Here is a 72,089-nt window from a genome sequence, read left to right on the forward strand (position 1 = left end):
AGGCCTTGGCTCATGTACCCGTAGTCCCAATCGTCGTCTCCCGCACCCTGCAGAATACATTCTTCAGCAGTGGCCATTTCTTCTGGCTCAAAAGACCCGTCTCGAGGCCAGACATTCATTTGAGGTGCATTAGCTTCTGTCCAACCTGCCAAATTATCTGAGAATGGATTGACATAGTAGTCAGACCCTTCTCCAAGTATTACTATGTCATTTGGCGTCAGACCGTTGGTCATTGGCGGTGTTGGCCTGTTAAGGGCCGTGCGGTGCAGAGCTATGATACATCATATTCCTGTGGGATGTCACGGTTATCTAACACTGCAAGTCTTTCTATCTCTGTTCTTCTCTGCCTTCTCCATCTTGTTTCTGCCCGTTCAAGCACGCTTGGCAGATCCAAATTATCTAGGTCTAGCTGTTGTGCCACTGGCCTGTGTGGTGCAAATACTGGCGGCGATGCCTGAGGTATGGGCATAGGTGGTGGTGTCATCTGAGCGTTATAGTTAACAACTGTTGGCAGAGCTTGTGGTATACTTAGGTTGGCTGTCAGAGAAGCTGCTGGGTTGCTCTGTGGTGGGGCTGGGGCTACGCTTTGGGCTCCCTGATGTAAGTCTATCCATGGCCCCTGCTGTGGTGGGATCGTTGGAACCCCACCACTACGTGAACCCACCGGGCCTGCAGCACCAGCTAATTCATTAAGTGTTGGTTGCTGCTTTTTACTAAATTGGCCTAAACCACCCATTAGTTCAGTGAGTTGATCCTTTACCCTGCCCACTTGTAATGACAACCGTTGAATTGTTGCGGGGTTGCCAGTGGGGCTCCTTGAGTGCTGCTCGTGTGACATGTCCCCTGCTTCTCTACCTGTTCTTTGGTGTAAATCGTGCTCTGTTCTCCACCTGCTAATGTCAGCCTCACTGGCTACCTCAGAGTGATATTGTTCACTATCCGGTTTCCTTCATTGAATTGTAGCAAGTGCTCTTCCTCTCGCTTGGGACCAACGTGCAGAGAGAACAAACAGAAGAGCAGAAAGAAGCTTTGTTCCAAAATCATCCTGTACCCTCAACTTTTTCAGACGGATACTGGTGGTAACTGAGTCTGACTAACCAGTCCTAGAGCCAGTGCTATGTTAAAAGACACTCAGAATACAGTGAAAACGCCTACATACACTAGGGAACACTATGCGTTGTGATCCCCCTGTGATCAGCATGACCTCCTCTGTAAGCCCCTAGTATATAATAGGGCAGGGGATTAAAACTACCTCTCATAACGCGCCACAGGACGTGTTTGCACACGTCACCTCAGGCCCCGTCCCCTCACTTCCTCACTGTGTAAACACGCCCTGTGGCCATTTTAAGTTGGGAGATTAAGTCCCCTTGAATCCTGAGGGTCCCTAGGGTCCAACTAGACCACTAGGTACCTCCAGTAAGCGCCACAGAGCTGCGTTGCAGAGAGATGTAAAAAGGGGCACGGCCTAGACCACCTCTCTGCAACGCAGCGCAGTGGCGCTTACTGGAAGCACCTGGTGGGCTAGTTGGCCCCCAGGGTCCCTCAGGACTGAAGGGGAATTATTTCCCCAACTTAAAACGCGCCATATTACACTCCAAGGCGCATATCGCATAGCACGCACTAGTGCCTGTGCTATCTCGCGCTCTCCAATGAATCTGTCATTGCGCACAATGTATTGCATATTATATTTCACGCCCCGGTTCATCTTGTATCACACTTTTTGGTGCATAGTTTATACCATATCTAATTTTCATTTTCAATCGTGCTCTCAGGATTATGTTCTATATAACACTGCATCCACCTACCCTTTTCACGGACATTACATTTGCAATGGGGGGTGGAGGGTCAGGGGGTGTTTCTGCCAAGTGAGCCCGGAGTCACAGTCACAAACGTCCTCTTCTTCCTGAATAAAAGTGAGAATATGCTGCATACTTGTTCATATTTTAAGTAGTTTGCACAGATACACATTTTAAAAACAATAAAGTTCCTAATACCCACCTTCTCTGAACAGTTAGCTTGCTGCCCCATCCACCTCCTCCCTATCCTCTGTTGTCTGAATCCATGGACTAGCCTCCTCCCTCCTGCCATGCATGGTTTGATGTGCTGCCACTGCCCTCCATTTAGCATGATGTACCAGTCCACTCCTCCTGCCCTCCATTGCCCAATTCTATGGCCCATCATTGACCTCCTGCTTAGCCTCTGTGCTTAGATTGCTGCCCCTATTCTCCTTCCCCCTGCCCTCCGATGTCTTTGTGCATGCCCCTGCTCCATCCTTTTTGCCCACCATGTTCCATGGACCTGCCACTCCTATCTACTCTGAGTGTTTTGTTGAGCTGCCACTCCCCTTCCACCTGCCTAGCATTGTCAGATGACTGTAACCTGTCCCTGCCACCTCCACCCTGCCTGTCCACATGCCATGCCCCTATCCCCTTCCTCCTGTCCTCCATGGTCCATTTTACTGCCACACCCTTCTGCCCTCCCTGGTCTGTTGTGCTGCAACTGCTCCTCCTGCCTGCCCCGCGCGGTCTGTTGTGAGGCCCCTTCTCCTGAACTCTCTTGTCTGTGTCCAGGTCATGACCCTCCCTTCTATCCTCCATGGTCCTTTGTGCATGCCCCTGCACCCTCCTTCTTGCCCATCATAGCCATTGTGCTGCCACTAACCCTCCCGCTTGCCATGCATGGTCTTATGTGCTACCATGGCCCCTCCCACCTTCCCTGTGTGGTCAGCTAGCTGCCCCTGACCCCCTCCCACCATCCCTCCATGGTCTGTGTGTATGCCATCATAGTCTCACTGTTGCTCTCCATGGTGTGTCTTGTTTCTAGTGCCCATCCTGCCTGACCTCCATGGTCATCTTGCTGCTCCTACCCTGCCCCCTTGCCCTCAGCCCTCTGTTTCCATGAGCAGACCCCTATTCCCTCCCTCCTGGCTTGTCTGTTCCATTGTAATGCCCCTGATCCGTCCCTCTTGCCCTTTATAGTCTGTTATGCTGCAGCTTTCTCTCCTGTCTGTCCATTATGGTCAGCTAGCTACCATTGCCTCTTTCCCCTCTGTTCTCTGTTGTCCATGTGCATGGTCCTGTCCCCTCCCTATTGCTTTCTATGGATTATTGTGCTGCACTCCCGTCCCGCATGCGCTGTGTGGTGTATTTGCTGCTGCAAACCCTGATGCCTGCCCTGTAGGGTCAGTTTGGTGCACCTCTCCATGTCCCTCCTGTCCTCTGTTATCCCAGTCCATGTCCCTACCCCAATTCCTCCTGCCTACCATGATCCAATGTACCATACTTGCGAACATTTTGAACATGGTAAGAGGGAGATTTTGAAAAAAAACTGGGGTATTGATTTTCCCCTTTGAGTTACATTGAAAAAGGGGAGATTGTAGACAGGAGACAGATCAAATAAAGCCCATTTGAGCTTAAAAACATTGGACGTTTCCTGGCTGAAACGGGTCTGTTGGCATGTATAGTTGTACTACCACTGCCTCTTCCTTCTGCCCACAATGGACTATTATATTGCCACAGCCTCTCTTGCCAGTCCTGTATTGTTGGTTTGTTGCCCCTGCCCTCATTTCCACTGCCCTCCATAGTCTGTTGTGCTGCCACTGCCCTTCCTGCCTGCCCAGAGTGGTCAAATTGTTGCATCTGCACTCTCCTACCTGCCTTCAATTTTCAGAGTCCGTGCCCCTGGCCTCTGCCTCTCAACAGTATCCCAATGAACAACTAGATTGCTAACATTCTATATTTATTAACAAAGTGTGGAACGCCTGACGTCATCTTGATGTAATCAAAACTGTTATACCTAGAGTATTTCCTTTAGAAATTACATATATGAGAGGGTCTTATTTTCATCAAAATTATGGTTAGTGCTCTAAAAAACTAAAATGAGGACATATTTTCTGAGTTTTCAAATAGCGACAATTATTTGTAATCTTTATGTTTTTTTTATCCAGTTGACCACTTGATTAAATGTTGCACCTAGGGGAGAGGATGTGGTGTTACTTCCAGAGCTGCAGACTTTGCAACTGGGGAACCAGGTTGGAGTTTCTGCTTCAGCTCAACATTCTGTGATTCTGGTCAAATCACTTAATCTCCCCATGGCTACAACCAAAATGAATTTGATCTTGTGTGATGTAACCAATGCTCATGTAAAGCACTCCAATACCTGACTAGTCTGCACTATATAAAACTGCAAATACACAAAAAATTAGTGTTTTGCACACTTCTGTCATTGGGCTATACTTGGGCTACATCTGGGTGATATTTGGGCTACATTTGGTCTCTTTTGTATCTGGTGGCCATCTTGGGAGATTTATTTGTTATGAAGTTTCCTAATTTCCTCATTTACTGCAGTCTCCTCAGTGGGAATACCTTCAGTTTTTTATTTTGGTTCCATCAAGAAGGCATTCAGATGTGTCACACATTTGCCATAAATTCTGAATGTTAGCACTCTAGTTGCTCATTAGATCACTGTAGTAAAACTACTGCTCACCAGGGAAGTCTGCTGCTGGTATTCGAAGTGCATGTTTCAGTCTGCATGTCAGAATTTTTTTATTAAATAGAAGAGGATTTGAGAAGTCAAAATGTGCCCTAATTTTTCTTTCTGCATAACTAATCATAATTTCTATGGCAAAATGAATCCCCTCATTTTGTTCCTTTGTAAACTAAATGTTTTAAGTGTTACCACTTTATTCCAATCAAGATGGCTTCAGGTGTGCCAAACTTTTGTCATAATTAAGACTGTTAGCGCTCCAGTTGTTCGTTAGAACACTCTGGGACATTCTGTCATTGGGCTATACTTGGGCTACATCTGGGTGATATTTGGGCTACATTTGGGCTCTTTTGTCTCTGGTGGCCATCTTGGGAGATTTATTTGTTATGAAGTTTCCTAATTTCCTCATTTACTGCAGTCTCCTCAGTAGGAAATACTTTCAGTTTTTTACTTTTGTTCCATCAAGAAGGCATTCAGATGTGTCACACATTTGCCATAAATTCTGAATGTTAGCACTCTAGTTGCTTATTAGATCACTGAAGTAAAACTACTGCTCACCAGGGAAGTCTGCTGCTGGTATTCAAAGTGCATGTTTCAGTCTGCATGTCAGAATTGTTTTATGAAATAGAAGAGGATTTGAGAAGTCAAAATGTGCCCTAATTTTTCTTTCTGCAGCACTAATCATAATTTCTATGGCAATATGAACCCCCTCATTTTGTTCCTTTGTAAATTAAATGTTTTAAGTGTTACCAATTTATTCCAATCAAGATGGCTTCAGGTGTGCCATACTTTTGTCATAAGTAAGACTGTTAGCGCTCTAGTTGTTCGTTAGAACACTCTGGGACATTCTGGAATTGGGCTATACTTGGGCTACATCTGGGTGATATTTGGGCTACTTCTGGGCTCTTTTGTCTCTGGTGGCCATTTTGGGAGACTTATTTGTTATGATGTTTCCTAATTTCCTCATTTACTACAGTCTCCTCAGTAGGAAATACTTTCAGTTTTTTACTTTGATTCCATCAAGAAGGCATTCAGATGTGTCACACTTTTGCCATAAATTCAGAATGTTAGCACTCTAGTTGCTTATTAGATCACTGTAGTAAAGCTACTGCTCACCAGGGAAGTTTGCTGCTGGTATTGAAAGTGCATGTTTCAGTCTGCATGTCAGAATTTTTTAATGAAACAGAAGAGGACTTGAGAAGTCACTCAAAATGTGCCCTAATTTTTCTTTCTGCAGCACTGATCATACTTTCTATGGCAAAATGAACCCCCTCATTTTGTTCCTTTTTAAATGAAATGTTTTAAGAGTTACCACTTTATTCCAACCAAGATGGCTTCAGGTGTGCCATACGTTTGTCATTAGTAGGACTGTTAGCGCTCTGGTTGTCGTTTAGAACACTCTGGGAAGCTGCAGCAGAACACAAAGGAATCAACTGACAGTCTCTGCCCTTGTTGGATGTACATGTTTTACTGAGAATGTCAGACTTCATTCTCACATGACTGAGAAAGATAATGTGAATTTACAGAAAATATGCTCTCAGTTTAGATTATAGATCACCTTCCAAACCTCTGTGGGAAAAGCATGAGAAAATAGTTTTCTCTCAAACATGATTCATTTTTTTTTTTGTTAAATAATTTGTACTGAAGATAAGAAAGCACAGGATAACAAGTGTAAATTAAGCCAATAAGAGTATCAGTATAAGCATACAAGCAAATATAAAGTAGTAATAATACATTAAGCAAGTAATACATAGAGGAAAAAAAGTAATACATATTATGAACAGAGATAACAATATTGCTAAAAACAAGAGGCTAGAGCAAGAATTATTTGTATTATAATAGTACACAAAGAACCTGAGGACATAATGAGAATGAGTAAAATCTGTAAATAGTAAGATAATTTTTTATCAAAAAAAAAGGGAAGAAGAGAAATAAAACAAAAGAACAGAGAGAAGAGAGAAGGAGAGAAAGAGAGGAAAAGAAGAAAAGAGGAAAGAGATTATGATGTTGGTGACAGAAAAGATGTAAAGGGAAGCCATAGTAAATCAGATTTGATTTGAAGATGTATAGAGGGTTGAGGAATAGAGGCGATTCTATGTTCATCACATATAAAGTTCCACCAATGTAAAAAGGATAGTTTATAGTTGTCTTTCCAACAAGTTAATATAACTTTAAAGGCCACAGCAAGAAATAAATCCAGTAATGGAGAAATAAGAGTCACTGTATCAAAAGCTGGCGACAAAGTGCCTAAAAATACATTTTGAAGATTAAGTTGTAATTTATGTGAAACAAACACAGCACATTTTGACCAAATAGCATCCCAGAAAGCATAAACCTTAGGACAATAAAATAATAGATGCAATAAAGAACCTTCAGCATTAAGGCAAGACCAACAAGACGCTGCGACAGAGTGATTGAATTTATGTAGCAAGAGAGGAGTAATAACAACTCTATTATCAATAAAAAATAGGGATTGTGTGAGATTAGCAGCCTTGGATGTCTTAAATATTTTCAGCCAGAACTTGTCCCATTGTGATATAGATAGGGTCAAAGAGAGGTCCTGTTCCCAATCCAATTCAACCTTAGACTTATTCCGAGTGACAATAGGGGAAGATAAAGATTTATAGATGAAAGAGGCAGTAGGAATAATGTCGTTAGAGATTTGATATAGAGAAGAGTCAGGAAGAAAGGAAGTAGGAGTTGGTAGAGAGAGGAAGGTCTGAATACATCCCAGAAGAATTGGAGCTAAAGTGTCATATTGCTGAATACAGGAATCAGGCAAATGAAAAGATTCTTGCAACTGATGGAAGGAAAGAATTACATTATTGGCAAACATTTGATGTACATAAAAAAGACCCTTTTCTTTCCATTGTTTGTAGTAGAATGATTTGTGGCGAAATTTGATGTATTTGTTAAACCAGAGTGATGACGCTAGAAAAGATTGGTAGTTGTTAAGTGACTTAAAGAAAAGTGTGTGCAACAAAACTTGAGAATGTTTCAAAATAGGATATTTAGAAATAAAAGTACAGTTAGACACGTGAACAACATCACGTATTGTAAAATCATTTAACAGTGAGCTTTCAACATTAACCCATGGAGGCTTAGGTAAATCCTGATAGTCCTTAGACAAAACAAAGAATTGACGAATCAAAAATGCATCATGGTATAAATTAAAATCAGGAAATCTTCCCCCACCCTCATTCTTAGGTCGAACCGGTTTAGATAAGGCAATACGTGCATGTTTGTTATTCCATAGAAACTTGGAGCATAGTGAATTAATCTGAGAGAAATAATATCTAGGAATTTTAACCCCTTCGACGCTCATGACGGAACGGTTCCGTCATGAGCGTCGGTTGAGCTGTGCTCATGACTGAACCGTTCCGTCATGACCACACCCGCGCAAGCAACGGTCAGCACCGCGGGGGAATCCGCCCCGCATGGAAGGGGTTAAATGGTAACATTGACAATATAAACAGAACCTGGGGGACAATCATCATTTTAATTGTATCAAGTCTGCCCAACCAAGAGAGAAACAAAGGGGACCAAAGATTTAACAAATTAGTAATCTTAAGTTTTAAGGAAGAAACATTATGAAGTAGTGTATCACGAATGTTGGGGGAGAACCAGATGCCAAGATATTTAATTTTTTAAGGACACCATGTAAAACTAGATATCTCAAACATATATCCGTAAAATGAGGGATTTAAGGGTAGAACTTCAGTCTTAGAGAAGTTTAATTTGTAACCTGAAACTTTAGCAAAAGATGAGATTTCCTGTAGAAAGGGGGGTAAGGAGGATTCAGAGTTGGACATATAAACAAGAACATCATCAGCATATGCAGACAGCTTAATTTGTGTAGACTTAAAACTGAAACCGGTAATGAGAGGGTTATTCCTAATACGTTCCAAAAATGGCTCTAAACATAACAGGAACAGTAATGGAGACAGAGGGCAGCCCTGACATGTACCTCTCTGCAGGGAAAAATAGGGGGAAGAGAGACCATTAACAAAAATACAAGCTTTAGGATTAGTATATAGCAATTTAACATAAGAAATAAATTTCGGGCCGAAACCAAACCATTGTAATGTATGAATCAAGAATTCCCAATTAACCCGGTCGAAGGCTTTTTCAGCATCTAAGGATAGAGCAGCTAGCGGGGAAGGATATTTTTTACTAAGGGCAAGAATATTGGAGAACATCCTGGCATTGTCAGAGGCCAATCGACCTTTAACAAAACCAACTTGGTCTGGGTTAATGAGTATAGGGATAATTTTCTCTAAACGAGACGCCAATATTTTTGCAAAAATTTTACAATCGTAATTAATTAATGAAATAGGACGAACAATTTTGCAATAGGATGGGTCTTTACCAGGTTTGGGGAGTACAACAATGAGAGCTTCCAAAAAAGAGCCACATGCCAGGGAAATGGAGATAAAGGAATTAAAAAGTTCAAGTAATTTGGGAGCAAAAATTGAGGAAAAAGCAGAAATTAATTCAATTGAAAAGCCATCGGGGCCAGGAGCTTTTGCTTTCTTCAAAGATTTAAGAGCATCATTCAATTCTTGTAAGGAAATATCTTCTTCCAGGGATTGGAAATCATCTTGGGAGGTTTTAGGCTTAGAGATATCAAGGAAAAAAGAGAAAAAATCTTCCTTAGAGGGATTGGTAGTTTCGGTATATAAGAGCTGTTGGACAGGCCACACGAAGGGCTTGCTCCCTCCCCGCACGACAGGGCCCGAGCTCCGGCCCACCAGGCATACCCCCGCTACAAGCACCTGTACCCCGTCTCCCGACGGATCTTCTGCCCTCGGACCACTACTCATCACGGGGTCCAGCCCACCGGCTTCCCCGGCCGGGTCAAGCCTCCATCTTGGGCCCTGCACCACGCGGCCGCGTGGCCTCACCCCGACCCCAACCCCGGGCCTGGCCGGCCCCGACATTCCGGCACCACCATCCACCCAGGAGGTGAGCGGACCACTTGGCAGGTCAATGGGAGAACGAAGCGTCAAGAGCTCTTCCCCCGCCAGGTGCCGATCGCCTCCAGCTCCCCCAGGCACTGGCTCCACCCCCTGCTGGGTGTCTGGACACCTTCATCCCGGACCCTCCGACCTCCAAGTGCGAGGGTCCGGACATCAAAGGGCACCAGCCCTATAACTGGGGCAGCTCCGGAGCAGGAAGGCAGTTGTATCCTGGAGTCGAGAGACACCGAGTGAACTCAGCCTTGACGGCCTACTGGCGCTGCCGTAGCCCGCTCTTGTGACCCATCGTTCTACCTGCTGGCGCTGCCGCGGACCGTACATCGTCCATCTTCCTGGGACCTGCTGGCGCTGCCGCGGCCCGTTGTAACTACCATCTTCACCGGGACCTGCTGGCGCTGCCGCGGACCGTACATCGTCCATCTTCCTGGGACCTGCTGGCGCTGCCGCGGCCCGTTGTAACTACCATCTTCACCGGGACCTGCTGGCGCTGCCGCGGACCGTACATCGACCATCGTCCTGGGACCTGCTGGCGCTGCCGCGGCCCGTTGTAACAACCATCTTCACCGGGACCTGCTGGCGCTGCCGCGGACCGTACATCGACCGTCTTCCTGGGACCTGCTGGCGCTGCCGCGGCCCGTACCACCTAACCACCAAGCTCGAGGATTGTGAGCTCATTATTTCATCCGAACTACCTGACTGGTAAACAGACTGTCCCGCTACCCCCTTTCCTACCTTGCGAGACTCGAATCAAGGGGACCCCTGAGTCCAGACCTCCTTGTACCATTCAACCGTACCTTAAGAAGTGCTTATAAAGAACACTGAACCTTATCCGTGTGTGGTATCTGTCTGTGGGGGGGGGAAGTTACTTGTCTGTACGATCGCTGGAGACGGTTCTCCCCGGAGACCTCTCCTCCTGACCCCGGCCGACCCTCCCGGTCCGTCTACCTTTTCTAACATTGGTGGCCAGCGGCGCGATCCGAATCAACGCGTAATCGTACAGAGAGTAGCTCACCCCACGACAAAAACACGATGTCGACCAAAGATAGCAGCCCCACCGAGAAATTCCAAATGGAGAAATTGGAAGAATACAACCACCGCGAACTGAGACAATTTTGCATAGAACTTGGCATTGCTACCACCGGCCTAAGTACCAAGGATGATCTAAAGCGCGCCCTTGAGTCATGGACAGAAACTGGGGTCGCAGGACCCTCCGACCAAAACAGCGTCACACCAGACCAAAACAGCGTCACACCAGAGGGGAACGACACGACTCCCGTGGAGCGTGGAACGGGCCTCTCACAGGAGGAGATCCGAGAAAGAGACAGAATCAGATTACACGAGTTAGAGATGGCACGACTCAAGATGGATGGGGAACTCAAGTTAGCTGAACAGAAACTCAACCTCGAGCACATGCGGCTCCGAGATGAACGAGAAGAGAAGCAGAGACAGAGAGAGCTGGAGGAGAAAAAAATAACGCTCGAGCACGAGCGCCGACTAGCGGAGATAGAACTGCGAAAACAGAATAAGGAACTGGGGGTGCATGAGCGACCACACACCCCGGGGCCAATTGAGAAAAAAGTCCATATCCCCAAGGATGTTGTACGCGAGTATGTCCGAGAAGACGACATACAGCAATGGTTTAAAGCCTATGAGATCGCCATGACCTCCCACCGGATCGACCGGAGTGATTGGGGAGCCGGACTTTGGGGGAGGTTTATCAACGAGGGTCGCGATGCCCTACTGCAGCTCCCAGATCACCAAATGTCGTCATACGACCACATGAAGGCTGCTCTCCTCACCCGCTACGGCCTCACACCCGAGATGTACCGCCAGAGGTTCAGAGATTGCACCCGGATCCCAGGTACAACTTGGGTAGAATACGTGAACTATTTCAGCCGTGCCTTCAAGGGTTGGATCAAGGGGAGTCAGGTCACCACCTACGAACAACTCTTCAACCTTATGGTATGGGAGCACCTGTCAAACAACTGTTTTGTCGAGCTCAGGCAGCACCTCCTCGACAGTAAGCTGACTGACTCCCGGCAGCTCGCCGCCGAAGCTGACCGATGGGAAAGTACCCGAGTGGGCCGGAAGGGGCCACACGACCAGAACAGAAGCAGCCAAGGCCAGCACCGTCCTCGGGGAGGAGGAGGGGGCCAGGGTCGAGGGAGAGACGCCTTGCCAGCAACACCCGTGGCCAGCACCCCGCCTCCGGCCGGCCGGGGCAACCCCCCGTTGCGGCCCGGGTTCCGAGCCAACGTCACGTGCCACCGGTGCCAGCGACTAGGCCACTACGCCAATGACCCGAGCTGCCCGCTAAACCAAACACCCAAGCCCCGCCAGGTAGCTGCCGCCGCCCTGGGGGAAGAGCGATTATCGGAGGAACCCGAAGAGTATGAGCCGGCCCAGCAAGGGTGGGAACCGGCCGCCATGGTCCTGGCGTGCTTAGGGGGAAGAGACATGGTCCCGCGGGCTCCCCTACCCGCCAACACCAGGAAATACGGTCAGTGGGTGACCATTAATGGACAGAGGGCCGAGGCCCTGCGTGACACCGGCGCCAGTGTGACGGCCGTCCGCTGTCACCTGGTGAAGCCCGAGCAGATCCTGCCGAACATTCTCTGCCCCGTCCGCTCGGCAGATAACTCTGAGAGTATGTGTAAGATGGCCTGCGTCCCATTCGAATGGGGAGGGGTCTCCGGCCTGCTGAAAGTGACGGTCCGGGACGATGCCCCCGTGGACTGCCTCCTGGGGAATGATCTCGAGAGTTCCCCGTGGGCCACCGTCGAGAGAAGAGAGCACCTGGGGATGCTGGGCCTCCCAGACTGGGCCTGCATAACCACCCGGTCCATGGCCGCCCGTGCCGCCCCCCGATCAGAAGAACCCGAATGGCCAGCACCTCCGCCCCCGGTCGCCCCAGTAGAGGGCAACGGCGAGGCCGGCCTCCCGGACCCGACGACCGAAGAGGACGCGCAACCCCAGGACCTTCCGGATCTGGCTCAGTGGCGTCAAGAAGGGGGGCCCACCCAAGAACAGTTCCGCCAAGAACAACAGACCTGTCCCTCCCTCGAGGGACTCCGCCAACAAGCCAGCGCCCAAAGCGCAGGGGACGCCACCGGAACTCACTGGGTCTACTGGGATAACGACCTGCTCTACAGCGAGCAAAGAATCGCCGAGCTGGGGGCCGGTCGAGTTCTGGTGGTACCTTTCCGCTTCAGAGACTTTCTGCTCAACTTAGCCCACGATGTCCCCCTGGCTGGACACCTGGGCCAGGACAAAACGTACAGTCGCCTAGTGACCCATTTTTTCTGGCCAAAAATGAGGAATGACGTCCTGAACCACTGCCGATCTTGCCCCACATGCCAAGCCAGCGGGAAGAGTGGTCGGAAGCTGAAAGCCCCTCTGCAACCCTTCCCTGTGGTCACCACCCCGTTCGAGAGAGTGGGGATAGACATTGTGGGGCCTCTGGACCCCCGCACGGCCCAAGGACACAGGTTCATATTAGTGTTAGTGGACCATGCCACCCGCTACCCCGAGGCGGTGCCCCTACGGACCGTGACAGCTCCGGTGGTTGGCCGGGCCCTAATGGGGATCTTCTCCCGGGTAGGCTTCCCCCGAGAAGTCGTCAGCGACCGAGGCACAAATTTCATATCCAAATACATGAAGTCCCTCTGGCAACAATGCGGGGTCACCTACATATTCACGACCCCCTATCACCCCCAAGGGAACGGACTAGTGGAGCGTTTTAACCGCACTCTCAAGGGGATGATTGGGGGATTGGAAGAGCCCCTCCGTCGCCAGTGGGATGTACTACTCCCGTGCCTCCTCTTCGCCTACCGGGAAGTTCCCCAGAAGTCCCTCGGTTTTAGCCCTTTCGAACTCCTGTACGGGCACCCTGTGCGAGGGCCCCTCAGCCTAGTCAAAGAAGGTTGGGAGATGGCCCCCCTAACAACCCCTCCAGACGTCTTCAAATACATCCTGGCCCTACGAAACCAGACCCGGCGCTTCAGGGTGATGGCCAAGGCGAACCTCGAGGCCAGCCAGGAGGACATGAAGAGGTGGTATGATCACAATGCCTCCTCCGTTGAATTCGAGCCTGGTCAGCAGGTATGGGTGATGTCCCCCACCGAACCATGTGCCTTGCAAGATAAGTGGACGGGGCCCTTCAGAGTGGTCGAGCGCAAAAGCCCCGTCACTTACCTCATCGACATGGGGACCTCCCGGAACCCCCTTCGGGTCCTCCACACCAACCGACTCAAACCACACTTTGTGCGCTCAGAACTCAGCCTTCTGATGGCTACGGACAGTGGGGCGGAGGAAGACTCCGAACCCCTCCCGGATCTTCTGAAGACTCAGGAGAAGGACGGCTCCGTGGACGGGGTCCGGCTCTCTGACGCCCTCACTTCGGAGCAACGCCAGGACTGCCGGAACCTCCTGCTGCAGTTCGCTGCCCTGTTCTCCCTCACCCCCGGGGTCACCCCTTGGTGTTTGCACGACGTAGACACCGGGGACAGCCCCCCTGTCCGACACCGGGCCTACCGCGTACCAGATCGGGTACGGGCCTGCATACAAGAGGAAGTGGCCAAGATGCTCACGATCGGGGTCATCGAGCCCTCGGACAGTCCCTGGGCCAGTCCGGTTGTATTGGTTCCCAAAGCCGCTGCCCCCGGCACCGCACCTGAACTAAGATTCTGCGTCGACTACCGGGGCTTGAACGCTGTCACCCGGACCGACGCTCATCCCATCCCCCGAGCAGACGAGCTGATCGACCGGCTGGGGGCCGCCCGCTACCTTAGTATCTTCGACCTGACAGCGGGCTACTGGCAGATCGGCCTCACACCCAGGGCTCAGGAACGGTCAGCCTTCTCTACCCCCGATGGCCACTATCAATTCAAGGTCATGCCCTTTGGCATGAAGAATGCCCCCGCCACGTTTCAACGCCTTGTGAACCAGGTCTTGGCGGGGCTCGAAGAGTTCAGCGCTGCCTACCTGGACGATATCGCTGTATACAGCCGCCACTGGTCCGACCACCTCCGTCACCTCCACGAGGTCCTACAAGCCCTCCAGCGGGCCAGCCTCACCATTAAGGCCGGCAAGTGCCAAATTGGCCAAGGGTCGGTGACCTACCTTGGGCACCAAGTGGGGAGCGGGCTGGTGGCCCCCCTACAACTTAAGATTGCGGCCATCCAGTCCTGGCAGCCCCCCGTCACCCAGACCGAGGTCCGAGCCTTCTTGGGGCTCACCGGCTACTACCGGCGGTTCGTGAAGGACTACGGCAGCATCGTGGGGCCCCTCACGGGTCTCACGTCCAAGAACCAACCGAAGCGGATTAACTGGACTCCTGATTGTCAAGCGGCCTTCGAGAAGCTGAAGGCCGCCCTGTGCACCGCCCCTGTGCTCCAGGCCCCCGATTACAGTCGGGAATTTGTGGTGCAGACCGACGCCTCCGACCACGGCATCGGGGCCGTCCTCTCTCAGTTGAACCCCGAAGGTCATGACCAGCCGGTGGCCTTCTTCAGTCGACGTCTCCTGGCCCGAGAACAGCGTTGGAGCACCATCGAGAGGGAGGCATTTGCAGTAGTGTGGGCCCTCAAAAAGCTCCGACCCTATCTCTTCGGTACCCACTTCCGGGTACAAACCGACCATCGACCCCTGCAATGGCTGATGCAGATGCGGGGGGAGAACCCAAAACTCTTGCGCTGGTCCATTTCCCTGCAGGGAATGGACTTCACCGTGGAGCACCGACCAGGCCAAGACCACGCCAACGCGGATGGCCTGTCCCGCTTTTTCCGCCTCGACGAAGAGAGTCCCCAAGGAGATGGGTGACTCTCTCCGCCTTCAGCTGGGGGGGACGCATGTTGGACAGGCCACACGAAGGGCTTGCTCCCTCCCCGCACGACAGGGCCCGAGCTCCGGCCCACCAGGCATACCCCCGCTACAAGCACCTGTACCCCGTCTCCCGACGGATCTTCTGCCCTCGGACCACTACTCATCACGGGGTCCAGCCCACCGGCTTCCCCGGCCGGGTCAAGCCTCCATCTTGGGCCCTGCACCACGCGGCCGCGTGGCCTCACCCCGACCCCAACCCCGGGCCTGGCCGGCCCCGACATTCCGGCACCACCATCCACCCAGGAGGTGAGCGGACCACTTGGCAGGTCAATGGGAGAACGAAGCGTCAAGAGCTCTTCCCCCGCCAGGTGCCGATCGCCTCCAGCTCCCCCAGGCACTGGCTCCACCCCCTGCTGGGTGTCTGGACACCTTCATCCCGGACCCTCCGACCTCCAAGTGCGAGGGTCCGGACATCAAAGGGCACCAGCCCTATAACTGGGGCAGCTCCGGAGCAGGAAGGCAGTTGTATCCTGGAGTCGAGAGACACCGAGTGAACTCAGCCTTGACGGCCTACTGGCGCTGCCGTAGCCCGCTCTTGTGACCCATCGTTCTACCTGCTGGCGCTGCCGCGGACCGTACATCGTCCATCTTCCTGGGACCTGCTGGCGCTGCCGCGGCCCGTTGTAACTACCATCTTCACCGGGACCTGCTGGCGCTGCCGCGGACCGTACATCGTCCATCTTCCTGGGACCTGCTGGCGCTGCCGCGGCCCGTTGTAACTACCATCTTCACCGGGACCTGCTGGCGCTGCCGCGGACCGTACATCGACCATCGTCCTGGGACCTGCTGGCGCTGCCGCGGCCCGTTGTAACAACCATCTTCACCGGGACCTGCTGGCGCTGCCGCGGACCGTACATCGACCGTCTTCCTGGGACCTGCTGGCGCTGCCGCGGCCCGTACCACCTAACCACCAAGCTCGAGGATTGTGAGCTCATTATTTCATCCGAACTACCTGACTGGTAAACAGACTGTCCCGCTACCCCCTTTCCTACCTTGCGAGACTCGAATCGAGGGGACCCCTGAGTCCAGACCTCCTTGTACCATTCAACCGTACCTTAAGAAGTGCTTATAAAGAACACTGAACCTTATCCGTGTGTGGTATCTGTCTGTGGGGGGGGGAAGTTACTTGTCTGTACGATCGCTGGAGACGGTTCTCCCCGGAGACCTCTCCTCCTGACCCCGGCCGACCCTCCCGGTCCATCTACCTTTTCTAACAAGAGCTTGTAAAACGATTGAAATGAGGCAATAATATCAGAATCAGATGAGAGGAGTGTATCATCCAACTCTGAATGAATGGGACCAATAACTTTTCGTTCTGATTTAATTTTTAGATAATTAGCAAGCAATTTCCCAGCTTTGTTTTGGCCACCATGATATTTCGACTTAATCTTAAGGAGAATATTACAGGCATCCTTGGTAATAATCTTATTTAAAGTGGATTTAGCATTTATTAATTCTTGCAATGATGAAGAAGATTTGGAAGAAAAATAAATATGTTCAAGCAATTTTATATGGGCTAAAGTTTCTTTATATTTAGTGTACAGTAACCTTTTCTTCTTTGAGGAGTAAGCAATAGTGAAGGCTCTAAAAGATGCTTTAAAAGCATCCCAATTGTTATGCAAGGAAGTGTCTAGGGAGTTATTAAAGGAAAAGAATTCCTTGATAAAGGAAGTCGCTTCTGAAATAAAAACACAATCTGATAACAGGAAATTATTGAAGCGCCATCTGCCCTGTTTACAAGTGGTGAGGGATAAATCGATACGGGTGGAAACAGGAGCATGGTCAGATATAAAAATGGACCCAATGTCAGAAGACAGTAGACAAGGTAACAATGCTTTAGAGACAAGTATATAGTCAATTTGAGATCTAGTATGGTGTACGGGTGAAAAGAACGTAAACTCTGAGGTATCAGGGTTACACATTTTCCACAAATCAAATAGAGGGCGGGAGGAGATGGCAGTTTGAAATGCTTTGTGGGATTTATCAGGTTTGAACTTGCATTTGGATTGTCTATCAGTGAACGGGTCTAACCAATTATTGAAGTCACCACCAACCACAATATTGGAATTGGAAATAGATAGAAGTTTCAACTTTATAGAATGCCAAAATTCCGGATTAGGTTTAACAGGACCGTAAATATTGAAAAAAACTATCTGCTTCTTATCTATGATAACCTCAGTCAATACCCAACGACCATTTTGATCACATTCAGTTGACAAAATTTGAGCATTAATAGATTTATGGAACAAAATAGCAACACCACCATGTCGATCCGTAGCAGGGGAGAAAACAATCTGGTTAACCCATTGACGTTTAAGTTTAAGAGATTCTGGTGCCGATCCGGCAAAAACCGGGTACGAACCGTCGGACGGAGCATAATCTCCGCCCGACGCGTACCCGGTCGTCAATTTTTACAAACAAGGAATTACGATTCGCACGGGTACACCATTACCGTACGATTCGTAAAAAAGCCCGACCGAACAAAAAAACACCTACCAATGCGATCCGGGAAAGCGCCGACCTGACGTCGGGACGCTCGCAGCCAGCCATTCACGACCCAGGAATCACGATTCGCACCGACGTCACCCCGCACGGTGAATATTTTGCGGCAGCCAAAAACTGCCGGGAAATCAGGACGACGCGAACAAGGACCACCAGTACGCGACGGACAGATGACGACGCGAACAAGGAGGACCAGTACGTGACGGACACACAGGACGACGCGACCAAGGAGGACCCGTACACGACAGGACGACGCGATCAAGGAGGACCCGTACGCGACAGGACGACGCGATCAAGGAGTACCAGTACGCGACGGACAGACATGGACCCGAACCTACGAGTCATCCCTGCCCTCATAGCAGTACACCTCCTCTACAGGTTACGACGCAGACGCCGCAGAAGGTCAGAATAACTAAGGGAGGGGGGAAAGTGGGGTGGGGTGGGGGTGGCACGACCAGGGCAGGCCACAAAACAACCACATAAGTCACACACCACACATGGCCTGGACATACCTGACTCCCATGCCCTGGTCACCACGAGGGGGTGGGGGCGTGTCCTGATAAGCCAGCGACCGCCACAACGGAAGTCCGTCACCACGCGAACCGGCAACACAACCAGACAGGTACGTCCCGTACCCACGCCTCAAGAGCGTGGGTACGAGTCGTACCACGCCCACACACACGTCACCCCAACAATGGCGGGACGGATCGTACCCACGTGGCAAAGGCCTGGGTACGGCCCGCACAAGCATCACATAGCGTGGGGACGGATATGTACGGACCCTACCCCCACCCCGTATGCATGGAGCGTACCCCCACCCCAACAGTGTAAGTACGACCCGTACCCCCACCCGCGTATGCAAGGAGCGTACCCCCCACCCCAACAGTGTAAGTACGACCCGTACCCCCACCCGCGTATGCAAGGAGCGTACCCCCCACCCCAACAGTGTAAGTACGACCCGTACCCCCACCCGCGGACTCACGGACCGTACCCCCACCCCAACAGTGTAAGTACGACCCGTACCCTCACCCGTGTATGCAAGGAGCGTACCCCCCACCCCAACAGTGTAAGTACGACCCGTACCCCCACCCGCGGACTCACGGACCGTACCCCCACCCCAACAGTGTAAGTACGACCCGTACCCTCACCCGCGTATGCAAGGAGCGTACCCCCCACCCCAACAGTGTAAGTACGACCCGTACCCCCACCCGTGTATGCAAGGAGCGTACCCCCCACCCCAACAGTGTAAGTACGACCCGTACCCCCACCCGCGTATGCAAGGAGCGTACCCCCCACCCCAACAGTGTAAGTACGACCCGTACCCCCACCCGCGTATGCAAGGAGCGTACCCCCCACCCCAACAGTGTAAGTACGACCCGTACCCTCACCCGCGTATGCAAGGAGCGTACCCCCCACCCCAACAGTGTAAGTGCGACCCGTAATAGGAGGTGTGTGTGCAGAGTCCACCCAGCAGTGCCCTGAGACAGGAGGGGTGTGTGCAGAGTCCTCCCAGCAGTGCCCAGAGACAGGAGGGGTGGGGCCCTATCACTCACAGCAGTGCCCTGAGACAGGAGGGGTGGGGGCCTATCACTAACAGCAGTGCCCTGAGACAGGAGGGGTGGGTGTGGAGTCCTCCCAGCAGTGCCCTGAGACAGGAGGGGTGGGGCCCTATCACTAACAGCAGTGCCCTGAGACAGGAGGGGTGGGTGTGGAGTCCTCCCAGCAGTGCCCTGAGACAGGAGGGGTGGGTGTGGAGTCCTCCCAGCAGTGCCCTGAGACAGGAGGGGTGGGGCCCTATCACTAACAGCAGTGCCCTGAGACAGGAGGGGTGGGTGTGGAGTCCTCCCAGCAGTGCCCTGAGACAGGAGGGGTGGGTGTGGAGTCCTCCCAGCAGTGCCCAGAGACAGGAGGGGTGGGGCCCTATCACTCACAGCAGTGCCCTGAGACAGGAGGGGTGGGGGCTATCACTAACAGCAGTGCCCTGAGACAGGAGGGGTGGGGCCCTATCACTAACAGCAGTGCCCTGAGACAGGAGGGGTGGGTGTGGAGTCCTCCCAGCAGTGCCCTGAGACAGGAGGGGTGGGTGTGGAGTCCTCCCAGCAGTGCCCTGAGACAGGAGGGGTGGGGCCCTATCACTAACAGCAGTGCCCTGAGACAGGAGGGGTGGGTGTGGAGTCCTCCCAGCAGTGCCCTGAGACAGGAGGGGTGGGTGTGGAGTCCTCCCAGCAGTGCCCTGAGACAGGAGGGGTGGGGCCCTATCACTCACAGCAGTGCCCTGAGACAGGAGGGGTGGGGGCCTATCACTAACAGCAGTGCCCTGAGACAGGAGGGGTGGGGCCCTATCACTCACAGCAGTGCCCTGAGACAGGAGGGGTGGGGGCCTATCACTAACAGCAGTGCCCTGAGACAGGAGGGGTGGGTGTGGAGTCCTCCCAGCAGTGCCCTGAGACAGGAGGGGTGGGGCCCTATCACTAACAGCAGTGCCCTGAGACAGGAGGGGTGGGTGTGGAGTCCTCCCAGCAGTGCCCTGAGACAGGAGGGGTGGGTGTGGAGTCCTCCCATCAGTGCCCTGAGACAGGAGGGGTGGGGCCCTATCACTAACAGCAGTGCCCTGAGACAGGAGGGGTGGGTGTGGAGTCCTCCCAGCAGTGCCCTGAGACAGGAGGGGTGGGTGTGGAGTCCTCCCAGCAGTGCCCTGAGACAGGAGGGGTGGGGCCCTTTCACTCACAGCAGTGCCCTGAGACAGGAGGGGTGGGGGCCTATCACTAACAGCAGTGCCCTGAGACAGGAGGGGTGGGGCCCTATCACTCACAGCAGTGCCCTGAGACAGGAGGGGTGGGGGCCTATCACTAACAGCAGTGCCCTGAGACAGGAGGGGTGGGGGCCTATCACTCACAGCAGTGCCCTGAGACAGGAAGGGTGGGGGCCTATCACTAACAGCAGTGCCCTGAGACAGGAGGGGTGGGTGTGGAGTCCTCCCAGCAGTGCCCTGAGACAGGAGGGGTGGGGCCCTATCACTAACAGCAGTGCCCTGAGACAGGAGGGGTGGGTGTGGAGTCCTCCCAGCAGTGCCCTGAGACAGGAGGGGTGGGTGTGGAGTCCTCCCAGCAGTGCCCTGAGACAGGAGGGGTAGGGCCCTATCACTCACAGCAGTGCCCTGAGACAGGAGGGGTGGGGGCCTATCACTAACAGCAGTGCCCTGAGACAGGAGGGGTGGGGCCCTATCACTCACAGCAGTGCCCTAAGACAGGAGGGGTGGGGGCCTATCACTAACAGCAGTGCCCTGAGACAGGAGGGGTGGGGCCCTATCACTCACAGCAGTGCCCTGAGACAGGAGGGGTGGGGGCCTATCACTCCCAGCAGTGCCCTGAGACAGGAGGGGTGTGTGCAGAGTCCTCCCAGCAGTGCCCTGAGACAGGAGGGGTGGGTGCAGAGTCCTCCCAGCCATGCCCAGAGACAGGAGGGGTGGGTGCAGAGTCCTCCCCAGCAGTGCCCAGAGACAGGAGGGGTGTAACACATGTGTGTGAGGCCGGAATTACCCACATCCATACTGCCTACAAGGGAACATGTCCCCATGAACTCATGTCAACAGACTCCACACACAAGTACAGTGATCACCAAGGATGCCACGATTGTTGCAGGTGGAGACATGGCCATGCATGCATGGCCAAAGTAGAAGGGCTCCGTCACACACACAGCTCATGTAGACACTGCTCTGCGCTAAACATTGGGAACACCCTGCAGGGAAGAAATCTGGGTACACAGAGGAAGGAATACACCCTGGGACAATTGCACCATGCAGTAACTGCTGACATGACCTAAGGAAGTTAGCCAACACCTTGTGATGGCGCACAGATCCCAGGGTCGCCCCAATGAGCAGAACACTACTACAAATCCCACACACCCAAAGCCTTAAACACCACCCAAAACCATGTAGCAGCCCCACCAACACCAATACCACCATAGCAGGAGTGTGATAATGAAAACAAAATTAAGCTTTATTCAGCATGAGCACAATGTCCGTGGATCGCAGGCAGTTCAATTTTAACAAAGCCCATAGGGCAGTCAATGATTCCCAGCTGGATGGGGGACACAGTGGGATGTGTGTCCCCTACCTTGCCTGCACACAAATGGCATCGTCTTCCATACTGGTGAGGGCATCGGGGGGGGGAAGCAACAGGCACCGCAGGGACATCAGGGCAAAGGGGTGGCGTTGTGGGTGCAGGGATGGAGTACTCAACCACAGGGGGTGTGTCATGGCCAAAGGCGGAGGCCAGGATGGCACTACACACCTTAGCAAGGTCCTCCAGGGACTCCCCTGCACCCGAAGTGACCTCAGGCCCCAAGGAGGGGGGGGGGGTCAGAGGGATGGGTTGCAGCGCCACCGGGGGAGGGTGGAGACAGGAGGGGAGACTCAACCACCCTGACCGAGGACTTCCTTGACCGCTTGCGTGGTGGTGGAACTGTGGGGCTCAGGGACAGAGCGGCCATGAAGGAGTCCTTGGGGGAGATGTGGCCAGGAGAGCTGAGGGGAGGGGATTTGGAGGGAGTGGATTGTGTGGAATGCAGACTCCCACTCTGGCTGCGTGTCACACGTTTGCCCCCCGACCCAGTGGGTGTGCCTACCTCACCCTGTGTGTGCGTGTCAGGAGGAGTGCGGTGGACCTTCCCTGCTGGTGTGGTGCCTGTGTCTGTTGTGGTGGGTGCATGCCGACGTCTGGGTGTACGTGGGACAGGCATGGAAGTGGGAAGTGTGGATGGGGCAGGGGTAGGTGGGGGGAGGTCGCGCTGCAGGAGACCCACTGCTGCAGTCAGTGTGGAGTCTATGGACCTCAGCAAGTTGCGTTGGTCAGCCTGCGAAGAATGAATGCCCTCCAAGAATGCCTCGATGTTGGTGAGGGTTTTCCCGTGGGCATGGAGGACATTAAGGATCGCAGCCTGACCAACCTGCAGTTGCCGCTGGATGTCCACAGACTCAGCATTGGCGGCAGCAGTGGAGACAGGGGCAGGGGGTGCGGTGCCTGGCCGGAAGGAGACATGCGGTGACCGGGCACGCTGGGAAGGGACACGAGCAAGTGGGAGGCGGCTGATGGGAACTGAGGGGGCGGTGCAAGGTGTTGTTCCGCTGTCAGCTGCTGGTGCAGCCACCGCCCACTCGGAGAACTCCTCCTCGGACCTGTCAGCTTCGTATTCTGACGTGCCAGTCGACAGGTCCTCGGCAGCACTATCCTCCACCTCTGTCCCACTCGATGTACCAGCCCCGATGTCACGGCTGGCACTGGTGCTCGGTCCCTCCGCCTTGCCTGTGTCCATGTCTCCCTCTGTGTCCCCCGACGATGCTGTGGGCAGGGTGGAGAGACATAAATTAATCAGACAGCTGTACACATCAGTCACATGAGTCCAATCGACATAGGTAACATTGCATAGCCTGAAAAGGAAGATCCCTAACATCTTCAAAACAAGGTACCGATGTAGGGCATGAAACACACAGTTGGTTGAGCCACCATGCCACTGAAATACCATGGAGAGCATGAGACAATAGCTAAAGACAGGAAACGGAGTCTGACATAGCACCCAGGCCCTGGGGACAATCCAGCACTGCATCTGCACCACACAGCGTTGGCGAAAATACCGATGACCAGGGACCATATCCATGAACTTGAGACACATGCTGCATAGGTAATGCTGCAAACATGCCCAACATGACTCGGTCACTGCACCTTGCGTGTGTGTCCAGAAACATCACACACTGGCCAGACCCAGCAAGTAGAAATCCGGATTTGACACATAGGCATTGCCCGCCCCAACAAACCCCTACACGAGGCAAATTGTTGAGACACAGGTGGCACCAACATCTCATAGTCTGGGTGATAAACACAGGGGCAGGCAAAAAGCAAGATTGGACGCCAAACAGCCAAGGTGCGCCTGTACAAATAATGAGGTACCAGTGCCCATCCTCAGATGAGTATAACAAGACACACAGGCACTGGCAACTGTGAGTATGAAGAAGGACAATCAGGTCAGGCTGCACAGTGGACACCTGTACATAATAGCACGTCTATATACATGGTGACAGGGGACAATGGCACAGAGCACAACCTACGCTGTAGACAGTGAGAGTGTCCACGTTTATGATGACACATACAACACTGAGGAAAAGGTGCCCCAGGGGACAGTAGTGGGCACGCAACTACATGCTACTGAATGGTAATGACTGCAACACACGTCACCATCCCTGCACTATGCGTATCGCACACTCATGCACATCATGTCACAGGCCACTACATAGGACATGCGCGCTGTAAGGCATGACACATGAGAGACCAACTCCCATGTCTGGAGTCAGCATCAGTGCCAACTGACATGGAACCCACATGCAGTGAACTTGACAGTGCACAGGCAAGGTCCCACAACCTGTTACACACCACCCCCAGACATGATGCTACAGTCATTGTTCTCGTGGACAAAGCACCAGCCTACATTACCTTGTGAAGGAGTGACTACACACAGACCAGGGAACACATTGCAAGGAGGGGAAGGGTGGCAGGGGCGCAGCGCTATACTGGGGCAAACAGGATCTGCACAGCACCTTTAAACCCTGCCAGTGAATTCATGCTACTGTGCCCTTACAAATGCCGGTGACACACAACAAATATACATGTACCTACCCCCTTCCGGCTGCTGCTTCGCCTGTAGGCGCCTCTCCAGGTCTGGAAAGACCACCGGCAGCACACGCCTGTGGAGGTGGTTCAGACGGCGGCGGTCGCGGTTCTTGTGGCTCTCAGGTGAGTCCCCCAGCAGGAGCCGTGCAATCCTCCGCGTCCAGCACCGGATATCCTGCCAGCGTTTCCTCACCTGGGGCAGGCTCCGCCTCCGACCATCCACACCCCTCACGGCACTGACGGCGGTCAGCCAGATCTGCTCCTTGGCAGTGGCGCCTACCTGTGAGGAAGAACAAGTGACACCACATCAATACACCAGCCACATGTCACAGAGAGACATATGAGTACAAATTAGCTGGATACAACAAGGCATGTCATGCAGTCAACGCATTGCACCTTTGTCATAGGGACATCATGCCCTGGTGAGGGAAAAAGCAGTACGTGCCATAGTGGGTACACAGGTGGAATGATGGCAATGTCACAATCAATGATCAAGGCTCACACTGTGCATCACACCCACCCCTCCTGTCTCAGGGCACTGCTGGAAGGACTCCACACCCACCCCTCCTGTCTCAGGGCACTGCTGTTAGTGATAGGCCCCCACCCCTCCTGTCTCAGGGCACTGCTGTGAGTGATAGGGCCCCACCCCTCCTGTCTCTGGGCACTGCTGGGAGGACTCCACACCCACCCCTCCTGTCTCAGGGCACTGCTGGGAGACATCAGGCACCCCCCCCCTGGTACCCCCCCGACAGTACATGGCATGTGTGTCACACCAGGACACAATGCCTGAAGTCACAGTCACAACATAGGGAGAGTCTGTGGCAGTGGCCTATGCACTCACCTGATACCCTGGTCGGCCATACAGCATGGAGTACTGTGGGAGGTTCACATCCAGCAGAGCCATGTTCTCCTCCAGGGTGAATGGCTGTGTCCTCTCCACAGCCCTTGACATGGTTCCAGGAAATCAGTTGCAGCAGCTGGGTCGACGAATGCAAAGATGTGCAGGCAAGTACTCCCTCATGGGACCTGGCTGCCTTATATGTGCCCTTCTGCCCAGTCTCATGCACAGGAGTACAGAGTGATTGGTCACTCACATTTGCATCCTATGTTTCCACCAATCCCTTCAAACCTAGCAGTCTGTGGGTTCTCTATCGGTTTCATTCTCCTGCATGATGTCAGCCCCACAAACACATTGCAACAAAGTAGAAGAATTCCAACTGACTTCTGCTGTGCACCTTCCAGAACAATTTCGAAATTTGAACTTGGTCTCCATGACAACCAGCATGCATGTAGGCCTTAATACTTGTCCCCTATGTAATTTGGAGCATCACACACAGGTACGGTGCGTTTCGGGGCCCTAGGGCACCCCAAATGCATGGCAACGGCCCGTACATGCATGCCTACGTTCACAATCACTATGGGTCTGCATGCGTATGCGTACTCGTAGTGGTACGGGCCGTACACTCGCATGTACGCTCACTATCACTATGGGTCTGCACGCGTATGCGTACTCGTAGTGGTACGGGCCGTACACACGCATCTACGCTCACTATCACTATGGGTCTGCACGCGTATGCGTACTCGTAGTGATAGTGAGCGTACATGCGAGTGTACGGCCCGTACCACTACGAGTACGCATACGCGTGCAGACCCATAGTGATAGTGAGCGTACAGGCATTTGTACGGTCCGTACCACTACGGGTATGCATACGTGTGCAGACCCATAGTGATAGTGAGCGTACAGGCATTTGTACGGTCCGTACCACTACGGGTACGCATACGCGTGCAGACCCATAGTGATAGTGAGCGTACAGGCATTTGTACGGTCCGTACCACTACGGGTACGCATACGCGTGCAGACCCATAGTGATAGTGAGCGTACAGGCATTTGTACGGTCCGTACCACTACGGGTACGCATACGCGTGCAGACCCATAGTGATAGTGAGCGTACAGGCATTTGTACGGTCCGTACCACTACGGGTACGCATACGCGTGCAGACCCATAGTGATAGTGAGCGTACATGCGAGTGTACGGCCCGTACCACTACGAGTACGCATACGCGTGCAGACCCATAGTGATAGTGAGCGTACAGGCATTTGTACGGTCCGTACCACTACGGGTACGCATACGCGTGCAGACCCATAGTGATAGTGAGCGTACAGGCATTTGTACGGTCCGTACCACTACGGGTACGCATACGCGTGCAGACCCATAGTGATAGGGCCGTACACACGCATCTACGCTCACTATCACTATGGGTCTGCACGCGTATGCGTACCCGTAGTGGTACGGACCGTACAAATGCCTGTACGCTCGCCATCACGATGGGTACACATACGGCAGCACTCCCACAGTGATTTGGGAACATACACAGGCCCTCTTAGCAGCAGTACGGCGGTTTTTACACATCACAGTGGTGATAGGCGACACACAGGTAGGAATAGGGCGGACATACTTGTCCATGGATGGACATACTTGTCCATGGATGGACATCAAGGCATCGTCTGTGCATTACTACATGTGTGGGGCACAGGTGTGACAGGCTGTGATGTGGAACATGACTCCTGAGTGGAGAAGGCACCAGATGTATGATGAGATGTCTACAGATGTACTGTGTGATGGTGCGATGTGTGCCAGGCATGGCCTTGACTCCTTTGACATGTGTGCATGTCGTACTGCGCACTTGGGGTGAGCGTCACTGGCATGGCACGGACACCAACACACGGAAGTGTCCCCTGATGCCCGGTACAGGGGTCATGACACATGACTTGTCACTACCCACAGTGCACAATGTGACTATGTCATTTATGTGTCCGGGATTTACATCAGGTTGATGTTGTAGCACCCTCAAAAGCTGCAGCCGTTGCAGCAACCAACATGTGTCTGTGTGTAGATTGTCATTGCACACTGTTCCGCACACCATGCCACATGTGTTATCAGATGTGAGGTGCACATGTATGCATGGGACACGGAGTAGCGTGACAAGGCCATGTCAGCATCCTCACAAGGAATGTGTGGTGAGTCATGACATGTGCACCTTCATGGCAAGGTGTGTGGGCAGGCCTAGTGTAATGTCATGTGACCTGTGGCTCCGGTGTTCCGCTACCAGTCTCTGCAATCGGCATCCCACTTCTGCTGATGTGTGGGTGTATGTCACTCCTGTCTTGCGTCGGGCTGTTCACTTGCACTGGGACACAGCTATTCCCATGGCGTGGCATGGGGAGGTTCTCAATCACCGTGTGTAGCTGGGTCTTGGAAGGAGTGTCACCTTGCATCCATACGTGTCCTGGGCATGTAGCACATACCTGACTCCCTATGTAGCATATGTGTATTGACAGATTAACATGTGCTCAGTACATATGAATTGTTGTCGTAGTGCACTCACTCTTCCTTGTCACTTCCTCATTACTGCAGAGCACCGCCTCTTGCCCGGATAATTCCAGACTTGGCTGCCATGCAGGAGAATGACAGCATCCGGCTCTACCGCTTCACCCAACCGTTGATTCTGGAGTTGACGGCGAGACTGGCACCACACCTGCAACCGCTGCACAGGTATCCCACGGCACTGACACCCCAGCTGAAGGTAATGGCTGCCCTACATTTCCTTGCCACGGGTACCTTTCAATATACCATAGCTCATGTTGGTGGCATGTCCCAGAGCATGTTCAGCGGTGTGCTGCATGATTTCTTAGAGGCCATGTTGCTTCACCTGGATGACTTCATCAAGTTCCCAACCCCTGAACAGATGACAGAGGTCAAGCGTGGATTCTATGCCCTGGGAGGGATGCCCCATGTTATTGGGTCCATAGATGGGACACATGTAGCTTTGGTACCACCACACGCACGGGAGGTGGCGTACCGCAATCGGAAGCACTACCACTCCATCAATGCCCTTGTGGTGTGTCTGTCCAACATGGTGATTTCACATGTCTGTGCTCGTTTCCCAGGATCAGCACACGATGCCTACATCATGAGGCGTAGCGGGATGCCTGATATGATGATGCAGCTGCGCAACGAACGGGCATGTGTTGTTGGTGGGTACAGTCTGTCTGTCCTGTATTCTGTATAGCCGACCAGCACGACCGCTTCGCCAGTTCTAATGATATCCATGTGCTTTCCATGTAGGGGACGCTGGCTATCCCAACATGCCTTGGCTGCTCACACCTCTCCGCAACCCCATCACGCCGGCCCAGCTCCGCTACAACACCGCCCATGGCCGGACAAGGCGAGTGATAGAGAGGACGTTTGGCATGCTGAAGAGCCGATTCCGGTGCCTCCACAAGACCGGCGGCGCACTCCCATATGCCCCGGCGAAGGTTTGCAAGATCTTCATGGTCTGCTGCATGCTGCACAACATGGCAGTTGAAAGAGCTGTGCCACTCATCCTGAATCAACATGACGAGGACCATCCACCCGTGGAGGACGAAGGGCTTGGCAATGGGGCTAGTGATGTGGAGGATGTGGAGCCGCAAGAGGACATCCGGACTCGGCTCATACGCGACTTCTTTGCTTAGTGGTGAGTACCAGTGTCTGAGTGTGCACGCATTGGTCCCCGTGTGGCATGCGTTGTGATGTGTGTCTCCACCTGCATGTATGGCACGTGAGTCAGAGGTGTGTGTGGGTGTGTCACTGGAGTGATGGTGGCAGTGATGGTAGTATTTCCCCAGTCATAATTGTGACCTAGCATGTTGTCATCCATACATGTGTCGAGTAAATGCACATGCAAGTGGCTGTGCTTTTTGTGGCTGACTTCTTGTGTGTCTCTCTTCCCCAGGTACCTGCGCATGCCATCTGCTGGTTGCATTGTTGTGGCACTGCTATTCCTCATGGACATGGCATCGTGGGCTGACTCAGCGTTACAGGCACGGACACGTTTGGAAGTCTCCATGGGGTAAGGGATGCATCTGGGGTGTATTGGGTGTGGCAGTTGTTCACGATGTGTGCACACTGCCCCTGTCGGGGTTTGGTTCCTCTGCAGACATGTCGCATCCCCATGGGACACGACATGCAGCTGGGTACACCTGAATAGATGGTCTGCCTGGTTGTCAGTCATCAGTGATGGGATAGTGGATTGTGATGATGGCATCAATGTGTGTGACACTGCCCTCGGACACATACGGTTAGCATTGGCTTGACATGGCGTGGGACTTCCACATCCGCGGATCTATGGTGTATGGCAGGCTCTCCGTGTGCAGCTGTGGGTATTTAGCTGTTAGCCGACGCTTGTGTGCCAGTACCATGGCTATCACGCATTTGTGCTGCAGAAGGGGGGTGCCAGTGTTGGACCCACATGTTACTCCACATGATGTGTTCATGTGTACTTCGAGTTGGCTCTGCAAACCCGAATACATGACTAATAAAGGTGTCCCTATGCCTCCAAGGTGCCTCTTCTCAGTCAATGCTGGTGTGTTGGCACGGTGCATCCTGCATGTCTGGCATGGTATTCCCTGATTGTGGCTATGTGTCAATGTGTCGAGTGGCAAGATGCAAGCTGTGTGTGTGGGCTGAGACTGTGTATTGGGCATGATGTCCATGACTGCGTGGGTATTGTGACATGTGCCATCCCCATGCATCCAACGTTGGCCAGGCCCCCATTCTCTGCATCCACCGGAATCAAGCTTGCAGGACATGGTTCTGCCACCTGTCTAGACATACCTGGGTGCCCCCCAGGACACTGGACTGGATCCCTGACCTGTGCGCATGACTGTTGGTGTACTCAATGTGTCTGTCAGCACGGTTGTTCGGCCACCCCCTCAGCTGGTTGTGCCCATCACGGGTGTGTATGGTGCTCCATGTCTGTCTTGCCTAATAAACTGTGACCCATGTGTCCTGTGCCAGACTCAGGCCCCAGGGTGTGGATGGTTGAAGAGAAAAGATGACTCAGGCATGTTTAGACTTTACAAGACACATGTTAGGTAATAATGCTACCAGCAGGCATCTACTCTTAATAGTGTGATTTATTATTGGGGGGGGGGGACAAAGTGAGGGGCTTTCCGGGATTAGGGAATCCAAAGTTCAGTAGGGGAGTTGGTGTCCTTGCCATTGGAAATCCTCAGAGTCCATGCCACAGTCTTTGTCAACATTGGTCAGCCAGTGACCAGCAGGGCCATGTGGCAGAGAATGTCTCTTGATGCTGTGATGCTGTTGGTCCAGTGGGCCAGGTGCCAGGCCAGGTGTCCTGGGAGATGGTGATGTAGCGCCGACCCTCACGGTCCTTTCCGTGGACGACCCGGCCTCCTGTGGGGAACCTCAGCAGCAGCCCGTGACGACGTCTGGGATGCTCCGTCGGATGTTTCCTCCTCCTCCTCCTGGACCCTCCCTGTGGGTGGTGATGTTCTCCGCCTTCTGGCACAGGGAGGGTCGGCCATGATGTCAGCCATCCGACGGAGTGTAGCGTGAATCCCCTCGAATGCCGTCACTTGCTCAGCCTGTCTGTCCTCCATCCTCCGTTGGTGTTCCAGTAGACAGGCATGTTGCTGGGCCTGCTGTGCCTTGATCCCCTCGAGGACGGACACAACCTGGGCCATGCCCGTGGTGTCCTCCCGGTATGTGTCCAGGATGTTACGGACATGGGACAATGCCGGATCCCCAGCCAACTGGTCAGGCTCGCGCCTCCGCCGTCCTCCACTCCCACCACCCCTGCCCACTTGCGCCTGGCCTGCCCTTGTGGGCACATGGGGTCTCCGGGACCCCTGAGGGGTGGCATTGGCGTTGTCGCCTGCCTCCTCCTGGGTGCCCGGGACACCGTGTCCCTCCTGGCGAGCCTGGCTGCATTGTGGTGTTGGGGCAGGGATCCTGGGTGTCTCCTGGGATGTGGCAGGAGTGGGGGTGGTGGTTGGCACAGTTGTACCTGACGCAGGTGCTGCAGGTGGTTGGACACCAGAGGGGCCAGGTCGGTCGGGGTCGTCCGCAGAGTGGTGAGAGTGGTCGCTGCCGGTGGGATCGGGCTCCTGCAGATCCAGGTCCTGTGAGTGTTCCCCCCCAGTGTTGGGGGGTGCACCACGACGTTGACCTGTGTGTGAGAGAGGAACAATGTTAATTTTGGTCCATGCAACATCCATGTTTCATCATTTTCAAAGTTGACACATTTCCTCTTGGAATTAGGATCTGTCTTGCATTCCACTCACAGTGCACTTGTGCATGGGTGTGTCCCTTGGCCACCACTTTGGCCCCTTTAACTATGTGTGGCACAGTCTTACTTGCTGCGTCAAGTGTGACTGCAGTCAGCAGTGGAGTGTGCAGGTGTGGCGAGCCATGCATTTGCGCCTTCCTTGTAGCACTGTACATGTGCACATGGAGTGGATCCACACACTTATATGATGCAGGTAGCTGTCCTTGTGCTCGTGTACAGGTTGTGACATGGCCCTGCGTTTTGCCATGGTGAAGAGGGGGGGTTCTGGCACTGGCCACCCTTGTCTACATGCACGCAGTCTACCTGCTGACGAGCAGCCATTCGCACACGCCACACGGCTGATTTGCTCTCCCTGTGTCTCCCTCCATCTCTGTCCCCCTCTCCCTCCCTCTCAGTCCCCCTCTCCCTCCCTCTGTGTCCCCCTCTCCCTCCCTCCGTGTGTCAGCCTCCTCCCTCTGTCTGTCAGCCTCCTCCCTCTGTCCGTCTCCCTCCATCTCTGTCCCCCTCTCCCTCCATATCTGTCCCCCTCTCACTCCCTCTCTGTCCCCCTCTCCCTCCCTCTGTGTCCCCCTCTCCCTCCCTCCGTGTGTCAGCCTCCTCCCTCTGTCCGTCTCCCTCCATCTCTGTCCCCCTCTCCCTCCATATCTGTCCCCCTCTCCCTCCCTCTCTGTCCCCCTCTCCCTCCCTCTGTGTCCCCCTCTCCCTCCCTCCGTGTGTCCCCCTCTGTCACCTCGGCCCAGCTTCTTGGGCACACACTGTTAGCAGATCTTTGAGTGGCCCTTGGCTTGTTGATGTGAGTTTGTTTCTGATCTCCAGGCACCCATTTGGTGTGATGTGTGTCTGTGCGCTGCTGCTGTGGTGGTGTGTGCTGCCACTCTTTCACAATGTTGGCTGTTCATTAGCTGCCGTCATGTGCAAACCAGTGCCTTCACCCCCATGTGTTGATGCAAGGCGTCCGGCATTTGCTGGCAAGTCATTCCTGTGTTGGGACACACTGTTTGTCTGGCTGTGACCTAGGCCATATGGGCAGAGGGCATTGTTGTCTGCTTTGGAGTTGCACTATGTGATTTTTGGTGCCCAGCCTCCCGCCATCCGGGTTACCGTGTCATGTGTTGTTGTCTTCTGTGGCCTGTGACTTGACATTGTCCAGCTGGGTGCATGGGGCATGGTGGCAGCAGGGGCATGTGCCTGCTCATGGAGTGTGGTTGAGTCATGCGATGGCTTGTGGTGGTTGCGTGCCTGTTAGTAATTTTGGTTGTGGTAGCAGTTCCCCCCATGTGAGGTGCGTTGTTTGTGTACTCACCCGGGTCTCGGAGTCCTTCTAATCCTTCGACTGCCTCCACCGGCAGTATGGCCATCACCCTCTCCTCCCAGGGATGGTACTGTACGGCTCTGCGGGAGGGCCCTCCTCCGGTGGCGTTGGCCTGGTCGTGTTCCTCCTGCCTCTTGGCTCTGACCCTCCTCCGCAGATCGTACCACCTGTTCTGGCATTCCTGCTTGGTCCTCCTGGTGTCCGCAACAGCATTCACAGCATCGACGATGGTCTGCCACATGGCTGTTTTGGCTGCCAGGCTGGTGCTTCTGACCAATGTTCCAAAGATCTGTGGCTCGACTCTGAGGATTTGATCAACAAGGACCTCCAACTCTCGGTGACTGAACTTTGGATTCTTGGTAGTGGGCATGGTGAGGGGTGTGGGTGGGGATGGTGTGGGTGTGGGGGGTGTGTGGATGTTGGGGGGGGTGTGGATGGTTGTGTGTGTGTGTGAATGTGATGAGAGGGTGTTTGTGAGGGTGGTCGTGTGAAGGTGTGCAAGTGTAAGGTGTGGTGTAGCTTGTAGTCTGGTTCTGTGGTGTCTGGCAGCAGTGAGTCTGATGCAAAGGCTCATGGTTTGTGTGTGTGGGCCCTTTTTATTGGTCCATGGGTGGGTGTGGCAGTGTTTGAAGTTTGGGTGGGTGTGTTATAAGGAGTGGTGGTGTATTGGGCCTCTGTTTGTTTTTGGCAGTTGCAGGTCAGTGATTGTGTTATTTTAGTGGTTGTTGGGCATGTTTAGTGGCTTTGTGCCTTTCGAATGGTGTATTCTTGTGTTGTTTTGTTTTGTCCTGGTTGTGTACGTGCATTTTGAGCGTGTGTACGGTGTGTACATGGGCCATTTGGTTGTACGGTGATGTCCTTGTGTGTGGCTTTGTACGACTCGTACATGCGGTTGTGATGTTGGGGCATGGGGTGCGCTCCGTACTTAGGAGGTTGTGTTGGGGGTGCGCCAGGAACTACTGGGGTGTACATAGACGGTGGTACGACACGTACAGGGGTGGGGGGGTGTACATTGACGGTGGTACGACACGTACAGGGGTGGGGGGGTACATAGACGGTGGTACGACACGTACAGGGGTGGGGGGGTGTACATTGACGGTGGTACGACACGTACAGGGGTGGGGGGGTGTACATTGACGGTGCTACGACACGTACTGGGGTGGGGGTACGACTGGAACGTACTGGGGTGTAGGTACACAGGGGTATGACACGTACTGGGGTGGGGGTGGGGCTCGAACGTACTGGGGTGTAGGTTCACGGTGGTACGACACGTACTGGGGTGGGGGTACGACTGGAACGTACTGGGGTGTAGGTACACGGGGGTATGACACGTACTGGGGTGGGGGTACGACTGGAACGTACTGGGGTGTAGGTACACGGGGGTATGCCATGTACTGGGGTGGGGGTGGGGCTCAAACGTACTGGGGTGTAGGTTCACGGTGGTACGACACGTTCTGGGGTGGGGGTACGACTGGAACGTACTGGGGTATAGGTACATGGGGGGTATGACACGTACTGGGGTGGGGGTACGACTGGGACGTACTGGGGTGTAGGTACACGGGGGTATGACACGTACTGGGGTGGGGGTGGGGCTCGAACGTACTGGGGTGTAGGTTCACGGTGGTACGACACGTACTGGGGTGGGGGTACGACTGGAACGTACTGGGGTGTAGGTACACGGGGGGTATGACACGTACTGGGGTGGGGGTACGACTGGAACGTACTGGGGTGTAGGTACACGGGGGGTATGACACGTACTGGGGTGGGGGTACGACTGGAACATACTGGGGTGTAGGTTCACGGTGGTACGACACGTACAGGGGTGGGGGGGTGTACATTGACAGTGGTACGACACGTACAGGGGTGGGGGGGGTACATGGACGGTGGTGCGACACGTACGGGGGTGGGGGTACCACTCGAACGTACAGGGGTGTACATTGACGGTGGTACGACACGTACAGGGGTGGGGGGGTGTACATTGACGGTGGTACGACACGTACTGGGGTGGGGGTACGACTGGAACGTACTGGGGTGTAGGTACACGGGGGTATGACACGTACTGGGGTGGGGGTGGGGCTCGAACGTACTGGGGTGTAGGTTCACGGTGGTACGACACGTACTGGGGTGGGGGTACGACTGGAACATACTGGGGTGTAGGTACACGGGGGGTATGACACGTACTGGGGTGGGGGTACGACTGGAACGTACTGGGGTGTAGGTACACGGGGGTATGACACGTACTGGGGTGGGGGTGGGGCTCGAACGTACTGGGGTGTAGGTTCACGGTGGTACGACACGTACTGGGGTGGGGGTACGACTGGAACGTACTGGGGTGTAGGTACACGGGGGGTATGACACGTACTGGGGTGGGGGTACGACTGGAACGTACTGGGGTGTAGGTACACGGGGGTATGACACGTACTGGGGTGGGGGTACGACTGGAACGTACTGGGGTGTAGGTTCACGGTGGTACGACACGTACAGGGGTGGGGGGGTGTAAATTGACGGTGGTACGACACGTACAGGGGTGGGGGGGGTACATGGACGGTGGTGCGACACGTACGGGGGTGGGGGTACCACTCGAACGTACAGGGGTGTACATTGACGGTGGTACGACACGTACAGGGGTGGGGGGGTGTACATTGACGGTGGTACGACACGTACTGGGGTGGGGGTACGACTTGAACGTACTGGGGTGTACCTAGACGGGTGGGGGTATACATACACGGGGGGTACGTGTCGGACGTACGGGGGCTGGGGGGAGTGTTGGGCGCGTATGCGGGCACATGTCTCCATGGTTGCTATAGGTGTTCGGTGCGGACGGTGTTTTTTCCATACGGTTGTACGCTCGGACGCACGGGATGGATCGTGATTCCTCGGTTCGACTTGGCTTTTCACGTTTGTAAGGTAAATCGTCCGAGGACGTGTCGGACACATTTTCCGACCCGAGGACGTGTGGGGAATGATTCCCAGTGCGGTTCGTATGGACTTTTTACCATGCGAATCGTGATTGCCAGTTCGTACGGCACTTGTACGATTCGTACGGTAAAAAGACCCGATACGAGTCGCACGGGGGAATTTTTTACCGGATCGTGATCGGCACCTCTGTGTCATTGCAATGGGTTTCTTGTAAAAAAGCAATCTGTGTGTTAAATTTAGCAAGATGAGACAATACCTTCTGACGTTTGACCGGGTGACCCAGACCACGAACATTCCACGAAACGACATTAACCATACTTCTGGATGGAGGGGAACGTACGGACATAGGACCACAGAACTGCAAGAGTGACAAAAAAAGAAAAAGAAAGACAATTTCCAATAGCTAAAGCAAAGGACAAAATCCTGGAAAAAACACCAAAGCAAGAAAATAGAATAAAAAATAAGGAAGAAAGAGGAAAAGCGGAAGAAAAGTAAATTAAAGAGGGAAAAGAGTGCAACGAGAGGAGTAGGTGGAAAAAAGTAGACATATCAAGGACGAACAGCCAGATCTGTAAAAAGAGAGAAGATCCAAGAAAGGGAAAGAAGACTAAACATAAAAAGAAACAGTGAAGAGGGGAAAGAAAGAGGAATAAGAAAAAGGAGAAAAATATAGAAAAGAAGCAAGCAAACAGATCAAGGAGTAACATCCAGATCTGTAAGGAGAAGGAAGAACTATGAAAGAGGAACATAGTGACACCAAAGGACACGGACCACAATAATAGCTACAGAAAATAAATGAGAACTTCATTAATACAATAAAAACAGATAATCAGAAGAAACCAACCAGGCACAAATATTTTATAAACAGTAAGTAATTTTAGAGTATAAGAGAAAAAAAACAAAAGATTCAAACATTTGTATCCATGCCCTGGGAGGAGAGACCATGAAGAAAAAGTTTAAGTTTATCCGGATCATCAAAGGAACGTGACCGACCATCATGTGTAATTTTACAAAGGCATGGATGAAGAATTCCATATTGAATGTTAAGTTGTCTCATCTGAGGACGAAGAGCAAGAAATGCCTTGCGTCGAGCATTTGTTGCATTGGAAATATCTTGAGATATGAAGATGTTATGTCCAGACCAGATAAGACAGCGTTTGAGTCTTACAGCCTTCAAGACTTGCATAAGCTCTGTGAATTCCAAGAAAAGCATTATGATTCCACGTGGTTTGTTGACACTAGGAAGAGGACGCCCCAAATGGTGAGCTCTTTGTATGTTGAGGGGATTCGATGATGTTTGAAGATCTAACAGTTCAGGAAGAAATTTCTGCAGAAAAGCCACCATATCAGGACCTTCAACATTCTCCGGAAGACCAAAAAGGCGCAGGTTATTTCTACGATTGCGATTTTCCAAATCCTCTGTGTGGATTTTTAACTTATGGATTTCTTGTTCCAGTGACGGAATCTTAGAAGTGATATCTTGTAAGTCGCTTACACGCTGTTCAAGTTCCACAACCTTACCCTCCATGGCAATCCATCTCTCCTCAATTTGCTTTAACTTTTCGTTAGTCATGGACATAAAGGGTTGAAGGCCACGTACCTCGTCTAGTATAGAGTCCAGGACTGGGTTTTGTGAGGAGAGAATAGGAGACGGAGGATCATTTTTGTGTCTCTTTGGTTTTGTACCGGAGGAGGAAGATCGAACAACATGGGTATCACTAGCCATTGTGACTAAAAAATGTTTAGTGATGTACAAAATTTGGCACAAAAATACGTATATTGTTATAGAGCACACCAAGCGTCAAACAGTAGAATAAATATATAGCTTAGCAGGCATATATTGAAGAAAAAATGCCGATCCAGATAAAGAAAATGCAATATGAAAAACCGGATACAGATCCTGTCAAGACATAAATGAGAAGCGCTGAAAGAAGCTAGTGGCTAAAAAAATAAAAAGAAAGTCACTGTCAGGTGTTTGCTAATATGAACTGCCATGTCACTGGTTTATGCAGGATAGCGCATTGAAGAAAGCTTTGCCTCCAACAGGACACATACAGAACCTGGCATCAGTACATTACACCGAGTGACACACCAAAAAGAAGCTGGGGTGAACACTTAAAGCGTATGGTGCAATCATTATTATAAAGAAAGTCATTATGCGAGGCCAGGTTGTGCCAGGGTTAAGTCAGCGGTCGACAAAAAGAGAAACGCGGGCGCCGCGAAACAAAATGGCGGACGCCCGCGAGTACTGAGGAGAAAACGCCGCTGCAGCGTAAAGGCTCTGTTGCGGTAAAAAGACGATCCGACAGCGGTGTTTAGACTCACCGCATCTTCGCCCAGCCAAGCCCGTTCTCCAAACTAAAGAGAAACATCCGTGCGAGGCTGTATGAAAGGGAAAGGTCCAGCGTCGCTGCGGAGCCTACGGCAGGTCCGCCATTTCACTTCGGCGTCCAAGCCACGCCCCCCCTCAAACATGATTCATGATATCACAGCAGAAGGCTTTTTCACATGGTAAAATCACCTTAGAACACACCACAATTCCTAAAATGAGTATGGTACCATCAACAAATGATTTATAATGTGACCAAAGTCTTAAAACCTTCTATTAACTGCAATGCTTTTTAATGAGGTGCTATCATGTATATTGGTCCCAAGATGGCTGCCAACACTTCTTGGATGAAGTGCTGACAGCCAATCAGATCTCACGATGAGATGTGTGGTTAGGCTCTGCCCAGATATATATGTGATTTTACTTTTGATTTTCTCAGGAACTACTGAACGGATTTACACCATTTAAGCAAAAGGCACGAGTCTGATCTGAGGACTACCTCTTTGCCAAATTTGCTGTAATTCCGTTCAGCACTTCGGGCTGTACCTTCGACTAAAGGTCCTATGGGATAATGCATGGGGAAAACGCGTTTTGGGACCCCCTTTTTTCTCAGCCCCCGCTTGACGAATCACCCCGAGACTTTCAGGGTAGGAGCGGAGCAGAGCGCCCCATTAGTTTTGAAAATTTCACGAAGATAAGTCAACCGGCGCCAAAGTTATTCAAAATAGAATTTTAAGATTTCCTATGGGAACTCGGTCCTAACTATAACTATCTACTGGCGACCGCCAGTAGCTTATATATATATATAGATATATATATATATATATATTCACTTAAAAAACCATAGGTTTCACACACGTTATAGTTAGGAATTAGCATTTAAAAAACCTTGCAAATTCACTTAAAAAACCATAGGTTTCACACATGTTATAGTTAGCTGGACATTTCCCTCGTAAAAAACCAATGAAATTCCCCCGTTATAGTTAGTGCAGGCAACTATAATTCACGCGACCGCAATCCTCTGCTGATGACGTCAGATATTACATCACTGTATTTAGACACCTATTTACCCATGTCTTCTTCCATTAATCTTTAGCTATACATATATTACAGATATTTATTTTTCAGAAAGACACATATGTAATCAGTGATGTAATATCTGACGTCCTCAGCAGAGGATTGCGGTCGCGTGAGTTATAGTTGCCTGCACTAACTATAACGGGGGAATTTCATTGTTTTTTTACGAGGGAAATGTCCAGCTAACTATAACATGTGTGAAACCTATGGTTTTTTAAGTGAATTTGCAAGGTTTTTTAAATGCTAATTCCTAACTATAACGTGTGTGAAACCTATGGTTTTTTAAGTGAATTTGTACGGTTTTTTAAATGCTAAGTTATGTATTTACAAATTTTTTTTTTTCAGGTTCTTCACCGTGCGCGCTTTTTCGAAAGAAAAAAAAGTTTTTTTCATCCTTGGGGGTCCTTCAGTGACCCCCTGACAAAGGCTAGGGGGTCAGGAACTGTCCACCCTGCCCCCTTTTCACGTTCTCCACCTTTGTTTTTCACTGCCTCAGACTGCGAGAGACAAAATGGCGGCCGACACTTCCTGATTTCGACCGATTCGAATGTTTACTGACATCTAACAACCAATCAGAATTGCGCTCGCGCATGTCACCGTGCGTGCACCGTGCGCGCACGGTGCGCGCCTATAGATATGTATGTACTTTTAACTACAATTTTCTCAGGAACTACTGAACAGATTGACTCCAGATATGCAAAAGGCACATCCCTGACCTGAGGACTAACTCTTTGCCAAATTTAAAGTAATTCTGTTCAGCCGTTTGAGCTGTACCTTGGACTAAAGGTCCCTATGGAAAAATGCATGGGAAAAACGCGTTTTGGGACCCCCCTTTTTTCTCAGGCCCCGCTTGACGAATCCCCCCGAGACTTTCAGGGTAGGAGCGGAGCAGAGCGCTCCACCTATTTTAAAAATTTCACGAGGATTCATCAATCGGCGCCAAAGTTATTCCAAATAGAATGTTGCGGATTTCCTATGGAAACACGGTCCTAACTATAACTATCTACTGGCGACCGCCAGTAGATAATATATATATATATATATATATATATATTCACTGAAAAAACCATAGGTTTCAGGCACGTTATAGCTAGGAATTAGCATTTAAAAAACCTTAGAAATTCACTGAAAAAACCATAGGTTTCAGGGGCCGATATAGTTAGCTGGACTTTTCACTCTAACAAAACCATAGAAGTTCCCCCGTTATAGTTAGTTCAGCTAACTATAACTCGCGCGCCCGCAATGCACTGCTGATGACGTCACATATTACATCACTCACGACATGGTCAGTGACATCACTCATGACATCACTGATGACATCTCAAATGACATCACTGATGACATCATCCAGTGAATGTGTGTTTTTCTGAAAATTATATATGTTTTATATATGTATATCTCAAGGTCGATGGAAGAATAAATGGGTATATAAATGTCTAAATGGATGATTTTTTTTTGAAAAATTGATTGTATTACTGACTGATTAAGTGTATCTTAGTGAGTAATGTTTAAATATGTAAATATCTGTTTCAGTCTCTCACTTATAAGTGGCTGCATGGGTTGGTGAGTAGCTACATGAGTGTCTATATAGGTTATTAGTTGATTTTTTGAGTATCAGTATGAGTGTCTGATGTCTGTATGGTTCGGTGGGGGTATTACGTAGTGCATAGGTGCATGAATGAGTGACTCACTGTTTGTATGTGTTGAAGACAACTGAAGTACTGGGTTTTTCAGAACCAACCCAGCGGTGCCAGGGGACACACCCAAAGACTTCGAGTTCTTCCTGTTTCGGACCACAGAAACACAGAGTCTTCTAGATGAAGTCAAAGATCGTATTTATTGGCTGCAGACCAATCACAGGTTTCCGAGAAGTACACCACGATGTATGTTCTCAGGAGACTGCTCCCAACCAAAAACCAGTCTTTTCTTATATACAAAATATTACGCTCTGGGCAACACCGCCCCTATTTTACAAGTGGTCGTTCACATATTTTCGCTTCAAAGAAAGAGCACAGTCATGATGATAATCCCACATTTCAGCTCGGTCACCACATAATTATTTACCCAGCGAGGCTCAGAACCCTCATCAGATATCAGCAGACCCCAATAAAACGGACACCTCCTCCTCGTAAAGCAAGCCATAAAGTAGGAAACGGAGTCAGGTGTGAAAGAGATTAGTCAGGGTTCGTGTGGGAAGAACGACTTTATGGTGTGTCAAGCCCTGGTGCTAATCCCATTTGGCCGCAGTAAAAGGAACCGGCCGAACAGGACTGACCTCGGGCAGTGGAGTCAGGTTGCACAGGTCACCAAGAAGGCACAGAAGGTGTGCGTGTCCTTTAGGCCTAGGCATGGCCTTATTTCGCTGCCTATGTAAGTGCAACCACAGAATGGTTACCGTTCTAAAATGGAACCCGAGGGTTCGATATGTAGTACCGTATACACGGTGAATTCATCGGTGAAACGTGACGAAAACACTCGTACATACCGCATTAGTCATTTGCGGTTCGCTGATACCAAAATCGGCATGGTGGGACCATGCCTCCAACATGGTTCCGAAATTTACAGTACCACACAGCATGTGTGCACGACTGTATGGGTGGATGAGTGTGTGCATGGGTGTGTTAGTGAGTGAATGACTGTCTCAATAGTGTTTCTATGAGTAACTACATATGTTTTAAACTAGTATATGTGACTATTGGTGTATATAAGTGAGTATATGTGAGAGTGAGAAATTGAAAGAGTTCCTGTATGAATAAGTATGTGTTTCTATAAGTGATTGTTTAAAAGACTAAGGGCCTCATGTAGGTAGCATACCAGTTACCACTTCTAAAATACCGAACGTTACCGAATCGGTATTTAAGAAGTGGTAACTCGTATGTAGGTAATGAGTCGGTATTTTTTACCGATTCGTTACAATTCGGTAATTACCGAATCGGTATTTACCGATTCGGTAATGAGGCATACCTTCCCATTGAGGGGAAGGTATGCCTCATTACCGAATCGGTAAATACCGATTCGGTAATGGTGGAGAACATGCAAGGGTGGCAGGGTGTCACATTGACACCCTGTTGCACCCCTGATTCGGCCATGTGTGCACATGTGGCACACATACATGCCCTAAGGGCATGTATGTCTGCCACATTGCACACTGCTAAGCGCTTCAAAATGCATACACACATACATTAATTATTTACCACCAACTATAAGTTGGTGGTAAATACCGACTCCTAAACACACCCACACACTCCCCCTACATATCATTTCTGGAATCGTAATTTACCGATTCGGTAGTTTTACCGAATCGGTAAATTCCGATTCCAGAAATTGACCCCCTACATACCAATAGCCAAAATACCGGTCGGTAACGGTATAATTACCGAAAATCGGCCGTTACCGACCGGTATTTGGCTACCTACATGAGGCCCTAAGTATGTGTAAGTTTCTGTAGAAGTAAGTGTGGTGGTGTGTGTATAACTGAATATGCAGGTAAACGGATGTTTGATTCTTTATTAGCATGAGTGACTACGTGTGTGCGTAACTTTATGGATGAGTGGCGTTGTGTAACAGAATGTATAGGTGTATGAATACATATGATGAGTGAGTGCATGTATGAGTGACTGTATAGGACTGTTGGTGAATGAGTGGATGTGTATGTGGATCTTACAATTACTGAATAGGTTGTTGTAACTGGTATTGGTATGTCCATTGTTTTGAAAATTGTAATTTCTATTTTTGAATGTGTGTATGAAAGGTTATATTAGGGGGAGAGGAGGTCTGCCACTCTATCACAAGGATGATGTCATCAGTGATGTCATCAGTGAGGTCACTGACCATGTCACGAGTGATGTAATATGTGATGTCATCAGCAGTGCATTGCGGGCGCGCGAGTTATAGTTAGCTGAACTAACTATAACGGGGTAATTCCTATAGTTTTGTACGAGTGAAAAGTCCAGCTAACTATATCGCCCCTGAAACCTATGGTTTTTTCAGTGAATTTCTAAGGTTTTTTTAAATGCTAATTCCTAGCTATAAGGTGCCTGAAACCTATGGTTTTTTCAGTGAATTTCAAAGGTTTTTTAAATGCTAATTTCTAACTATGCCTACAGAGATAGGACATGTGAAGAAAGAAGGAAAAACGCACAGAAAGAAAAAAAAGAAATGCAGAAAGAAGCAACAGAAGTCCTCAAAGACGAAGAAAAGTGCAGGAAGAAATATAACGTGCAGAAAGAACAAACAGAAGAGCAGAAAGAAGCCTTGTTGCAAAATCATCCTGTACCCTCAACTTTTTCAGACGGATACTGGTGGTAACTGAGTCTGCCTAAGCAGTCCTAGGGCCAGTGCTATGTTAAAAGGCACTCAGAATACAGTGAAAACACCTACATACACTAGGGCACACTATGCGTTGGGGTCCCCCTGTGATTAGCATGACCTCCTCTGTAAGCCCCTAGTATATAATAGGGCAGGGGATTAAAACTACCTCTTAAAACGCACCACAGGGCGTGTTTGAACACGTCACCTCATGCCCCGTCCCCTCCCTTCCCCACTGTGTAAACACACCCTGTAGCCATTTTAAGTTGGGAGATTAAGTCCCCTTGAATCCTGAGGGTCACTAGGGTCCAACTAGACCACTAGGTACCTCCAGTAAGCGCCACAGAGCTGCGTTGCAGAGAGGTGTAAAAAGTGGCACGGCCTGCACCACCTCTCTGCAACGCAGAGCAGTGGTGCTTACTGGAAGCACCTGGTGGGCTAGTTGGACCCCAGGGTCCCTCAGGATTGAAAGGGAATTATTTCCCCAACTTAAAAACGTGCCACAGGGCGTGTTTGCACACGTCACCTCAGGCCCCGTCCCCTCCCTTCACCACTGTGTAAACGCGCCCTGTGGCCGTTCTGAGTTGAGAGATTAAGTCCCCTTGAATCCTAAGGGTCCCTAGGGTCAAACTAGCCCACTAGGTACCTCCAGTAAGCGCCACAGAGCTGCGTTGCATGGAGGTGTAAAAAGTGGCGTGGCCTCAGAACACCTGTCTGCAACGCAGCTCCCTGGCGCATACTGGAGATACCTGTTGGGCTAGTTGGCCCTCAGGTACCCTCAGTATTGAAGGGGAATTAATTCCTCAACTTACAACTGGCCAGGGGGCGCGTTTGCAGAGTGCTGCAAGAAGGGGGCATGGCCTCCGGCGCGATGCCGGTCTTTTATTTATTTATTTTTAAGAAGGAGGGCTGTGTGGCCCCCTTTCTTTTTCTAATTTATTAGCCCTGGGCACCCTAATTTTTTTTGTTGAAAAAAACTAATTTGGCCCTCCCAAGGCCTTAATCGGCCCCGGGGACCCCAACCCCCGGGTCATGGGCTTTTTTTTTTTATTCTTTAGGAGGGGGGCTGTGTTGCTGGACAAACCGTATGTACCTATCACCATGACGATTTGCGTGATATTCATTAAAAGGCGACTATGCATACAATGAATCCACGTAGAATGTATTCACACAGCTAGTGAAGCTCTGACATGTCTGACACCCTACCGTGCCTAATCCTGGCGCCCCCGCTGGTGGGTACTCTCCAAGTAGACACCCTTGTCGTTTATTTATACAAACATGGGTAGCTATTGACGGGCACATTTAATACACATGCACACCAAGCCATTCAAAGGGGATTCGACAAAAATTCGACCAAACTATGCAAGAAACCCCCTCACGGTTAATAAAACACACATCCACCGCCGGATGTGTAATACTTTTTATTTTACTCTCTGGAAAGGAGACAAACCTCACTTGAGAGTCACAGCGTGCTCCTGGCTGAGCCCAATGCTGTGTTACACCCACCATTGCCTGCCGAGTGCCACACACCTCTGTGTTGTATTCCACCATCTAGTGCTTATGCTATGCCTTGGGAAAGGTGCCTGCATGCGCTATACTAGTCGCATTTAAGCGCGCTGCGCTTATTATTGATTTTAAAGCTCGTTTCTGACATTTGCACTATTTTTGTTTGGAGCCTCGTTTTATTTGTATAACTGTTTCTGGCCTCATACCTGCATTTTAAATTGTGCCCCCACCGCGTTTTTTCGCGGAATTTCACCGGTTTTGTAGTTTCTTCGTGGCGCTTGGCCGCCATCTTGGGGTGGTCTCTGCCTCCTGTGCCACTTGCTGCAGCGCTCTAGCGCTTCATGTAGCCCAGGTGAGCTGGTATTTAAGGCGTGCTCTCCCACTGTCCTCCCTTGGGAAAGGTGCCTGCATGCGCTATACTAGTCGCATTTAAGCGCGCTGCGCTTATTATTGATTTTAAAGCTCGTTTCTGACATTTGCACTATTTTTGTTTGGAGCCTCGTTTTATTTGTATAACTGTTTCTGGCCTCATACCTGCATTTTAAATTGTGCCCCCACCGCGTTTTTTCGCGGAATTTCACCGGTTTTGTAGTTTCTTCGTGGCGCTTGGCCGCCATCTTGGGGTGGTCTCTGCCTCCTGTGCCACTTGCTGCAGCGCTCTAGCGCTTCATGTAGCCCAGGTGAGCTGGTATTTAAGGCGAGCTCTCCCACTGTCCTCCCTTGGGAAAGGTGCCTGCATGCGCTATACTAGTCGCATTTAAGCGCGCTGCGCTTATTATTGATTTTAAAGCTCGTTTCTGACATTTGCACTATTTTTGTTTGGAGCCTCGTTTTATTTGTATAACTGTTTCTGGCCTCATACCTGCATTTTAAATTGTGCCCCCACCGCGTTTTTTCGCGGAATTTCACCGGTTTTGTAGTTTCTTCGTGGCGCTTGGCCGCCATCTTGGGGTGGTCTCTGCCTCCTGTGCCACTTGCTGCAGCGCTCTAGCGCTTCATGTAGCCCAGGTGAGCTGGTATTTAAGGCGAGCTCTCCCACTGTCCTCCCTTGGGAAAGGTGCCTGCATGCGCTATACTAGTCGCATTTAAGCGCGCTGCGCTTATTATTGATTTTAAAGCTCGTTTCTGACATTTGCACTATTTTTGTTTGGAGCCTCGTTTTATTTGTATAACTGTTTCTGGCCTCATACCTGCATTTTAAATTGTGCCCCCACCGCGTTTTTTCGCGGAATTTCACCGGTTTTGTAGTTTCTTCGTGGCGCTTGGCCGCCATCTTGGGGTGGTCTCTGCCTCCTGTGCCACTTGCTGCAGCGCTCTAGCGCTTCATGTAGCCCAGGTGAGCTGGTATTTAAGGCGAGCTCTCCCACTGTCCTCCCTTGGGAAAGGTGCCTGCATGCGCTATACTAGTCGCATTTAAGCGCGCTGCGCTTATTATTGATTTTAAAGCTCGTTTCTGACATTTGCACTATTTTTGTTTGGAGCCTCGTTTTATTTGTATAACTGTTTCTGGCCTCATACCTGCATTTTAAATTGTGCCCCCACCGCGTTTTTTCGCGGAATTTCACCGGTTTTGTAGTTTCTTCGTGGCGCTTGGCCGCCATCTTGGGGTGGTCTCTGCCTCCTGTGCCACTTGCTGCAGCGCTCTAGCGCTTCATGTAGCCCAGGTGAGCTGGTATTTAAGGCGAGCTCTCCCACTGTCCTCCCTTGGGAAAGGTGCCTGCATGCGCTATACTAGTCGCATTTAAGCGCGCTGCGCTTATTATTGATTTTAAAGCTCGTTTCTGACATTTGCACTATTTTTGTTTGGAGCCTCGTTTTATTTGTATAACTGTTTCTGGCCTCATACCTGCATTTTAAATTGTGCCCCCACCGCGTTTTTTCGCGGAATTTCACCGGTTTTGTAGTTTCTTCGTGGCGCTTGGCCGCCATCTTGGGGTGGTCTCTGCCTCCTGTGCCACTTGCTGCAGCGCTCTAGCGCTTCATGTAGCCCAGGTGAGCTGGTATTTAAGGCGAGCTCTCCCACTGTCCTCCCTTGGGAAAGGTGCCTGCATGCGCTATACTAGTCGCATTTAAGCGCGCTGCGCTTATTATTGATTTTAAAGCTCGTTTCTGACATTTGCACTATTTTTGTTTGGAGCCTCGTTTTATTTGTATAACTGTTTCTGGCCTCATACCTGCATTTTAAATTGTGCCCCCACCGCGTTTTTTCGCGGAATTTCACCGGTTTTGTAGTTTCTTCGTGGCGCTTGGCCGCCATCTTGGGGTGGTCTCTGCCTCCTGTGCCACTTGCTGCAGCGCTCTAGCGCTTCATGTAGCCCAGGTGAGCTGGTATTTAAGGCGAGCTCTCCCACTGTCCTCCCTTGGGAAAGGTGCCTGCATGCGCTATACTAGTCGCATTTAAGCGCGCTGCGCTTATTATTGATTTTAAAGCTCGTTTCTGACATTTGCACTATTTTTGTTTGGAGCCTCGTTTTATTTGTATAACTGTTTCTGGCCTCATACCTGCATTTTAAATTGTGCCCCCACCGCGTTTTTTCGCGGAATTTCACCGGTTTTGTAGTTTCTTCGTGGCGCTTGGCCGCCATCTTGGGGTGGTCTCTGCCTCCTGTGCCACTTGCTGCAGCGCTCTAGCGCTTCATGTAGCCCAGGTGAGCTGGTATTTAAGGCGAGCTCTCCCACTGTCCTCCCTTGGGAAAGGTGCCTGCATGCGCTATACTAGTCGCATTTAAGCGCGCTGCGCTTATTATTGATTTTAAAGCTCGTTTCTGACATTTGCACTATTTTTGTTTGGAGCCTCGTTTTATTTGTATAACTGTTTCTGGCCTCATACCTGCATTTTAAATTGTGCCCCCACCGCGTTTTTTCGCGGAATTTCACCGGTTTTGTAGTTTCTTCGTGGCGCTTGGCCGCCATCTTGGGGTGGTCTCTGCCTCCTGTGCCACTTGCTGCAGCGCTCTAGCGCTTCATGTAGCCCAGGTGAGCTGGTATTTAAGGCGAGCTCTCCCACTGTCCTCCCTTGGGAAAGGTGCCTGCATGCGCTATACTAGTCGCATTTAAGCGCGCTGCGCTTATTATTGATTTTAAAGCTCGTTTCTGACATTTGCACTATTTTTGTTTGGAGCCTCGTTTTATTTGTATAACTGTTTCTGGCCTCATACCTGCATTTTAAATTGTGCCCCCACCGCGTTTTTTCGCGGAATTTCACCGGTTTTGTAGTTTCTTCGTGGCGCTTGGCCGCCATCTTGGGGTGGTCTCTGCCTCCTGTGCCACTTGCTGCAGCGCTCTAGCGCTTCATGTAGCCCAGGTGAGCTGGTATTTAAGGCGAGCTCTCCCACTGTCCTCCCTTGGGAAAGGTGCCTGCATGCGCTATACTAGTCGCATTTAAGCGCGCTGCGCTTATTATTGATTTTAAAGCTCGTTTCTGACATTTGCACTATTTTTGTTTGGAGCCTCGTTTTATTTGTATAACTGTTTCTGGCCTCATACCTGCATTTTAAATTGTGCCCCCACCGCGTTTTTTCGCGGAATTTCACCGGTTTTGTAGTTTCTTCGTGGCGCTTGGCCGCCATCTTGGGGTGGTCTCTGCCTCCTGTGCCACTTGCTGCAGCGCTCTAGCGCTTCATGTAGCCCAGGTGAGCTGGTATTTAAGGCGAGCTCTCCCACTGTCCTCCCTTGGGAAAGGTGCCTGCATGCGCTATACTAGTCGCATTTAAGCGCGCTGCGCTTATTATTGATTTTAAAGCTCGTTTCTGACATTTGCACTATTTTTGTTTGGAGCCTCGTTTTATTTGTATAACTGTTTCTGGCCTCATACCTGCATTTTAAATTGTGCCCCCACCGCGTTTTTTCGCGGAATTTCACCGGTTTTGTAGTTTCTTCGTGGCGCTTGGCCGCCATCTTGGGGTGGTCTCTGCCTCCTGTGCCACTTGCTGCAGCGCTCTAGCGCTTCATGTAGCCCAGGTGAGCTGGTATTTAAAGCTCACTGTGCTAGCGCAGCGGTGACGCGCAGCGGTAGCGCCTGACTCGCGCCGGAGTCGAGCCAGAGTCTGCCCGTCTGCGCCCGTCCGCGCTAAGTACGCGCGGTACGCCGGGGATTTTATCTTTTATCTTTACTTTGTGTATATTTGTGTGCCCGTAGCTGTCGCCCTGTCAGGATGATTATGTATTCCGGTGCCTCGCTTCTTGCCATCAGAGATACTCTCCCACGCTGCTCTGCCACACCCCACCATCCGCTGTGTGGCCCGTTTCAGTGTGCTTGCAACAGATGGTCATTGGACCAGCCTGTAGGTATTCGCGAGCTCGCCACTTCTCCCGCCCCACGAGCTCCTCCTGGTCTCTCTCCGTTGCCTGGTAGCTTGGGATCTGGTCTACGATTTTTAAATCTGAACACCAGATCTCTAGTGAAACACCATCTGTTTGTGGCTGATCTCATTTTGGATAAGACACCAGATCTGTTGGCTGTAACTGAAACCTGGCTACAAGATACTGATGACGCCATAGTCAATCTTGCCTGTCCTCCGGGCTATTCATGCTTCAGATCTAACCGCCATTCTAGAGGTGGAGGGATCGCCTTATTTATCAGATCCGCCTTTACATGTACCTGGACGGTCTTGCAGATTGCTGGATGTGAGAGTGCGCTGTTTAAGGTTTCCATCAGCCCTCAGTTCTCGCTGTCAGGGATGGTTGTCTATCGCCCTCCAGGCAGCGATGTAGCTTTTAGAGGTGCCTTTCCGGAGGCTGTGAGCCTATTGGCTAGCGGCTGTGCAAACTTTTCTATCTTGGGCGACCTAAATCTCCACTTTGATAGGTTAGAGTCTCTGGCCATCAGTGGTTTTTTGGCCGATTTAGAGGCTTTGCAGTTGACCCAGCTTATTTCTCAGCCTACTCACGTGGCCGGCCACACCCTTGATCCGTTTTTTACCACTCTCTCTGATGTTCGGATTGTGGCGGTTGATCCTGTGATATGGTCTGACCACTATCTGGTGTCTGCTTGGCTTCCCCTCCCTGCCAATCCCACTATACCGCCTCCTTTGCGGATACCCCGGCGCCACTGGAACAAACTTAGGTTAGAGGACCTTCACCGCATTATGGGTGCTGAGCCATTAGGTCCCCTGCTGAATGCCACCTCGGGCTATGACCGGTTCTGTAACTGGATTACCAGGGCGCTGGACGTCCTGGTACCTATCATCTCCAGCAAGTCCAGTCCCCGGCAGGCTAGCCCCTGGTATGATAGCGCGCTGCGTGCAATGAAGTCCTCTTGCAGACGGGCGGAAAGGGTGTGGCGTAAGTCGTACGATGCCGACAAGAAATCCATCTACCTGGCCTTAGTTAAGCTTTACCATCGAGCTATATGCAGGGCCCGGGCGGCGTTTTACGCAGCCGAATTTCGAAATAGCCTTAACCCGACTAAAACCATCTTTAAAACCATAAAAGACTTAATGGCAAAGAGAGTTCCCCCACAGTTGGACAGTTCCACCGCCCACTGTGAAGCCCTAGCCACCTTCTTTTTGGATAAAGTCAGGAAAATCTATCTGGCGTTTCCAAGCACACTGTCTCCTGTGATTCCCTGGAGCGGCTCTAGCAGCTGTCCATTGCTGCACTCCCTTCCTACCATCTCCAATGAGGAGTTCGCAAAGTGGGCCCTGCGAGTCAAGTCTGGATCGCCTGCAGACCCGGTAAGATCTGCTCTTTTCAGGGACGTTGCTTTTCAGGGACGCACAGCAGTGTGCTCCCTGATTAACCTCTCCCTAACCTCTGACCTGGTCCCTGCCAAATGGAAGCAAGCGGTGGTTTCCCCGATCCTAAAAAAACCATCTTTGGATCCATCGAGACCTGAAAACTACCGCCCTATATCTTTGCTCCCTTGGCCGGCCAAGGTTATGGAGGCCCATGTAAATCGGGCCCTCACGGAGCATATGACCCTTGTGAATGTCCTGGATCCCACGCAGAATGGGTTTCGTGCTGGCCACAGCACTGAGACGGCCCTTCTGGCAATGGTTGAGCATTTGCGAAGTGTGCTCGATGCAGGTCAAACGGCAGCGCTTATTTTACTAGACCTGAGCGCTGCCTTTGACACTGTCTCCCATCGCATCTTGCTACACCGCCTGCAGGACATTGGCATTTGTGGTTCAGCTCTGCAGTGGTGCCGCTCCTTCCTCAGTGATCGCTCCTTCTGCGTTGCCACCCCTCCTTTTCAGTCCAAGTACCATCCTTTGGACCTGGGGGTCCCTCAGGGCTCCTCGCTGAGTCCCACGCTTTTTAATCTGTACGTGCAGCCGCTGGCTGAGGTCGTCAGGCAATGGGGCCTTACCATGGTCTCCTATGCTGACGACACTCAGTTGGCGGTTACGATCAGCGGGGATGCCAAGCAGGATGCCCTCAGGTTCCGAAGTGGACTGAGAGAGGTGGCCAGCTGGATGAATAACAACTGTCTCCAGCTGAACGCGTCAAAAACAGAGGTGATGATCGTTGGAAGGGAAGCGGACCACTGGGGGGACGAATGGTGGCCTCCAGAGCTGGGATCAGCGCCGGCCCCTGTCCTGGAACTCAGGAATCTCGGAGTATGGCTTGACCACACGCTAAGCTTTGTGACTCATACAAAGAGAGTGGCGGCCTGCTGTTTTGGAGTACTACGCGGGCTAAGACCCCTGCTGCGATTCTTCGATGCTCCTACAAGACAGCTGGTCATTCAAGCAATGATCATCTCGCGGTTGGATTACGCCAGTTCTCTCCTATTAGGAGCGAACCAAGCCGAGATTCTTCGTTTACAACGAGTCCAGAATGCGGCGGCTAGGGCGGTGGTTGGTCTGCCTCGAACCTGCCCTACCTCTAACACCCTGCGGTCCTTGCACTGGCTCCCGATATGCAAGCGTATCCAATTCAAGGCTCTCTGCCTGGTTTTTAAAATTCTGAGAGAGTTGGCACCCGGAATACTCAATACACTGATCTCTCCCTATGTTCCTACCCGTTCACTACGATCCCTTGGACAGTCCTTGGTGGTCGTCCCCCGTTTCAGACTTAGTCGGATGGGGGGTCGCTCCTTCCGCGTGAAAGCCGCAACTCTCTGGAATGCGCTCCCCTTGGAAATCCGCCTTTCGAATGACCTAATGTCTTTCCGCAGGGCCCTGAAAACCTTCCTGTTTTAATTGTTTCTAGCTTTTATTGTTTGCTTTTTGTTACCGGACCTAGTGTTGTGTTGTGTTTACCTTTCCCTGCGCCAGGACGCTCCTTCGCTGGAGCAGCTGTGCGCATTAAAATGCAACTAACATAACATAACATAACATGACACTCTCTAGCCCATGTGCACTGTAACACCACCCCGTGAATATGTCATGCCACACTTGCCTTCGCACGGGTTATATTGCCCCATCTAACGTGCCTTCCTCGATGCCTATGTTATAAAGCACAGCGCTATGCCGTACTTATTACAATCTGGGATCCATATCTTTGTCACAGTGCATATGCAATGTTACACTACCCAGCAAATATTTTATATTACAACTTTAGAGACTACTTAGGTTACACAACACTGCCCTGTGCATATTACACTCCAAGGCGCATATCACATAGCAAGCGCTAGTGCCTGTGCTATCTCGCGCTCTCCAATGAATCTGTCATTGCGCACAATGTATTGCATATTATATTTCACGCCCGGTTCATCTTATATCACACTTTTTGGTGCATAGTTTATACCATATACTATATCTAGTTTTCATTTTCAATCGTGCTCTCAGGACTATGTTCTATATAACACTGCGTCCACCTACCCTTTTCACGGGCATTACATTTTGCGATGGGGGGTGGAAGGTCAGGGGATGTTTCTGCCAAGTGAGCCCGGAGTCACAGTCCCAAACATCCTCTTCTTCCTGAATAAAAGTGAGATTATGCTGCATACTTGTTCATATGTTAAGTAGTTCGCACAGACACACATGTTAAAAACAATAAAGTTCCTAATACCCAGCTTCTATGAACAGTTAGCTTGCTGCCCCATCCACCTCATCACTATTCTCTGTTGTCTGAATCCATGGACTAGCCTCCTCCCTCCTGCCATGCATGGTCTGATGTGCTGCCACTGCCCTCCATTTAGCATGATGTACCAGTCCACTCCTCCTGCCCTCCATTGCCCAATTCTATGGGCAATCATTGACCTCCTGCTTAGCCTCTGTGCTTAGCTTGCTGCCCCTATTCTCCTTCCCCCTGCCCTCTGATGTCTTTGTGCATGCCCCTGCTCCATCCTTTTTGACCACCATGTTCCATGGACCTGCCACTCCTATCTACTCTGAGTGTTCTGTTGAGCTGCCACTCCCCTCCCACCTGCCTAGCATTGTCAGATGACTGTAACCTGTCCCTGCCACGTCCACCCTGCCTGTCCACATGCCATGCCCCTATCCCCTTCCTCCTGTCCTTCATGGTCCATTTTACTGCCACACCCTTCTGCCCTCCCTGGTCTGTTGTGCTGCAACTGCTCCTCCTGCCTGCCCCACGCGGTCTGTTGTGAGGCCCCTTCCCCTGAACTCTCTTGTCTGTGGCCAGGTCCTGACCCTCCCTTCTATCCTCCATGGTCCTTTGTGCATGCCCCTGTACCCTCCTTCTTGCCCATCATAGCCATTGTGCTGCCACTAACCCTCCCGCTTGCCATGCATGGTTTTCTGTGCTGCCATGGCCCCTCCCACCTTCCCTGTGTGGTCAGCTAGCTGCTCCTGACCCCCTCCCACCTTCCCTCCATGGTCTGTGTGTATGCCATCAGTCTCACTGTTGCGCTCCATGGTGTGTCTTGTTTCTAGTGCCCATCCTGCCTGACCTCCATGGTCATCTTGCTGCTCCTGCCCTGCCCCCTTGCCCCCAGCCCTCTGTTTCCATGTGCAGACCTCTATTCCCTCCTTCCTGGCTTGTCGGTTCCATTGTAATGCCCCTGATCCGTCCCTCCTGCCCTTAATGGTCTGTTATGCTGCAGCTTTCTCTCCTGTCTGTCCATTATGGTCAGCTAGCTACCATTGCCTCTTTCCCCTCTGTTGTCTGTTGTCCATGTGCATGGTCCTGTCCCCTCCCTATTGCTTTCTATGGATTGTTGTGCTGCACTCCCGTCCCGCATGCCCTGTGTGGTGTATTGTGCTGCTGCAAACCCTGATGCCTGCCCTGTAGGGTTAGTTTGGTGCACCTCTCAATGTCCCTCCTGTCCTCTGTTATCCGAGTCCATGTTGTTGTATACATATTCTTTTCTGGGGGTTTGGTATTATGTTCAGGGCGCGTGGTGTCCACGAGCAATCTTGTATCTTGCTCGTGGAGACCACGCGGAGTGTTGTGTTTCGAACAGGGGAACTCGGGTGGTGGTGAGCGTGGTGAGCAGCCAAAATATCGCAACTAAAATATCTACCTACACAAATATCGAGTTTTAAATATCGAAGGGACAGAATATCGATGTCAAAAATATCTATGGACAGAATATCGATCCTAAGGTAAGTATTTTAATATCGATGTCAGTAATATCGAAGTTAGTAATATCGACATCAAATATATCGATTTTACTAAGATTGATGTTACTAATATCGATATTTATATTATTGTTATGTATTTTATTATGTATTTAATATGTATGTGTTATATGTTTTTAGTTAAGTGTTCTACTGGTTTTAACATATATGTATACAATTTTTATATGTTAACAATGGTTTTTTAAGTCAATTTTGTGTTTTAGTACCGTAGCGGGTTGTGGGTTTATAGGGGAATAGGGTGGGAAGTAATTTAATTATATGGAATTAATTATACATTTTTAGGAATTATAAATTAATTTTAATTAATTTTTGCGTTTAAGTTCAGTAGCGGGTTGTGGGTTTATAGGGGAATAGGGTGGGAAGTAATTTAATTATATGGAATTAATTATACATTTTTAGGAATTATAAATTGATTTTAATAAATTTTTGCGTTTAAGTTCTGTAGCGGGTTGTGGGTTTATAGGGGAATAGGGTGGGAAGTAATTTAATTGTAATTAATTAATAATTTATTTTCATTTATTGGTATTGATAATTATATTATTGTTAATTAAGTATTAATTGGTAATTAATTTTTATTAATTGGCAATTAGTTTTAATTAGTTGATTAATTGATAATTATGTTAAGTCTATTATTTTATTAGAGGAGTGTGTCGTGCGTTTATAGGGGAATAGTGTTGGAAGTAATTGAAATCTAATTAAGTAATTATTAAATTAGTTGTTGGGTATTGATAATTAATTAATTGGACAATAATTATTAATTGGTAAATATTTTAAATTATAATATTTTGGTTATGAAAAATAATTAATTGTTGATTAATCATTAATTGTGAATTAAATATTATGCATTGATATTTCTAATTAATATATTAATAAGTAATTATTAATTGGTAATTAATGTGTAATATTTATTATTTTGGCGTATGAAAAATATTTAATAGTTCAATATTTTTTAATTGGTCATTAATGTTTCATAATTAATATTTTGCGGTATATATTTTTTTAAATGGTTAAATATATTTTAATTGGTATTTACTTTTTAATAATTCATATGTTTTTGGTTATGAAAAATATTGTATTGTTTAATATTTATTACTTGGTAATTAATATTTATTAATTATTATTTATCGGTATTTATTATTAATGTATTGTTAATTAATTATTCTTTGGTAGTTATGTTTGTAATAATTATTTATTGGTATTTGTAAATAATTGTGAGTTATTTAATAATTAAATCACTAATTATTTTAAATAATTATTTTATTTATAACTATGGTATTTTTAACTTCTACGCTATCCAACACTTTCCCTACTGTTGCACCCTCTGGAGTTGGAATATTAAATGTTATCCCTTCGCTATCCAACACTTTCCCTACTGTTGCACTCTGTGGAGTTGGAATAGTAATTTTTACCCCTACACTATCCAACACTTTCCCTACAGTTGCACTCTCTGGAGTGGGAATAGTAATTTTTACCCCTACGCTATCCAACACTTTCCCTACTGTTGCACTCTCTGGAGTTGGAATAGTAATTTTTACCCTTACGCTATCCAACACTTTCCCTACTGTTGCACTCTCTGGAGTTGGAATAGTAATTTGTACCCCTACGCTATCCAACACTTTCCCTACTGTTGCACTCTCTGGAGTTGGAATAGTAATTTGTACCCCTACGCTATCCAACACTTTCCCTACTGTTGCACTCTCTGGAGTGGGAATAGTAATTTTTCCCCTTCGCTATCCAACATTTTCCCTACTGTTGCACTGTCTGGAGTTGGAATAGTAATTTTTACCCCTACACTATCCAACACTTTCCCTACTGTTGCACTCTCTGGAGTGGGAATAGTAATTTTTACCCCTACGCTATCCAACACTTTCCCTACTGTTGCACTCTGTGGAGTTGGAATAGTAATTTTTACCCCTACGCTATCCAACACTTTCCCTACTGTTGCACTCTCTGGAGTGGGAATAGTAATTTTTACCCCTACGCCATCCAACACTTTCCCTACTGTTGCACTCTCTGGAGTGGGAATAGTAATTTTTACCCCTACGCTATCCAACACTTTCCCTACTGTTGCACTCTGTGGAGTTGGAATAGTAATTTTTACCCCTACGCTATCCAACACTTTCCCTACTGTTGCACTCTCTGGAGTTGGAATAGTAATTTTTACCCCTTCGCTATCCAACACTTTCCCTACTGTTGCACTCTCTGGAGTGGGAATAGTAATTTTTACCCCTACGCTATCCAACACTTTCCCTATTGTTACACTCCCTGGAGTGGAAATAGTAATTTTTAGCTCTACGCTATCCAACATTTTCTTTACTGTTTTTTTTTGGAGCTGGAGTAGTAGTTTTATTGTCGGTGCTATTTAATATTTTTTTTATTATTTTAGCTAATGTAATATATAATTAATTTTAACAATATTCAAATTAAATGTAATTTTTTAAATGTGTTATATATAATTATTTAATTTGTATTCATGTTATTGTTTTATGTGTATGAAGTATTTGTAATTTATAATAATTTTTAACAAGTTATAAGTTATTAAAATAATTATTAAAATGTATTATTAAGTAAGTATATATATTATATATTATATGTATATGTTTAATTAATGTTTTATTACATTATATATATTAATTATTAATTTTAAACATTGTATATTTATAAATATTATTTGGTTTATTTTACATATTTGTTTTTAACTAAAAAATACTTTATATTTTTAATAACGATATTTTTGACATTCTATATTTTATTTTCGATATTTTTGTACTTACCATGTTGTAGATAGGATCTCGATATTCTTGTCATCGATATTTTTGTGTCGATATTTTTGTAGGTCGATTTTCTGTCCGTCGATATTCTGTCAGACATTCGGTGAGCGTTAGGGGAAACGTTATTCATTCATGTTTGTACACGGAGTCTGGAAGATGAATAAACTTCTGCTCCAGCTGAACCTTGCTGTCACTCGTCATTTTTGGTAATTGATGGAATATGAGACTTTTCTAACATTGGCGACGATCGGGCACGGACCGCCCATACATATTAGAAGAAGGAAAAATTTATTTAAAAGGAATAATCTTGCTCAGACGTTGTCTGAAACTGACATCGGAAGGAGAGTTTCGAAAAGGACGGCATAAACAACTTCAGTGAATATAATTCAAGTCTTTGGATTACAAGGGGTATCCGCAGCCTTTCAACGAGCACTTAACCTAATTAAGACCGCTTAATGTGCTCTGAATACAGCGCTGAATTGTTGGAACAAATACATTAAGGAAGTGATTGGCCAGAGGAAGCAGCAGGGATTTCATCGGAAATTGAGGCAAAAACGAGTTGTTTACTCACTATTGCAGAGGAATTCCGGACCTGTTTTCTTTTGATTTTCCCAGCGTTGATGCGCATGCGCGCATTGTATCATCGCGTCACGTTGTTTTTCAAGATCGTAAATACAACCTTGTTTCCGGATTGCCTGATTCAACACAAGGAACCGAGACTGCATAATTCACGTTAATTCAGTTTTAGTTACTGAAAGTAAGGTAGAACGTTTCTCAGTGGATGATTCTGCTTTTGGGTGTGATTAATTTGTTACATTAATGGAAGATAATCTACAAAAATCGACAAACAATATGTGAGTTACAATAACTTTTGTGCCATAAGTTCATTGTTTATTCAGAAAATAATAACTATTTTGCATATAAAATGTATAGTTCATTTTATTACTTATAGTGCAATATGTCTGGTATTGTACCTCCTCCTTCATTTCTATCATCATCGGGCGATCCTCCCATGCCATGGGAAGTATGGGAACCAGTATTTTTGGCATACGTGGAGGTTTTAGAAGGCGATGATTGCGAACAAGAAAGGAAATTGTCACTATTAAAACATTGCTTAGGTGGATTTGGTCTAAAAGAATTTAAAACGTTACCTGCGCTAATTAGTCCTGGGAGAATTAATGTTTACCAGTATGCTTCGACACAGCTTAACATACGTTTTGGAAAAAAAAAAAATGTAGTGATGGAAAGATTTATTTTCTACTCCCGTAAACAACGCAGCGATGAATCTATTGAAGACTATGTCTCAGCACTCAGATCTTTGGCAGCTTCTTGCAAATTTGAAAATATATCATACGAACAAGTACTGAGAGATCAAATTTTTATGCGTACAAACAGCAAGAAAGTTCAGGAAAAACTATGGTGCACATCTGACTTGTCTTTAAATGCAGCTATTGATATTGCAAAATCCATTGAACACTCTGAAGAGTTCATGAAAGAAATTAGAGGAAATGAAAAAACAGATGTATTCAGGGTCAACAAAGAGTTAAAAGATGGTGACAAACAAAAAAAAATTGTTACTCAAAGATCTGAAAATTTTGCAAAAAATGGGAACAAATCTAAGTATCCAAATGCTAGGGTTGAGAAACATAATTCATTATTACTTTGTTTCAGGTGTGGAAGCAACAGCCATCTAGCAAATTTTAAAGGGTGTCCTGCTATTGAGAAAGTTTGTTCTAAATGTAATAAGAAAGGTCATTTCAGTAGGTTTTGCAAAACACCCACAAAGAAAGTAAATTACATACAGTTTTCAGATGATTACGAACCGTCCTATGACAATGATGAAAATGAAATTAATACTGTAATTAATGTATGTAGTGATGACAAAGTTTCGAAATTTCCTTCCTGTCTCATCAGTGTTGATGGCGTTTTTTTGAGATTCTTGGTTGATTCTTGTGCTTGGTATTCTATTATTTCTTTGAAGGGAACTTATTGATCCTGATGTTTCTCCAGGTGGTTATACAGGGCACAAGATTGATTTAATTGGCTATTTTTATGCGAACATAAAATTCGCAGGACGGCAAACTTTCAGTAAAATTTATGTGGCAAAGTCAGGGAAATCACTTTTAGGGTGGCCACATCAACACGAATTAAGCATCAAACTTGATCCCAGAGCTAATCCTCCAGTTTTTGTTGTTGACCATGAAGTTCACCATGGGTCGGTCACTGTGGATGAGCTCATTAAGGAATTCCCTAGTGTTTTCAGTGGTAAGCTTGGGAAATACAAAGGGTTTGAACATGAAATTAAACTCCATGAGAATGCCATTCCTGTACGTCAAAAAGTAAGAAATGTGCCGTTGTCATACAGAGATAAATTGAAGAATATGTTAAAAAATCTGTGTAATGATGGCATTATTGAACCAATAGAATCTTCCCCGTGGGTTTCTCCCATCGTAATTTCAGTCAAATCTTCAGGGGAACTCAGATTATGTGTGGACTTGCGCAGTTTGAACCGGGTTATTTGGGTAGATGCACATCCTCTTCCTAATTTGCATGAGATGGTTTCCACTCTATCTGATGCGCAAGTATTCTCCTGCATTGATTTGGCAAGCGCGTACCACCAGGTAGTTCTGTCTGACAGCTCAAAAAATTATACGGCGTTTATCACACCAGAAGGTCTATTCAGGTATCGTCGTATGCCATTTGGGTTGGCTAGTGCTGCTTCTGTTTTCCAGAGGTTGATGAAAGAAACTCTAGAAGGGCTATCAGGGGCCATCGCTTTCCAAGATGATATTTTAGTTTATGGGAGGAATGATGAGGAGCACGATAAGAACTTACATTACGTCATTGCAGCTTTAGCAAAAAAAGGCCTCACTCTTCGGTTAGATAAATGCAAAATAAAAGCAAGGGAAGTGGATTATTTAGGACACACTATCAGTGGGAAAGGGGTTAAACCAAAACATAAGCACATTGAGAGCATTACCAATGCCCCTCTACCGACCTCAAAAGAACAGTTGGTTGCTTTTCTTGGATTGATTGAATTTTATGCTAAATTCATTCCTAATTATTCTATGAAGACTGAACTGTTCAGGTGTCTATTGAAAAAAAATGCAAAATTTGTGAGGACAAGTGACATGACTGAGGCTTTTGGGAAATTGAAGGCATTCATAGTTAATGCACCTTGTTTAAGACCGTTTGTTCCAGGGAAAAAATGCATAGTTATGGTAGACGCAAGTAATCTAGGTCTAGGTGGTGTTTTACTACAGAAAGATAATTCCAGTGAATGGATTGTAGCATATGCGTCCAGGGTTTTGAGGGATGCAGAGAAGAACTACTCAGTCATTGAAAGAGAGTTACTTGCTTGCGTATGGGGAGCAGAACATTTTAGGAGTTTCTTGTGGGGGACTGATTTCATAATAAAAACTGATCACAAACCATTAGTATTCCTAATGTCTCCTGGTGGTGTTAGATCCATGTCTGCGCGGTTAGCTAGACAGTCATCAAGATTACAATCTTTTCGCTTTCACATTGAATATGTCCAGGGGAAAGCGAATATGCATGCGGATTGCATGTCCAGGTTACCTTTGGATAGTGATAAGGACTATCAGGAGGATGATTGTGAGGTTGCTTTCACGACACATGATATCAATCTTATACATGGTGATAAGGCGAGTCTAGATGAAAAAGTTTGGATGGAAGCAATGAGAAACGATAGTGAATTGAACAATGTTAAGAATTACATTGTGCAGGGATGGCCGGCAGTAAGAAAACTATCTGGTGATATGATGAGCTATTCCAAGGTTCATGATGAATTAGCCATTGAGAACGGGTTGGTTATGAGGATGGACAGAATAATTCCTCCTTTTTCTCTTAGAGAAACCATTATGGAAATTGGTCATGAGGGACATTTAGGAGTTTCATTTACTAGAAGGCGAATAAGGGAGGCATTTTGGTGGCCTGGTATTGATTCCGCTGTTGAACATTTTGTATGCAAATGTGACAAATGTTCGAATAGTGACAAATCTGCGGTGCCTCTAAGAGTTGAATCGTGTCCTGTGGAGTATCCTGTTGGGCCATGGAGGAAACTAGGGCTCGACATTATTGGTCCATTTCATGTTTTGCCCAAGGATAAATGTTTTGGAATTGTTTTAATTGATTATTTTTCAAAGTGGCCTGAAATCAAGATGGTCAAGGTAGTTACGTCACAAAGTGTTATTGAATTTCTTGATGGTATATTTTGTAGGGAAGGTATCCCACAGGAGATTGTCACAGACAATGGTCCCCAGTTTATTAGCAGAGAAATGGAGTCATTTTTTGGGAAATGTGGCATAACTCATAGGAGAATTTCAGTTTTCCATCCAGAGTCAAATGGTCAGGTGGAACGCTTTAATCGTGTGGTGAAGGAAGCGATTCAACTTGCCATTAAGGGTGGACTCAATTGGAGCAATGCTTTACAGTCCATGCTACTAGCATATAGGACATCTCCTAATTCAGTAACTTTAATCAGCCCATTTGAGCTTTTGAGAGGATGGAAACCCAGTACTTGTTTGGTTCCGTGGTGGTTAAAGAAAGGTATGGTTGACAAGAAGTTGATTGCTGTTGATTACAATGTAGTTAGACAAAGGGTCAGTGAGTATAAAAACAAATGAAAGAAGTTATGGACCAGAAGCGAGGTCTAATGAGCACACAAGAAATTGGAGTTGGTGATCTGGTTCGCATAAAGAAGAAAGAGAATGTCCTTAAGGGTTCCCAAAGCTGGTCAGATCCAAAGAGGGTTGTACAAGTTTTCAGTAATGCGGTGAGAATAGAGGGTGGAAGTGTTTGGAATTTGAGCAGAGTATCTGTATTTAAGGGTTCTATACAACCATCTGGGAATGCATCCAATGACATGTGTTTAGATGATGTAAGCAATGACGTTTCATTTAGGAATGTTCAAAATGACACATGATTGGAGAATGTGCACAATGAAATGAGGTATGATCAACAACCAGGGTGTTCTCATTGGAGAAGGGATTTTTCTAGAAGAAAACGTGAACACCATTGTCCGGGAAGGTTTAAAGATTATATTATGGATTAGTTTAATAAATAATAATAATAAAAAAAAAAATAATAATAAAGGGGGGGAGATGTGTTGTATACATATTCTTTTCTGGGGGTTTGGTATTATGTTCATGGCGCGTGGTGTCCACGAGCAATCTTGTATCTTGCTCGTGGAGACCACGCGGAGTGTTGTGTTTCGAACAGGGGAACTCGGGTGGTGGTGAGCGTTAGGGGAAACGTTATTCATTCATGTTTGTACACGGAGTCTGGAAGATGAATAAACTTCTGCTCCAGCTGAACCTTGCTGTCACTCGTCATTTTTGGTAATTGATGGAATATGAGACTTTTCTAACACATGTCCCTACCCCAATTCATCCTGCCTACCATGATCCAATGTACCATACTTGCGAACATTTTGAACTTGGTAAGAGGGAGATTTTGAAATAAATCTGGGGTATTGATTTTCCCCTTTGAGTTACATCGAAAAAGAGAAGATTGTAGACAGGAACCAGATCAAGTAAAGCCCATTTGAGCTTAAAAACATTGGACGTTTCCTGGCTGAAACGGGTCTGTTGGCATGTATGGTTGTATGACCACTGCCTCTTCCTTCTGCCCACAATGGTCTATTACATCACCACAGCCTCTCTTGCCAGTCCTGTATTGTTGGTTTGTAGCCCCTGCCCCCCTTTCCACTGCCCTCCATAGTCTGTTGTGCTGCCACTGCCCTTCCTGCCTGCCTAGTGTGGTCAAATTGTTGCCTCTGCACTCTCCTACCTGCCTTCAATTTTCTGAGTCCGTGCCCCTGGCCTCTGCCTCTCAACAGTATCCCAATGAACAACTAGATTGCTAACATTCTATATTTATTACAAAAGTGTGGAACGCCTGACGTCATCTTGATGTAATCAAAACTGTAATGCCTTGAGCATTTCCTTTAGAAATGACATACATGAGATGGTCTTATTTGCATCAAAATTATTGTTAGTGCTCTAAAAAACTAAAATGAGGACATATTTTCAGAGTTTTCAAATAGCGACAAAAAACTTTTAAATTATTTGTAATCTTAGTTTTTTATCCAGTTGACCACTTGATTAAATGTTGCATCCAAGGGGAGAGGGTGTGGTGTTACTTCCAGAGCTGCAGACTTTGCAACTGGGGAACCAGGTTGGAGTTTCTGCTTCAGCACAACATTCTGTGATTCTGGTCAAATCACTTAATCTCCCCATGTCTACAACCAAAATGAATTTGATCTTGTGTGATGTAACCAATGCTCATGTAAAGCACTCCAATACCTGACAAGTCTGCACTATATAAAACTGCAAATACACAAAAAATAAGTGTTTTGCACACTTCTGTCATTGGGCTACATTTGGGCTACATCTGGGTGATATTTGTGCTGCATTTGGGCTCTTTCGTCTCTGGTGGCCATCTTGGGAGATTTATTTGTTATGAAGTTTCCTAATTTCCTCATTTACTGCAGTCTCCTCAGTAGGAAATGCTTTCAGTTTTTTACTTTAATTCCATCAAGAAGGTATTCAGATATGTCACACATTTGCCATAAATTCTGAATGTTAGCACTCTAGTTGCTCATTAGATCACTGTAGTAAAGCTACTGCTCACCACGGAAGTCTGCTGCTAGTATTAGAAGTGCATGTTTCAGTCTGCATATCAGAATTTTTTAATGAAATAGAAGAGGATTTGAGAAGTCACTCAAAATATGCCCTAATTTTTCTTTCTTCAGCACTAATCATAATTTCTATGGCAAAATGAACCCCCTCATTGTGTTCCTTTTTAAATTAAATGTTTTAGGTGTTACCAGTTTATTCCAATCAAGATGGCTTCAGGTATGCCATAATTTTGTCATAAGTAAGACAGTAAGCGCTCTAGTTGATCTTAAGAACACTCTGGGACGTTCTGTCATTGGGCTACATTTGGGCTACATCTGGGTGATATTTGGGCTACATTTGGGCTACATTTGGGCTCTTTTGTCTCTGGTGGCCATCTTGGGAGATTTATTTGTTATGAAGTTTCCTAATTTCCTCATTTACTGCAGTCTCCTCAGTAGGAAATACTTTCAGTTTTTTACTTTGATTCCATCAAGAAGGCATTCAGATGTGTCACACATTTTCCATAAATTCTGAATGTTAGCACTCTAGTTGCTCATTAGATCACTGTAGTAAAGCTACTGCTCACCAGGCAAATCTGCTGCCGGTATTGAAAGTGCATGTTTCAGTCTGCATGTCAGAATTTTTTTATGAAATAAAAGAGGATTTCAGAAGTCAAAATGTGTTTTTCTTTCTGCAGCACTAATCATAATTTATATGGCAAAATGAACCCCATCATTTTGTTCCTTTGTAAATTAAATGTTTTAAGTGTTACCACTTTATTCCAATCAAGATGGCTTCAGGTGTGCCATACTTTTGTCATAAGTAAGACTGTTAGCGCTCTAGTTGTTCTTTAGAACACTCTGGGAAGCTGCAGTAGAACACAAAGGAATCAACTGACAGTCTCTGCCCTTGTTGGATGTACATGTTTTACTGAGAATGTCAGACTTCATTCTCACATGACTGAGAAAGATAATGTGAATTTACAGAAAATATGCTCTCAGTTTAGCTTATAGATCACCTTCCAAACCTCTGTGGGAAAAGCATGAGAAAATAGTTTTCTCTAAAACATGTTAAATGAGTATGGTACCATCAACAAATGATTTATAATGTAACTAAAGTCTTAAAACCTTCTATTAACTGCAATGCTTTTTAATGAGCTGCTATCATGTATATTGGTCCCAAGATGGCTGCCAACACTTCTTGGATGAAGTGCTGACAGCCAATCAGATCTCAGGATGAGATGTGTGGTTAGGCTCCGCCCAGATATATCTATGATTTTACTTTTGATTTTCTCAGGAACTACTGAACAGATTGACTCCATATATGCAAAAGGCACATCCCTGAGCTGAGGACTACCTCTTTGCCAAATTTCAAGTAATTCTGTTCAGCCGTTCGGGCTGTACCTTGGACTAAAGGTCCCTATGGAAAATTGCATGGGGAAAACACGTTTTGGCCCCCCCCTTTTTTCTCAGCCCCCGCTTGGCGAATCCCCCCGAGACTTTCAGGGTAGGAGCGGAGCGGAGCGCCCCACCTATTTTGAAAATTTTGCGAGGATTCGTCAACCGGCGCCAAAGTTATTCCAAATAGAATGTTGCGGATTTCCTATGGAAACACGGTCCTAACTATAACTATCTACTGGCGACTGCCAGTAGATAATATATATATATATATATATATATATATATATATATATATATATATATATATATATATATATATATATATATATATATATATATATATATATATATATATATATATATATATATATTACCTACTGGCGGTCGCCAGTAGGTAGTTATAGTTAGGACCACGTTTCCATAGGAAAACCTCAACATTCTATTTTGAATAACTTTGGCGCGGGTCGACGAATCCTCGCGAATTTCTCAAAATAGGTGGGGCGCTACGCTCCGCTCCTACCCTGAAAGTCTCGGGGGGATCCGTCAAGCGGGGGCTGAGATAAAAGGGGGGTCCCAAAACGCGTTTTTCCCATGCATTTTTCCATAGGACCTTTAGTACGAGCTACAGCCCGAACGGCTGAACAGAATTACTCAAAATTTGGCAGAGAGGTAGTCCCTAGGTCAAGGAAGTGCCTTTTGTAGGTTTGGTGTAAATCTGTTCAGTATTTCCTGAGAAAATAGCATTTAAAAGCATATATATATGTGGGCGGAGCCTAACCACACATCTCATCCTGAGATCTGATTGGCTGTCAGCACTTCATCCAAGAAGTGTTGGCAGCCATCTTGGGACCAATATACATGATAGCACCTCATTAAAAAGCATTGCAGTTAATAGAAGGTTTTAAGACTTTAGTTACATTATAAATCATTTGTTGATGGTACCATACTCATTTTAGGAATTGTGGTATGTTCTAAGGTGATTTCACCATGTGAAAAAGCCTTCTGCTGGGATATCATGATTGAGAGAAAAATATTTTCTCATGCTTTTACCACAGAGGTTTGGAAGGTGATCTATAAGCTAAACTGAGAGCTTATTTTCTGTAAATTCACATTATCTTTCTCAGTCATGTGAGAATGAAGTCTGACATTCTCAGTAAAACATGTACATCCAACAAGGGCAGAGACTGTCAGTTGATTCCTTTGTGTTCTACTGCAGCTTCCCAGAGTGTTCCAAAGAACTACTAGAGCGCTAACAGTCCTACCTATGATAAACGTATGGCACACCTGAAGCCATCTTGCTTGGAATAAAGTGGTAACTCTTAAAACATTTAATTTCAAAAGGAACAAAATGAGGGGGTTCATTTTTCCATAAAAAGTATGATTAGTGCTGCAGAAAGAAAAATTAGGGCACATTTTGAGTGACTTCTCAAATCCTCTTCTATTTCATTAAAAAATTCTGACATGCAGACTGAAACATGAACTTTCAATACCAGCAGCAGTTTTCCCTGGTGAGCAGTAGCTTTACTACAGTGATCTAATGAGCAAAAAGAGTGCTAACATTCTGAATTTATGGCAAATGTGTGACACATCTGAATGCCTTCTTGATGGAATCAAAGTAAAAAACTGAAAGTATTTCCTACTGAGGAGACTGCAGTAAATGAGGAAATTAGGAAACTTCATAACAAATAAGTCTCCCAAGATGGCCACCAGAGACAAAAGAGCCCAAATGTAGCCCAAATATCACCCAGATGTAGCCCAAGTATAGCCCAATGACAGAATGTCCCAGAATGTTCTTAAAAACAACTAGAGCGCTTACTGTCTTCATTATGACAAAAGTATGGCACACCTGAAGCCATCTTGATTGGAATAAACTGGTAACACTTAAAACATTTAATTTAAAAAGGAACACAATGAGGGGGTTCATTTTGCCATAGAAATTATCATTAAAGCTGAAGAAAGAAAATGAGGGCACATTTTGAGTGACTTCTCAAATCCTCTTCTATTTCATTAAAAAATTCTGACATGCAGACTGAAACATGCACTTTTAATACCAGGAGCAGACTTCCATGGTGAACAGTAGTTTTACTACAGTGATCTAATGAGCAACTAGAGTGCTAACATTCAGAATTTATGGCAAATGTGTGACATATCTGAATACCTTCATGATGGAATCAACGTAAAAAACTGAAAGCATTTCCTACTGAGGAGACTGCAGTACATGAGGAAATTAGGAAACTTCATAACAAATAAATCTCCCAAGATGGCCACCGGAGACAAAAGAGCCCAAATGTAGCCCAAAATCATCCAGATGTAGCCCAAATATAGCCCAATGACAGAAGTGTGCAAAACACTTATTATTTAGTGTTTTTGCAGTGTTATATAGTGCAGACTTGTCAGGTATTGGAGTGCTTTACATGAGCATTGGTTACATCACACAAGCACATATTCATTTTGGTTGTAGACATGGGGAGACTAAGTGATTTGACCAGAATCACAGAATGTCGAGCTGAAGCAGAAACTTCAACCTGGTTCCCCAGTTGCAAAGTCTGCAGTTCTGGAAGTAACACCACATCCTCTCCCCTAAGTGCAACATTTAATCAAGTGGTCAACTGGATAAAAAAACATAAAGATAACAAATAATTTAAAAGTGCTTTGTCGCTATTTGAAAACTCAGACAAAATGTCCTTATTTTAGTCTTTTAGAGCACTAACCATAATTTTGATGCCAATAAGACCCTCTCATATATGTAATTTCTAAAGGAAATGCTCTAGGTATTACAGTTTTGATTACATCAAGATGATGTCAGGCGTTCCACACTTTTGTAATAAATATAGAATGTTAGCAATCTAGTTGTTCATTGGGATACTGTTGAGAGGCAAAGGCCAGGGGCACGGACTCTGAAAATTGAAGGCAGGTAGGAGAGTGCAAAGGCAACAATTTAACCACACTGAGCAGGCAGGAAGGGCCGTGGAAGCACAACAGACTATGGAGGGAAGTGGAAAGGGGGGCAGGGGCAACAAACCAACAATACAGGACTTGCAAGAGAGGCTGTTGGAGGGAAGATCTATTACGGGTCAAGGAAGCTAGAGGCGGTCCCCAGAGCCCCGGGAGCCACCACAGAACTGAGCAGGAGAGTGAGTCAGGGACAAAAGGGGCACCTTAATTTGAGCCGGGGTGCCTAGGAACGCTTGCTCCAAAAATGAAGAAAACAGACATATGAGACATGGAATTGGTGGCAGAATACAATGGCAGTTTAATGAGAAGATACAACTTCAAAGAAACCGCAGAATAGAGACATAAAGTACAAAATACAGAATCCAGATAATCATACAGCTGTCATGATATTCTCTGTATCTCAATTAATGTACTGACAGAGAGAGAGAGAAAACACATCTATAAATGCATCATGAGAAACAAGTTACACCAAGGAAAATGTTACCTAGGAACACTCACGTTTACTCTTAGAGCAAGCATTCCTGCAATTACAATACAAAATCTTTTAAATGCAAAAGTAAAGAGAACAATGGTTAAACATAACATGACATTTCATATAGGTAAAATAGAATAAGATACTTCAAGCAAAGCAGAGCAAGACATTTTAAGCAAAGGAAGACAAGAGCTCCCAGCTCTTGGGGAAAACCTGCACAGCCTGTTAACCTACATACAGACGGCGAGGTAGTCCGTCGATATCTGTGGGTGCTCCCTTTTTATATCATTTTGTGGGCTCCTTTGCACGCTACATCTACCTACGTATGCTACCCAAAAGCTTCGTCTGCAGATTTTACCAGACATTTCGTCATTTACCCACTTAATGCTGACAATGGACTGGGTGAAAAGGTCAGTCTCTCAGGCCAATCGCTTATCGTAAGTTCCATAGAGCAAGCAGAAAATAATGGGTATTGTACGGGAATTCAATATATTCATGTACAAAATCTCCTCAGTTCTCCTAACTTGACGCTCTGCGGTTGCCACTTCCTTAAAAGCGGGAAACCTGCCCAGGAAGCAAGTACCAGTCCAGGATGCAGCCTACTGTATGTCGACAGCTTCAGTGGGATGTTGAACTTTGATACCGAGCACGGAGCACTCTGGTAGGGTGGGGGCTACTAGTTTGGAGCAGAAGGCCTCGCAGACCTGCCTTCAGACTGCTATACACTAAAATTGCAGAGCTATGGTCAATTTAACAAAGAGGCCTACATATTGAACAGAAGGGCCTACACAGGGGTTTTATGCTGGCTGAGTGGTAAGGATGTCTCAGGATAATTATATAGCAACACAGGACCCGCTGGTCAATTTAATACGGCCTACAAATGCGGCTGGCAGGGCAAGGACAAGGGTCTCATACTTCAGGTGTGGACAGAACGGGCCAGGGGCCCCCTGTGATACAAAATCTACCCTCCTTCAAGGCTGTGGCAATGTAATAGACCATTGTGGGCAGAAGGAAGAGGCACTGGTAGTACAACCATACATGCCAACAGACCCGATTCAGCCAGGAAACGTCCAATGTTTTTAAGCTCAAATGGGCTTTATTTGATCTGTCTCCTGTCTACAATATCCTCTTTTTCAATGTAACTCAAAGGGGAAAATCAATACCCCAGTTTTTTTCAAAATCTCCCTCTTACCAAGTTCAAAATGTTCGCAAGTATGGTACATTGGATCATGAAAGGAAATGGGATAGGGACATGGACTTGGATAACAGAGGACAAGAGGGACATGGAGAGGTGCACCAAACTGACCCTGCAGGGCAGGCATCAGGGTTTGCAGCAGCACAATACACCACACAGGGCATGCAGGACGGGAGTGCAGCACAACAATCCATAGAAAGCAAGAGGGAGGGGACAGGACCATGCACATGGACAACAGAGAACAGAGGGGCAAGAGGCAATGGTAGCTAGCTGACCATAATGGACAGACAGAAGAGAAAGCTGCAGCATTACAGACCATAAAGGGCAGTAGGGACGGATCAGGGGCATTACAATGGAACAGACAAGCCAGGAGGGAGGGAGTAGGGGTCTTCACATGTAAACAGAGGGCTGGGGGCAAGGGGGCAGGGCAGGAGCAGCAAGATAGCCATGGAGGTCAGGCAGGATGGGCACTAGAAGCAAGACACACCATGAAGAGCAACAGTGAGACTGTGATGGCATACACACAGACCATGGAGGGAAGGTGGGAGGGGGTCAGGGGCAGCTAACTGACCACACAGGGAAGGTGGGAGGGGCCATGGCAGCACAGAAGACCAATGGCTATGATGGGCAAGAAGGAGGGTGCAGGGGCATGCACAAAGGACGATGGAGGATAGAAGGGAGGGTCAGGACCTGTGCACAGACAAGAAAGTTCAGGGGAAGGGACCTCACAACAGACCACACGGGGCAGGCAGGAGAAGCAGTTGCAGCACAACAGACCAGGGAGGGCAGAAGGGTGTGGCAGTACAATGGACCATGTAGGACAGGAGGAAGAGGATAGGGGCATGGCATGTGGACAGGCAGGGTGGAGGTGGCAGGGACAGGTTACAGTCATCTGACAATGCTAGGCAGGTGGGAGGGGAGTGGCAGCTCAACAGAACACTCAGAGTAGATAGGAGTGGCAGGTCCATGGGACATGGTGGGCAAAAAGGATGGAGCAGGGGCATGCACAAAGACATCGGAGGGCAGGGGGAAGGAGAATAGGGGCAGCAAGCTAAGCACAGAGTTTAAGCAGGAGGTCAATGATGGGGCATAGAATTGAGCAATGGAGGGCAGGAGGAGTGGACTGGTACATCATACTAAATTGAGGGCAGTGGCAGCACATCAGACCATGCATGGCAGGAGGGAGGAGGCTATTCCATGGATTCACACAACAGAGGATAGGGAGGAGGGGGATGGGGCAGCAAGCTAACTGTTCAGAGAAGGCGGGTATTAGGAACTTTATTGTTTTTAAAACATTGAGTCTGTGCGAACTACTTAAAATATGAACAAGTATGCAGCATAATCTCACTTTTATTCAGGAAGAAGAGGACGTTTGTGACTGTGACTCCGGGCTCACTTGGCAGAAACACCCCCTGACCCTCCACCCCCTATCGCAAAATGTAATGCCCGTGAAAAGGGTAGGTGAACACAGTGTTATATAGAACATAGTCCTGAGAGCACGATTGAAAATGAAAACTAGATATAGTGTATGGTATAAACTATGCACCAAAAAGTGTGATATAAGATGAACCGGGCGTGAAATATAATATGCAATACATTGTGCGCAATGACAGATTCATTGGAGAGCGCGAGATAGCACAGGCACTAGCGCGTGCTATGCGATATGCGCCTTGGAGTGTAATATGCACAGGGCAGTGTTGTGTAACCTAACTAGTCTCTAAAGTTGTAATATAAAATATGTGCTGGGGAGTGTAACGTTGCATATGCACTGGGACACAGATATGGATCGCAGATTGTAATATGTATGGCATAGCACTGTGCGTTATAACATAGGCATCGAGGAAGGCACGTTAGATGGGGCAATATAACCCGTGCGAAGACAAGTGTGGCATGACATATTCACGGGGTGGTGTTACAGTGCACATGGGCTAGAGAGTGTCATAGCATATGCACTAGCTAGTGGAATACAACACAGAGGTGTGTGGCACTCGGCAGGCAATGGTGGGTGTAACACAGCATTGGGCTCTGTCAGGAGCGCGCTGTGACTCTCAAGTGATGTTCGTCCCCT

This window comes from Triturus cristatus, chromosome 11, assembly GCF_964204655.1.
Source record: "Triturus cristatus chromosome 11, aTriCri1.1, whole genome shotgun sequence".
Taxonomy (NCBI): domain Eukaryota; kingdom Metazoa; phylum Chordata; class Amphibia; order Caudata; family Salamandridae; genus Triturus; species Triturus cristatus.